Here is a 67,619-nt window from a genome sequence, read left to right on the forward strand (position 1 = left end):
TCAGACACAAAATGATTAAAATGATATCCAAGGTGATGGCTCTCTTATCCATCACCAGAAGTCCTGAAACCATGCCACCCCTATTCAGCTCTCCTGTGGAAAAGGTGGGTGCCAAGACTTCAAGGTCTATTCCCATAGGGTTACTCCGAAAGGTCCTGGGTGATGGTTGTCCCTCTAGTAGCCCCAAATGCAGAGGAAAGAATAGAGGATGTGAGCAATCCGAAGAGGATAAAGAGGTTCTTCTTCCCAAAACAGACGCAAATATTGTTAAGGCTCAGTTTCGAAGGTCCTCCTGCTTGCCCTATTTGCCTACTCTTTCTCTGCCTGTTGTCTACCTTTATCAACATTGGTGTGGATAATATATCAGGCCCTTGCATTTACTAGCAACATTTCTTACACAGCAATTGATACTTCTTAAAGCTGACACCTAAGACATGACCATATATCTGCAGGCAGCTGGTGAGGAAATCCACAGGATGCAGCCCCTACAGCAGCGGTTCTCAACCTGTGGGTCGCAACCCCTTTGGGGGTCGAACTTCACAGGAGTCGCCTAAGACGATCAGAAAACACATATATAATTACATATTGTTTTTGTGATTAATCACTATGCTTTAATTATGTTCAATTTGTAACAATGAAATTGGGGGTCACCACAACATGAGGAACTGTATTAAAGGGTCGCGGCATTAGGAAGGTTGAGAACTACTGACCTACAGCAAGCATGTCAAACTTGCGGCCCAAGAGCCGCATATGGCCCATAACAAATATTTTTGTGGCCCAGCCAATACAACGGTATGTAAGAAACATTTTAATATAAATTTCATAACTTAATTTTTACAATATCCTGTTATACATAATTATTAATAATGAACTACAACGTTCGCTAATGACTGATTACTATAATCATGTTGCATTTATTTTCCTTACGCACCTTATGTGCAGGCGCACTATTTCTCTCCACTAATAGTAGCAGCAAATATTTTAGCAGCCAATTGCCAAGTCTTTAGTCTTGTACTGACTTGTTTGGTGTGCGCAACAGGAAATATTTCACTTTTGAAGAACAAGAAAAATAGGTTTACTTGCATTACACTTATTAATTTGAGCTGTTATTCAATGTCTGGTAGGAGGGCCATCTCATGTAGGCAGAACTGTAGGCAACCAGGCAGGCCACAATCATGTCACCTGCGCGCAGTGTCTGGCATCGCACTCACTCCCTACCAAGCATAGTGACCATGAAGCCATTCTGCAACACTGCAGCCAACGACTCAGGAAGAAGATAACCATGGAGATCAAGGAGAGTGAGGAGGGCATCTTCTCCAGGAAGATTCTGCTCAGACTCAGCTTCTACCTGAGAGTTCTGGGACACATCCACATTGAAAACCAGCCTCCCTGGCCAAGCCACTCTCTTGAGAGCAGAGACCTAGAAAGCCATCTCCTTGGATTCATGCAAAAGCTTAGGTACCAGCAAATACCCCCAGTTCTCTAGGATTTGAAAAGAGAATCCATGTGATTTCCCTTGGCAAGCAAATCACTCCCAGCTCAATGACACCATAACTCTATTTGCATAACTTGTATTTGCCTGGTCTTTTTTGAGCCAGACACAAGAAAATGTGAACAAAATAGAGGTTCCAGGGGTGATTGAAAATACCCATATTTTGTTCTTCATTTCTTACCTTACTATTTCTTTCCTAACTTTTCCTTGAAAGATGCTTTTATTCTTGTTTCCTAACCACAAACTTTCCCTGACCCTTCATGTCCTGGGTTAATATTTTATTCAGTAGCCTTAATACATTATATTAAAGCCCACCTTCTGAATGGGTGGAGTCATCCATATGCATAAGTCTTGAAAGCACTACGAAAAACTCACTTTTTTCCTCCAATGACCTCTCACACTGCCTAAAATGTCACTGGCAGGTGCCATATTGGAGTTCAGGAGTCTCCAGTTAAAATGTGTATTTCCCCGACTGACATGTTACCATCAAGTCTGTTAGTTATTAACAACTTAACTTCAATGTGCTGCTATTAGCAAACCAAAATTAATCCTTTCCTAAAAGGCTCTGAGGAAATGAGAAAAGTAAACAAGTCATAATGAAAAGAAGGAACAAGGAAACAGGGCCATCAGATCTCCAATGGACATCATAGTAGGAGTCGGGGAAGCAAGAGTGAATGGTATGACAAGAGGAACTCAGAACAGAGCTCAGAACAAGCCCACAGGGAGAGGCTGCCTTATGTAGGATGAGCCACATCCTATAACAATGCTTAAGATAATAACAACCAACCTGTTAGAACACCTTGCCATTTATGAAGTGATTTCACACGTTACATTTTGTCTCCACCCCAACCACACAAAGTGATCCTGGTTCACATCAGCCAACCCAGCTCAGGGAGCCATGAGGAAAGACCCAGCTAAGGTGCATTGTAAAAGGCAGGAATGTCTGTAAACATTAAAAATGGAAGAGCAAAAGGGGAGACAGGGAAGAGAGAGAGGAGAGAACACAGGGTGTGGGTGGAGAGGGGAGTCCCCTCTTCAGATGTCAAAAATCCTGGAGTCACAATCTTCCCCGAAGACCACTATACAAATGGTCTCACTCAAGATTCCACAAGTGAGAGGTCTATGTGTGAAAGATTCCAAGTGGATGATTCTGAAAAGACCTACTTACACTTGGTTCTTATACTAGTAAAGGATCTTTTTGGTTTCCGTTTATGAGTTTTTGTTTTATTTTTTCTTATTACATTTAAAAATAAATTTTGTCATCTTACAAACATGTTAAAATATATATGTCATTTGACAGCTTTTATAAATCTTGGTGCCCATTCTTTACTGGACTGTAGAGCGGCATGCAGTGTGTGAATACTTAGTACCCCCTTATCCTCAGTTTCGCTTTTGTGCAGTTCATTACCCATAGTCAATGGTGATCTTAAAATATTAAATGGAAAATTCCAAAAATAAATCCATAAGTTTTAAACTGCAGGCCATTTGAGCAGCACGATGAAATCTTATGCTGTTCTCTCCATCCTGCCTTGGACATGAACTATCCCTTTGTCCAGCATCTCTAGTACCTGCCCATAGTCACTTAGTAGCTCTCTGGGTTATCAGATCAATTGTCACAATAGCATAGTGCTTGTGTTCAAATGACCGCAAAGTGTAAGAGTAGTGATGCTAGAAATAGGGATATGCTATGTATACAAATAATCATAGTATACACAGGGTTTGGTACTACCCATGGTTTTAGGCATCTACTCGAGGTCTTGGAATGTATGACCTGTAGATAAGAGGCGACTACTATTTCTACCTGTTTTCATGGTTTCATCAGGTAACTGATGGTCTGCCAGAAAAAAGTAGAGGAAGAAGGTAATAACGTTTTTAATGTCTAGACTGTGCCTAAATATAAAATCATGCACAAATTTATTTTCATGTAAAATATTTTTTTCTGGTCTTACAGACCTCCTTTCAGTCAAATACTCAGGTAAGTAATTTTGGATAAAATATTGGATCAACTAGCAATCCAGTATAAAACAGAATTTTAGCTTTTGGAAAGTGAATCTGAGAGTTTCCAACATTCTCAATTATCAAAATGTGAAAGCACAGTTAAATATTGTTCAATACTCAGGTAGGTTTATGTAAATAAAAAATAAAAAATAGCATTTTCAAATAAAAAATAGCATTTTAAAGCTGGACTGCAAGGAAGTTTAGAGTCCAACTTTATTTCCATTCAAAAAGTTTTAGAACAGTTTTTCCTTTCTGTCTTGCACCATTTGAGCAATTAGAAGCAATGAACTAAATCTCAAATGGAATAAATCAATGTTCCTTCCATAATGCCATAATCTTCACTCAAATATCTAATATCCACTGGAGGGATAAATCATGTCCAACTTCTAAATCAGCAGTTTACAAATCATCCCCTCTTCAGACAGAGCACGTTTGATTACATATAAGGTACTTTATATACTGAGCTTCTGCATAACATTTCACTTACAGACAGGACTCCACTGCAAAAACAAAAATAAACCAAAAAAAAAAAAATTTGTAACTGCTGTCCTAGATCAAAAATCATCCAAAGAAGGAAAAAAGACAGATTGAATCAATGCATCTTTTTTCACTCTGTTCTCAAAATTCTTCAAGGCATCAATCCACAATAACAAAGAAAACGAGAGAAAAAAATATTTGGAAAATAAAAGTAATGGTCAAAAATATAGCAGGGCTGAGAACACTGAATCCTATGCAAGCAGCAGGAAAAGTCAAGAACTAACCTAACTTTTATTCTGGATTTATAGTACCAGGTACCTGTGGAGAAAAACTGGTTAAAATTCAGTTTAAGATACAAATTCCAGGATCATTTGTCCTCTTTTGTATAACTGGGCAACCACCCCTGGCCCCTCCCTAGGAAAAGACCAGGAGTGTCTTTTTCTAGGAGAGGTGTCTTTATTTCTAGAGCGGATAGAACAGGATCTCTGAGCTGGGTGTATATCAAACACATTTGAGGCCAAGGTTTACTGAAAACAAGGAAATTTGGTGAACAAATCATTTCCCTCACTTGGCTTCCAGAATACTGGCACCTAGGCCTTCACTTGCCAGGTAAGAGATGAGTATAGTCTTTTCCAAGAATCTGAGCATTACAAGAGAAAGATCTATAAAAACTGGTATCAGTGATTCCTCAAATAATTGGCCCAGCCAATCACTCTACAGTGAAATCTATGGTTAACAAGTCCCATCTGGTGAGTTCAGATAAGCCAATCAGCCTTTCCATCTCTTTCTCAACCTGGGCAGAAAACAAGGAGTTAAGTATATCTGAGAAAAGATAGACAATAAGACCAAAACAAAAACAAAAAAAACAAAATAGCTACTTGGAGGGAAAAAACAATGCAAGAGGCAGAAACCTCCCCCTGCAAAAAAAAAAAAAAAAAAAAAAAAAAAAAAAGGTCTCAGAAAATGATAACAAAACTACATTAAATAATAGGAGGTTGTTTAAAAGGAACCCTCAAAAAATTTTAAAGAGGAGCTCTTAGGAATTAAAAACATATCTGCAACTTAAAACTCAATAGAAGAGTTGAAGTATAAAATTTGTGAAATATCTGAGAAAATAGAGGGGGGAAAGTAGGTGAACTCTTATTCAACATAGTACTACAAGTTCTAGCCACAATAATCAGACAAGAAAAAGAAATAAAAGGCATCCAAAATGGAAAGGAAGAAGTAAAACTGATTATTTGCAGATGACATAACACTGTATACAGAAAACACTAAAGATTTCATCAAAAAAAAAATACTAGAACAGATAAATGAATTCAGTCAAGTAGCAGGATCCAAAATAAATATCCAGAAATTGGTTACATTTTTATAATGAACTATCAAAAACTAAAAAAAAATCCCATTTACAATTGCATCGAAGAAAGAAATAGTAATAAGTTACCTAAGTGTAAATTTAATTAAGGAGGTAAAAGGCCTGTACTTGGAAAATTATAGTACACTGAAAAAAGAAACTGAGGAAGATACAAATAAGTGGAAGCATATACCATGATCATGGATAGGAAGAATTAACATCATTAAAACGTCCATACTATCCAAAGCAATCTACAGATTCAATGCAATTCCTATTAAAATACCAATGGTATAGCTCACAGAACTAGAAAAAATATTCCAAAAATGTATATGGAACCACAGAAAACCCTGAATAACCTCATCAATCTTGAGGAAGAAGAACAAAGTTGGAATTATCACCCTACCTGACATCAAACTATACTACAAGGCTATAGTAATCCAAACAACATGGTACGGGCATAAAAACGGATATATAGATGAATGAAACAAAATATAGAACCCAGAAATAAACCCACAACTTTATAGTCAATTAATAGTTGACAAAGGAGGCAAGAACATACAATGGGGTGAAGTCAGCCTATTCAATAAACGGTGTTGGGAAAATTGGATAGATGCATGCAAAAAAATGAAACTAGACCGCCTCCTTACACCATACACAGGAATAAACTCAAAATAAATTAAATTTAAATGTAAGTCATGAAACCATAAAAACCCTAGAAGGAAACAGGCAGTAAAAGAGCAGACATTTCTCAAGCAATATTTTTTCTGATATATTTCCTCAGACAAGGGAAACAAAGGAAAAATTAAACAAATGGGACTACATCAAACTAAAAAGCTTTTGCAGAGCAAAGAAAATCATCAACAAAATGAAAAGACAACTCAATGAATGGGAGGACATATTTGCCAATGATACATGTAATAGGGGTTAATATCCAAAATTTATAAAGAAGTCAAACAACTCACCAAAAAACAAACAATCCAATTAAAAAATGGGCAAGCCCTGGCCGGTGTGGCTCTGTTGGGTGAGCATCATCCCATGCACCAAGAGGTCACCAGTTCGATTCCCAATCATGGCACATGCCAGGGTTTCAGGCTAGATCCCCAGTAGAGGGCATGCAGGAGATGGCTGATCAATGTTTCTCTCTCGCCCTCCCTCTTCTCTCTAAAATCAATAAAAACATTTTTTAAATGGTCAAAGGAAGTGAATAAACATTTCTCCAAAGAGGAAATACAGATGGCCAATAGACATTTGAAAAGTTGCTAATGTCACTAATCATCAGAGAAATGCAAATTAAAACCATAATGAGCCTGGCCGGCATGTTCAGTGGTTAAGCATCAACCTAAGAACCAGGAGGTCACAGTTCGATTCCAGATCAGGACACATGCCCGAGTTGTGGGCTCCATCCCCACAGAGGTGTGCAGGAGGCAGCTGATCAATGATTCTCTCTTATCATTGATGTTTCTATCTCTCTATCCCTCTCCCTTCCTCTCTGAAATCAATAAAAATATTTTTTAAAAAAACATAATAAGATACCATCTCATACCTGTCAGAATGGCTATCATCAATAAATCCACAAATGACAAGTGTTGGTGAGGATGTGGAGAAAAGGGAACCCTCATGTACTGTTTGGTGGGAATGCAGATTGGTGCAGCCACTGTGGAAAACAGTATGGAGTTTCCTAAAAAAATTAAAAATGGAACTACCTATGATCCAGTGATTCCACTTCTGGGAATATATCTGGCCAACCCCTATGAAACACTCATTCGAAAAAATATATGCACCCCTATGTTCATTGCAGTGTTATTTACAATAGCCAAGATTTGGAAGCAGCCCAAGTGCCCATCAGTAGATGAATGAATAAAAAAGCTATAGTACATTTACACAATGGAATATTATCGGCCATTTAAAAAAAGAAGAAAATCTTACCTTTTGCGACAGCTTGGATGGACTTGGAGAGTGTTATGCTAAGTGATAAAAGCCAGTCAGAGAAAACACATACCATATCATCTCACTTATATGTGGAATCTAATGAACAAGATAAACTAACAAACCAAACAGATATCGATTCATAGATACTAAAAACAGACTGACAGCTGTCACAGGGGATGAGGTTTGGAGGCTGAGTGAAAAGGGCAAAAGGATTAAGAAATAAAAACAGACACAGGCAACAGTATGGTGACTGCCAAAGGGGAAGGGAGGCTGCGGGGAGGTGGAAGAGAGCAAAGGGGGGATAAATGGTGGCAGAGAGTTGACTTTGGGTGGTGAACACTCAACGCATTATGCTAATGATATATTATAGAATTGTACACTTGAAGCCTGTATGGTATTATTAACCAATGTCACCCCAGTAAATTCAATTAATAAAAATTAAAAAGTAGGTGAAAAATAAGAGGAGGCTAATCCAGAATATCCAATATTCAAATGATAGGGATTCTAAAAGGAGAATAAATGGAGAGCAGAAAAACTTCAACAAATGACTTAAGAAAAACTCCCAGAACTAAAGTACATAGGTTTTCATATTAAAGGGCCCTCCAAATATCAGCTCTTCATCATAAAAATTCAGAATACTGAGCATAAAGAAGAAGCTTCTAGGAGAGGGGGGAAACCAAATTCAAAATGTTAAGAAATACAGTGATTTTACAGATATCTCTCGTAGCAACATGTTTACAGTTACATCTCCTAAGGCAAAGGAAACTATGGAGAAAATAAACACATGGGACATCAAAATAAAAAGCTTCTGCACAGCAAAAGAAACCATCAATAAAACAAAAAGGGAGCCCACTATATGGGAGAACATATTTGGCAACGATATATCTGATAAAGGGTTAATATCTGAAATATATAAGGAATTCATACAACTTAACAGAAGGAGGACAAACAATCCAATTTAAAAATGGGCCAAGGACTAAATAGACACTTCTTGAAAGTGGACATACAGATGGCCAAGAGACATATGAAAAAATGTTCAAAGTCACTGATCATCAGAGAGATGCGAATTAAAATGACGTTATCACCTCACACCTGTCAGAATGGCTACCATCAACAAATCAACAAATGACAAGTGCTGGCGAGAATGTGGAGAAAAGGGAACCCTAGCACACTGCTGGTGGGAATGCAGACTACTGCAACCATTAAGGAAAACAGTATGGTGTTTCCTCAAAAAATTAAATATGGAACTGCCTTTTACCCAGTGATCCCACTTCTAGGAATATATCCTAAGAAACCTAAAATATACATCAGAAAGAATGTATGCACCCCTATGTTCATAGCAGCACATGAGTGGATAAAAAAAACTGTGGTACATTTATACCATGGACTCCTATGCAGCAGTAAAAAAGAAGAATCTCTTACCCTTTGAGACAGCATGAAGGGACCTGTAGAGTATCATTCTAAGTCAGTGGTTCTCAACCTTCCTAATGCCACAACCCTTCAATACAGTTCCTCATGTTGTGGTGACCCCCAATTTCATTGTTACAAATTGAACATAATTAAAGCACAGTGATTAATCACAAAAACAATATGTAATTATATATGTCTTCCAATCATCTTAGGCAACCCCTGTGAAAGGGGTCGTTCGACCCCCAAAGGGGTCGCGACCCACAGGTTGAGAACCGCTGTTCTAAGTGAAATAAGTCAGCCGGAGAAAAACAAGTGTCACATGATCTCACTCATATGTGGAATCTAAGTAACAAAATAAACTGATGGGAGTGGATCCAGAGACATGGAATCACGGAACAGAGTGCGGAATCTTGGGGAGAGGGGGGGTCGTGGAGGGCGGGGAGAGGTAATCAACCAACAACCTTGTATACATCAATGCCTGGCCTTGGACACAGACAATGGAGCGGTGGGCAGGGGTGGGCTGGAGGGGGTCAATGGGGGAAAAACGGGGGACATATGTAATACTTTCAACAATAAATAATTATACTGTTTAAAAGAAATAGAGGGATTTTACACCTTTCAAAGGTCATTTTGGAAGCTAGAAGGCAATGGAATAATTATCTCTAACCTAGAATTCTCTATCTGGACACTCAGGGGCAAGGGCAAAATAAAAACTTTTTAGACAAGCCAAGTCTCGAAAAAAAACTTCACTTTTTATGTACTATTTCTTTGGAGCTACTGGAGAACACATTCCTCCAAAGCTAGAGAGTATCCCGTGGTAAAGGACGACATGGGCTACAGCCGATGCAGGACCCGAAATGAGAGAGAGGCAAAGACCAAGGGTGACAGTGAAGACAGATCTCGGGATGAAGGGAGGCGCACCGAGCAAGGGGACAAGTCCAGAGTCCAGGGGGACGAGAGGCTCCAGGGGAAACCTTCTCGGATGCCGATGACTCCCAAAATGTTGTTGAGAAAGATTTTTAGACCATTGATGGAGCGTTTGAGAGCAAAAGCAAACCAAAGCAAGGCAATTATTAAACCCGGGGGGGGGGGGGGGTACAGGAAAGAAAAAAAATAATTGTTTAATTACATAGTTCCATCAAGAATAGTATTTACACTGTCAGCAAAAGAAAAGTTGTTTCTCTGCTCACCTCCGCATTTCTGCCACCGCACGCGCGGGCCGCGGGTTTTCTCACACCAACAATCCTCCGCGCTCAGACGCCGCTGGACGCCCTGCCGCTCAGTCCGAACGCGGACCAGGCCACCTCGGCGCGGACCGCACATCGGGGCTCAGACCCACAGGCGGCCCCGGCCCAGCCTGTCACTGTCCTTCCTCCTCGCCCCATTCCCATGGGTTCCCACACGCCCTCCTCGGGTTCCATCGTTCGGGACAAGCTCACAGAACTTAGAGCCGCACTTCTTACGTCCATTCAGAACGGAGAGGTGCCAGGGCGAGGTCAGGAAGGTTCCGCCCGGGGGAGTCTGTCTCGACCTCGGGGTCCCCCCCTCTCTGGAATACGGACATGTTCAGCGACCCGGGAGCTCTCGGAACCCCTTGGTTCGGGGATCTTGTGGAGGCTCCATGACGTGGGTATAAATGGTTCAGTCATTGGCCACGGGTAACCTCCATCTCCAGGCCCCTCTCCGAGCTTCCCGCCTCGGCCCTTCGGGCAACTCGAGGCCCCAGCAGCCTGTCATCTTCGTAGCAAACAAAAGGACACTCCTGCACTCTGGGGACTCCGAGGACTTTAAGTTCTTGTGTCGGGAACTGGACCCCTGAACAACACGGGTTTGGACTGCTCAGGTCCCCGTGTACACAGTTTGGTTTTGTTGTTGTTTTTCCCAATAAATACTGTCAGCAATTCGCATCCGTGGAGTTTCACATCCGGGGACTCAACCAACCGCCGGTAGAACACAGTATGTTCGCATCCGCAACCGCAGATTCCCAACCGCGGTCTCCTGGCTGCGGACTCCCAACCGCAGATGGAAAACATATGTTCGCGTTCGCAACCGCAGATTCCCGACCGCAAGTTACCCACCACCCTCACCCTCGCCCCCCCCACCACCACCACCGAATTTTCAATCCCTTGCCTGGTTGAATCCTCGAAAGCTAAGGGCTGGCTATAGTTACGTTTTGAGGGAGTCAAAAGTTACATGGGAATTTTCAACTATTGTGGGATCACCCCCGCCAACCCCTGTGATGTTCAACCATGAACTGTAATAGAATAAAAAATGCTCCTTTCACACAGGAATTTCAAGGGTTTTTAGGAGTTCTGAGTCAGGAACCAGAGGCAGAGACCAACTGCATATATCTTATATTACAATCATAATATTTTAAACTGTGAATATTGATTTAGCCATCACAATAAAACTATACTGAAAAGTGTTACGGAGCCCTAACTGGTTTGGCTCAGTGGATGGAGCGTCCGCCTGCGGACTGAAGGGTCCCGGTTTGGTTCAGGCCGGGGCGTGTGCCTTGGTTGCGGGCACATCCCCAGTGGGGGGTGTGCAGGAGGCAGCTGGTCGATGTTTCTCTCTCATCAATGTTTCTGGTTCTCTGTCCCTCTCTCGTCCTCTCTGTGAAAAATCAATAAAATATATATTTTTTAAAAAAGTGACACAGAAAGGGGCTGCCATGGGAATGGGGTGAGGAAGACTGAAAAGTGTGCCCCAAACTGAAAAATAAAAAATACACAGTCCAGCCGGTGTGGCTCCGTGGTTGAGAGTCGACCCACGCACCAAGGGGTCCTGATCAGGGCACATGCTGGGGTTCCAGACTCAGTCCCCAGTGAGGGGCGTGCAGGAGGCAGCCAATCGATGTTGATGTTTCTGTCTTATTGATGTTTCTCTCTCTCCCTCTCCCTCTCTTTCTCTCCCTCCCTCACCTCTCTCTCTCTCCCTCTCTCTATAATCAATAAAAACATTTTTTTAAATGTAAAAACACAAGCATACAATTTAGATACAAAGGCATGTACACACATACATAAACACATTAGCTAATGGAAATAAAACTAGTATGGGGAAAGAGGGGTAGGAAAAAGGATGAAAGCAAGAACCAGTGTTTTTCCGAAACAAACTGGTACAAATACCTGGCTCTCTAAACTAGATGCAGACTTCCTGCCAAAGGCCCCACCCCGCTGGTTTATTTCGGTACTTTTTCTGGGTGGAAAGCAGACAAAGGGCTTTTCCCACATAGTCCCTCCCAGCCTCTTTCCCTCCATCTCCACCTTAGCAGTGACGGACCTAGGCAGGCGTGTAAAGGGTGTCTTTGTCACTCCAAGCAACTTGGCTGGTGACTTAGCTTTGCCTTTTCGGGTCCAGTTGGGCTGGCCAGTGGAGATGGATATCTTTAGCCTCCTAAAACTAGCCCCGGGCCTCTAAATCCAATTACCAATTTACAGAGAATAGAGAGGATGGAGAGCTGAAGGATGCCATGGGATAAAGGCAACAGGATCTGTAAGAAACCACAGGACAAACCGGAAAAAGTGAACCCATAAATTAAAAAAGACTTAAGAGCCCTGACCAGTTTGGCTCAGTGGCTAGAGTGTCGGCCTATGGACTGAAGAGTCCCAGGTTCGATTCCGGTCAAGGGCATGTACCTTGGTTGCGGGCACATCCCCAGTAGGGGGTGTGCAGGAGGCAGCTGATGGATGTTTCTCTCTAATGGATGTTTCTAACTCTCTATCCCTCTCCCTTCTTCTCTGTAAAAAATCAATAAAATATATATTTTTTAAAAAACGATTTAAGAGACATTAAAATAAAAACACTAAATGCATATATAACTTTGATGAAACCTTAAGAAAGAAATGAGAAAAGCCAACAAGGAAAGGGCTACAAGCAAAAACAGCCAAATTATTCTTCCTTAGCTTTTTGATATGGCAGTGCCTCCTAAAGCATGCATTCATTTTCCTCTTGCAATTAACTCTTGGACTGCTGTCCTCCGTAAACAGAAATATAATGATCTAATATTACTCGTAATTTTATTAAAGCCTTCCAAGTATGTGTTTTTCATAAACATTTGAAGGAAGAAAGGGTAGAAAAGTCAATATGAGTCATGTTTCTACAATGGGCTTAATCATCCCCCCCGCAAAAAAAAGTATAATCTAAGATTTCAATTTTTTTTTTTTTTTAAGATTTCAATTTTTTAAATGACTTTTTTTTCTTGAATTTTTTTTCCTCCCTATCCCCCTTCATCTTGTCCCTCCTCAGATCCTTGATCAGTCTCCACCTACCATTCACCACCATACACCTTTCTGGAGGCATAAGGTATGATGGGAGCACTGATGGCATCAGATAATGAGAGACTTTTTAGCACAAGGCCAAAATGTGCTGACCCATATATAGTAGGAATTGTATGATGGTGCTTGAAATTTGGGATAAAATAAAGAGGCAAAGAGCATAGCATAGCATCCACTCTGTTCTCAAAAGGATGTGGATACTCACACACTGACACATTCCCTCATAAACTCAGTGGAGGAGTTTAAAAGGCATTCCCATCCTAGCCGGGTTGGCTCAGTGGATAGAGCCCACGGCCTCATGGACTGAAGGATCACGGGTTTGATTCCGGTCAAGGGCACATACCTCTGTTGCAGGCTCAATCCCCGGTGTGGGAGGCAATCAATCAATGCTACTCTCTGTGTGTCTCTCCCTTTCCCTTCCATTGTCTCTAAAAATCAATGGGGAAAAAAATATCCTCCAGTGAGGATTAACAAAAAAAAAAAGAAAAGAAAAGAAAGAAAGACATTCCCAATCATTCATCTCCTCCTGACAATCCCCACAGAAAAGTCCCATAATTTTGTCTGCATGTGCAGAAAAGAGGGAAACAGAGGTATTTCAGTGAGGCTGCACAGCAGTTTCCAACTGGGCAAACCTAAGGGTTGTAGAATGCCTTTAGGAACACTACCCAGGTGGGTAGGTTAGTTGGATTAGTTAGTATCTCCCCATCAGGCCATGTTAATAAAAGAGAAGGGAAAAAAAATTTTTTTAATCACGAGGTATTAAGTAGGGAGTTCTCAAATTGAAGTAGCATTCATTGAAAACCTAATCTGTGGCTGGCATCCTGCTCAGCATGCTTGCATACATCGTTTTCACATTTAATCTGATTTAAGGATGTCGTATGTGCTTCAGAGTTTGCTCTTTATTATTAGATACACTGTCTATGCCTCTGATGTTTGTTTGTTTTTCTTTTTTCCCCATCAGGCAAATATAGTGAATTTGCTACAGCTCTGCTTTGGCCTGAATGGGAGATCAGGACAGCACATAGCTTCAGTGCTTTCCATCGCCTGGTGGGGCCAAAAGAAACCAGCTTGATCCACTTGCCACTTTTCAATGACTACATTTCAAATTTCTGAACCAGGAATGCTGTTCTGAGTAACAGGTGTTTTCGCATCCCTTGTTTCTCCTCTTTCCCATAATATTTACCACCAGTTGGCAATGAGTAAATACACCTAAGCATGCAAACATTAGAGAGAATCAGAAAATATCATGATATTCCAAAGGGAGTTACAAAAGCAAAATGCTCAGCTTAACGTTCTACACATTTAAATTAACTTCAAGCTACTTTGCCTTCATGGGCATATAATTAAGTTCAGAAGACTTGGGCTTGAATTTTATTTCTGTCACTTTCTCAACATGTAACCTGAGATTAAGTCTCTCTTTCTCACCCACCGTGTGTATAATTGTCATCATAAATACTTGGCTAGTTTGTGAATGTTAGACAAGGAAATATATATGTAAATATTTTTGCCCATTGCTACACCCTATATGTTAATTATTTAGTAAAAACAGGCACAACCCAGAAAAGAATGTAGACAAAGCAAAAGAAACAAAATGCAGCCGAAACCGGTTTGGCTTAGTGGATAGAGCATCGGCCTGCGGACTGAAAGGTCCTAGGTTCGATTCCGGTCAAGGGCATGTACCTGGGTTGCGGGCACATCCCCAGTAGGAGATGTGCAGGAGGCATGTGCAGGAGGCGGCTGATCGATGTTTCTAACTCTCTATCTCTCTCCCTTCCTCTCTGTAAAAAATCAATAAAGTATATTTAAAAAAAAAAAAAAGAAACAAAATGCAAACTCCTTAAATTACTTATTGTTTTCCTTTTCTGAAGGGAAACTTATTCCCATAATATTCCTGCTCTTAAGTTGTTCCTCGTTTGTTTGTTTTTTTAAAAAAAATGCCTTTTCTATTTCTTGCTAATGAACAAATCTCAAATCTTGTAACAGCTTCTTTTTTAAAAAATATATTTTATTGCCAAAACCGGTTTGGCTCAGTGGATAGAGCGTCGGCCTGCGGACTGAAAGGTCCCAGGTTCGATTCCGGTCGGGGGCATGTACCTGGGTTGCGGGCACATCCCCAGTTAGGGGTGTGCAGGAGGCAGCTGATCAATGTTTCTCTCTCATCGATGTTTCTAACTCTCTACCCCTCTCCCTTCCTCTCTGTAAAAAATCAATAAAATATATATATATTTTTTTAAATAAAATATATAATTTTAAATAACTCTCTACCCCTCTCCCTTCCTCTCTGTAAAAAATCAATAAAATATACATTTTTTTAAAATAAAATATATAATTTTAAATATATTTTATTGATTTTTTACAGAGAGGAAGGGAGAGAGAGTCAGAAACATCGATGAGAGAGAAACATCGATCAGCCGCCTCCTGCACATCCCCCACTGGGGATGTGCCCGCAACCAAGGTACATGCCCTTGACCGGAATCCAACCTGGGACCCTTCAGTCCACAGGCCGATGCTCTATCCACTGAGCCAAACCAGTTAAGGCTGTAACAGCTTCTTTGTAATGTTTTGAAACCTTGCCCTTTCTCTCGGAACATTCCTGCTTCGCCTACGGCTTCCTAAAGGTTGGTTTCTCTTGTGGAATGGGCCTCAAAGACCTTGAACTAAATGTCCTCCAAGTTCCCTGCCAGCCCAGATTACCTGTTTCTGACTCTTCCCTCTCTTTCCCAGTCAGTCACTGCCTGAGAATTTTTACCTCTTTCTTTTTTCATCAGTGTCTCTGGGAAAAAGTCCAACTTCACCACCTCGCCAAGCTACTCATAATGTTTAATATGCACAATTAAGATACCTCATTAATCAAAACTTTCAATCTAATAATAGCTCCTAATCTGACATTTGGGCCAGTAATGGCATCCCCACGGAGGGGGTGTCCCCACCAGAGATGACACCCCACCGTAGAAATTATGGTGCTACCCCTCTTCGAAGGGCAGGTAAGAGTGGTCTGCCCACAGGAGGCTGCATTCCTGGAGGGGGAAGGGAGGACAAGGCTCTGGGTTTTCCAAGTGAACCTGAGCCGGCTCTGACCAGAGCCACCTGGACAAGAGAAAAACAGTGACATAGAAAGAGCCCTCCTCGGGAGAAGTCACACTGGTGCCCCAGCTTCCCAGTGAGGGCACCTTAGTTTAAATGACTTGGGGATTTACCTTTCCCTGAAGAGTTGTTCTGACATGTGCATAAAAAGGCAGATATAAGGATACATCGTGCTACTTTATTTATAATAGCAAAAATCTAGGGGGGGAGCACAAATGCCATCATTAATTACTGCCACCCTTCCCCTCCCCCGCCCCCCAAATAGATATTTAGGAAATTTATGTGGTTGTTTTTTATGTCACCATCTCTGGGGTTATTACTGGCATTTATTGGTTGGGGGCCACAATGCATCCCACACAATGAAGAATTTTCCCCCTTCAGCAAGGACTTCAGGTGTCCTGCCTGACATTACTTATGTAGTAAAAACATCTGAGCCAGGAACTGAACTCCACTATATATAAACACGAAGTAATTTTTGCACAATTTCAATATAGTACAATGACTTCTCTAAGAATGGGACCAATGAATAAATTGAGACATTGTGGAATTCTGTTTGATTTGAATCTTTACCAGTTGTTCATCATCTCAGAAAAATCATGAAATTAATGTCAACATCACCCAAGGTATTTAAATCAACAACAAAACACAGCTAAATCTGTCTGCATTTGGGGCTGTAGCACTCCAGTCTACATGTAGGGACAAGCATCTGTCTACCTTTTGATGTCATCTGCCTCAGTGTGCCCAAGCTATTTCTATATCAAAATACATATTAGTTTATTATAATTGCTTTTTCTTATGTCTTCATATTATAGTTACAATATTACATTGATTTTTAATCATATTTTAAGTAAGTTGTTTTATTTATGAATTTTATGTCAGAATAGTACGGGGGGATAGTCCCTAATATTTTTATAAAGAGGGGCATTGGTCCAGAGTATGTGTAATTAAATAAAATATGATACATTACACTATGAAGTACTCTGCAACAGTTTGGGGGATTAGCTAAACCTAATATACTGTTATAAAATAATCTTTAAGATACATAGTTAAGTGAACAAAGCTGTCTCAGAGAAATTTATACAGCATATGTAGCTGATATCAATTATCTAAACATATATGCACAAAACCACTTGAGATGCCAATTGCAAGTCCAAATGGTCACCTGTGCTTCTGGCCAACTAGCTACAAATCAGAGGTTCCCAAAATCCCCCTCCCCGGGGTTCAATCAATTAGCTAGAGCAGCTCACAGAACTCAGGAAGAGTTTACTTACTAGAGTATCAGTTTATGCTAAAGGATAGAACTCAGAAACAGCCAGATGAAGAGATGCAAAGGGGCAAGGTATAGGGAAAGGGCGCCTAGCTTCCAGGCTCTCCAGAGGAGCCACTCTCCCGTATCTCTCCATGTGTTCACCAACCTGAAAGTCCTCCGAGCCTTGTCCTTCTGGGTTTAGCCAGAGCTTCATCAGGTGGTCATATTTGTTTAAACCAACGAATGATTAATTCATCCTCCAACCCCTCTCCTCTCCCTTCCCCAAAGGTCAGGGGGTGGGACTGAAAGTGCCAACCCTTCAATCAGGTGGCTGAGTTCCCTGGCAACCAGCCCCCATCCCTAGGGATCTCCAAAAGTCGCTCATTAACACAACAAAAGACACTAACTAGTCACTCTCAATCACAGGAAATTCCAATGGTTTTAGGAGCTCCGAGCCAGAAAAGGGTACTAAGACCAAATATATATTTCTTCTTGTAAATCACAATATCACGCTGATTTGTCACCTTTATCTCTAAAGCATTTCCCAGGGGGCAGTCAGTCATTCCAGCACACTTACTTCCACACTGAGAAATGTGTGTTTGTTTTTAATCACAAATACGACTCTACTCATCTATTTCTCTCATCCACTGCCAGTCTGAGCCCTTATTATTTCTTACCTGGACCGCTGCCTCTCAGGTTCTCCCCTCCCTCTGCAGTCTTTCCTCTGCTGGCTATCTGAGCTCAAAACCACCATCTGGCCCCTGGCCTAGTAGTTTAGTTGGTTAGAACAGCATATACTGATATGCCAAGGTTGTGGTTTCATTGCATGAACAAGAATCAACCAATGAATGCATAAATCAGTGGAACAACAAATAAATGTTTCTCTATCTCAACTCAGTAAACAAACAAACAAACCACCACTTGTTCACATGGTTCCCATGTTCAAACCTTTGGCTGTCTCCTAGTTACATAGAGAAGGAAATTCAAAGTCTGCAAGCTGGTTACCAACCCCCACTTACCTTCCTGAGCCTGTCTCATTCCTCCCTCCTACCCCCCTGGTTTGTTGATCCCTCCAATCTGCTGGTACAGTCTCTGCCCAAACTCCCTACCCATATATAAGAGGGGCCTCTTCATAGAATCCCTTCCCTGACCCTGTTTTAATTTTTCTCCCAGTATTTCTCACCATCTGAAAAACATATTTTGTTGTTTATTTGTGTACTGTCTGGCTCCTCTCCCTAGAATGTTGTAAACCAGTGAGGTGAGGTTTTATCCTTTTCTATTTTTTTTTTATTTACTCTTGTATTCCCAGCACCTAAAACAGTGTTTAGCGGATAATAGGGCCTCAATCCATTTTTGCTGAATGAATGAATAAACTGCTCTATTGAAATTATTCTATATACCAGACCCCAAGCAAAGGCCATTTTTTCCTACACTGTTCCTGTCCAAATCAGCTGCCTGTGCTTTCATGGCTGTTTGTTTCTGCCTCTACTTTAGGGCTTCCCAGAGCTGCCTTCCACTTGGGGACACCTCTACACACACACACACACACACACACACACACACACACACACGCTTCTAGAAGGTGAAGGAACCATTGCATACAGGAAACTGAGTCTCAGAGAGGTTAAGAAAAATGCCCACGGTCTTACACCTAGGAGGCAGAAACCCCAAATTCTACTGCAAGTCAGTCTTATTCCTGAGACTACTGGATGTCCTGTCTGTTGGAAATAGGCCTCTGTGATCCCTCTTCAGCATAGTCAACTTTTCATGGAAATGGTTGCTGAATTTCCCCAGGGCAAACAGAATGTAGGGAGGAGGGAAGAGGATATAAGAACAAAGAACTGTGTACGTGAGCCAGCATCACGGTGGAAACACCCCAAGGTACCCAGGAAGAAATACCTCCTGCCTCCTCAACTCATCTCATCACAGGTGCCAGAAATGGGTACTAAGACCAAATATATATTTCTTCTTGTAATTCATAATATCACACTGATTTGTCACCTTTATCTCTAAAGCATTTCCCGAGGGTCAGTCATTCATTCCAGCACACTTACTTTCACATTGAGAAATGTGTGTTTGTTTTTAATCACAAATATGACTCTACTCATCTATTCCTTTCACCCACTGCCGGAGCCTGAGCCCTTATTATTTCTTACCTGGCTCTGGGGGAGGTGGCAACAATGAGAAAAGGCCTCAGCCCATTTTTTTTTAAATAACCCAAAGAGAGACAGTAAGACCTAGGAGACATATGAGGAAACTATTAACCCCATAATACTCAGCCAATGAGGAACCCGGAAGAGGAACTCTCACACCTAAATAGCATGTGCTCGTCACTCCACGTGGGCCTGTACACGCGCTCTTGCAAGGACGTATTAAAAGTCTTGTTTTCTCCATACTTCTGTCTCCAAGTCTGTTACTTGAATTCGAACAGTGAGCATTTCTCACACTTTCCACTAACCTTGGTGCCTCAAGTGTCTTAATTTTGGTCTAAGAAAGAGCACTTTCCAATAATCATTTTAAAAGAAAGAAGGGAGGGAGGCTTGGGAGCAAGGAATAAAGAAAAAGAAACAATGCCGCCACTTTCTTAGTCGGTGCTCTGCCCAGATGACAAGGCAACTTCAGCAGAAGGGTTAATTGGAGTGGAAACATCTCTCTCTAGCTCGTACCTAAGAGATACATTACAAATAATGCTCCCCCTTTCCTCTCAGACAGCCCCTCCTACATGACTTGGTGTCTGCTTTTGTGTGTGTGTGTCTGGTCCTGAAGACTGAAAGTAGGAGAAGCCCTTCATCACGCCATTGCAAGCCCCCCCCCCCCCGCCCCCCCATTTCCCACCTGGACCTTCCCTTCTCTCCAGTCAGAGGCCACCATTACTGGGATGCATAGCTAACCAAGAAAGTTTCTTTCTAGCCTAAAGCCTCCCCATTTTCATAACAATGAGAACATATGATAATGGCTTCCACTTTCATATCATGTGGATAAATAGTCTCATGCTATTCTAAGATTTTATAAACAGTAATTATACCTGTTGGAAAGCACACCTGGAATTTGAAGTTACAAGATGCAGTTACCTACTTTCCTCACCAGGTGGCGCCAAGATTTATGACCCAGGGCCTGGATCCCTTCCAAACTCAAGAATATACTGGTATTTGGAGAAATATACATTAATTTCTTATTTTTTTAAAATATATTTTATTGATTTTTTACAGAGAGGAAGGGAGAGGGACAGAGAGTTAGAAACATCGATGAGAGAGAAACATCGACCAGCTGCCCCCTGCACACCCCACACTGGGGATGTGCCCACAGCCAAGGCACATGCCCTCGACCGGAATCGAACCTGGGACCTCTCAGTCCTCAGGCCAACGCTCTATCCACTGAGCCAAACCAGTCAGGGCTACATTAATTTCTTAAAAGAGGTGGTTAGTATCTTCAAATGTGGCTATGTCTGTGTGTCTGCATTTATAACAATAACTTTCTAACTAGAACTTGTTAGGGGAAATTACAGATGGCCCTAATAGAATCCTTTCATAAGAACACTTCTTCTAAGAAAATATAAAGGGAATCAAATATATGCTCAATTAAGAAGGCTCATACTTATCAAATACTCCTTTCATAAGACAACAATGTAATATTACCTCCAGGCCATGGGACCAGTAACTTAAAACTGTAAGTGTGGGTTATGCCAGTCTACATCCCAGTCCTCTCTAAAGATTAGTTTCCCAGAACTCCCAGCCTAGACTAGCAATAAAATTGTACATTTTTCAAATAAACCAAGTTAGCCTAGTCCGGAAGGCAAAGCCCTCTCCTCTCTCATACTAGCCCACCTGAAATGAATGTTAGGACATGGCTGGTTTTCCAGTTTTTCTCTCCCTTCTGTCTAACCAGTAAACATTTTGACAAGGGCCAAGCTAATGCTCTTCTCCCAGAGGATCTGGTGTTTAACACTTGTCTCAACTTGTTCTTATTAAATTTCTGACGTGCCCAGTTTACTGAGCCACATTTGTTCTCGTCCTTTCTCTGCCTCCCTCCTACCTGCCCAAGCTTTAAGGCAGTGTTTTAATTTCTTGGGTTAGCCACATTCACTTCTCAGGCAGTTAAGAAAACAAGTTAAGGTAGAAACACAATGGCTTCTGCTGAGACACACACAAATATTAATATGAGGAATTTTGAGTCCCGGCCCCTTCATGTAACTGACACCCTCCATGTTTTCATGTCCCCACTCCAGAAATCAAATGAAATCATAGGATCGTGAGTTGGTTTTATTTTTTATTTTTTTAAAAATATATTTTATTGATTTTTTACAGAGAGGAAGAGAGAGAGATAGAGAGTCAGAAACATCAATGAGAGAGAAACATCAACCAGCCGCCAGGTACATGCCCTTGACCAGAATCGAACCTGGGACCTTTCAGTCCGTAGGCCGACGCTCTATCCACTGAACCAAACCAGTTTCGGCTCTTTTTACTTTAGAGTAAGATCAGTTAAGAACGGGGGTGCAGAAGGTGTTGAGGTACCTAAATACACACTTGGACGTAATGCGTAATTCCAAGCGAATTCCCATGTTGCCCTCTTAGCCCTCCCATCAGCACCAGGAACCATCCCATCTCCTCCTTTGTGGCTACTACTAGCCATTCTTCAACTTGGGTCTCCCCTACTCTGTGGTCCATGCTAGAATGCAACGCAGGCTCACAGCTTCTCCACTGCCTCTTTCCCCTAAAACAAACAGAATGCTGTGGAGGATTTTAATATGGCAAATATAGACACAAAATTTTTTTTTTTTAAATATATTTTATTGATTTTTTACAGAGAGGAAGGGAGAGAGATAGAGAGTCAGAAACATCGATGAGAGAGAATCATCGATCAGCTGCCTCCTGCACATCCCCTACTGGGGATATGCCCGCAACCCAGGTACATGCCCTTGACCGGAATCGAACCTGGGACCTCCCAGTCCGCAGGCCGATGCTCTATCCACTGAGCCAAACCGGTTTCGGCGACACAAAAGTTTTAAAGAGCAAATGCAGGAAGAGTTACAATATGCTCCAAAGTGTTGGAGTGGCATTTATCCCCACAATGCCTCATCATCTATGAGTGATTTCTCTTAGCTCTTTCTTCATTCTTCTTTTGCCTCTTCTTGAGATCCAAGCTTCAACCAAACATCTCTTTTAATTCAGGGGCTGATGCTACTCAGTCTCCTTCTTCAGCAAACACTTCCTTTTATTCTTCAGACCTAGTTTACAAATATCCCCGTACAAGAGCACACAGATTGTATGGCAGTACTCGGAGCTTTTGCTTGAAACCTTTTCATTTTCATAATTGCCTTATATACTGTGAGGTAGGTATTTATCACCATTTCCCCTGTTTAGTAGATGAGGAGGCTGAAGTTCAAAAGAGTTAGATGATTTGCCCAAGGATTGCACGCTATGAAGTGACAACATTAGAACCTTTGCTCTTGACATCCCAGAGAAAATTTCAAACTGCCTCTATCTCAAAATATTCCTATATCTGCTATGAAGAGTGGCAGCTGCCTAACAATATCAGCTGTTTTCCTCTTGGCAAAGGGACTACGTGGAGGAAAGGACGGAGGTGGAGGGGGATCACTGTGGCCCGTTGGCATTGCTCACAGCCAGCTCTGCATATATTTAGCAATTAAGGAGCCATGGGGCTAACAAAAAGTCTCCTTTAAAAATGGAAGTGCCTTCTGGGAAGATTAAGCCTCCTTTGGAGACACCCAGACTAGCTGGATAAACCGAGGGAGCTGCCCAGTGCAGCAATTCAAGTGTAGAATGCTTAACCACAAGTCAAGAGGTCTTTAAAAAATGAGGTGTTCGTTATACAATGGAAGAGCATACAGCAATGAGAATGAATCAGCACCAACCACATGAATAAATCTCCCAAACTTAAGTAAATTAAAGAACTCAGACACCAGGGACACCTATCAGATGATTGCATTTTATAACGTTCAAAAATGGGGAAACCCAATCCATGGTGTTTTACTTTTTTTATTATTATTATTATTCTGTTCATGGTGTTTTAAAGCAAAATACTGGCTACCTTGGGTGGGGCGGGTGGAGGGGCAGAAACAGGGAGTAAGACAAAAGCGAGGCATTCACTACCTTCTTGGACTCTGGAGACCCTGAGTAGGGGCCACAGGCCTCAGCGTCAGACAGAACTGGGTTCAAACCTTGGTTTTGCAACTGAGTGATTTTGAACAAGTAGCTTCAACTCCTTATGCCTCGGGTTTTTCCACTTATAAAATGAGGCTAATGATACCTTCCTTAAAGTGTTGGTGTGAGAAGTCAATGAAACATGCATGTGAAGCGCCCAGCAGCCTGTGTAGGCGCTGTAATAAATGGTAGTTGTGAGCATCCCTCCCTTGCTGCCCATGGCAGAGCAGGGTCAGAGAACAGAAAGGAAAGAGTGAGGCAGAAGCAAACGGGAGGACCAAACTAGCTTGATGATCAGAGATATGCAGAGTCCACCGAATGCTATATGGAGAGGGCTGTTTCTCCACTCCCCACCGCCCACAAGGTCTCCTGAATCCTGTTGCCTACAAGTGCAGGCCAGCCCCCGTGAAATCCCAACAAAGTCGTTTGGGTCCCATTCATGCAGGCCCTTTAGTTTATCATGACACTAGTCTGATAAACTAATTTGTACTGATGCTCTCCTCCTGGTTGCCGGCAGCTTACTGGATTTACCCTCCTGACTAAGCAGGGTTTTAACCAGAACTTATGGACATACAAGGCCTTGACCCAGGCGGAATGGAATCTACCTTAGCCCAGGTCAGCAAGGAGCCAGGGATGTCTAGGGCACCCACAGAGGGAATACTGGTCAACAAGCAGAGGGAGCGAACTGCTGATGCCCACAATGTGGATGGGCCTTAGGGCTCATGCTGAAGGGACAAAGCCAGTCAAATTCTGGACCAAGGAAAAAGGTATCTAGATTGACAGGAAGCCTGGGGCCAGAGGTGGGAATGACTGCAAAGAGTAGGAGGGAACTTTCTGGGTGATGAAAGTGTTCTGTAACTTGATGGAGGTGGTGGTTATCAGGGCATGTGCACTTGTCAGAACCCATTCAACTGTACACTTGGAATGGGTACAGTTTATTTTATGCAAATTATCCTGTAATATAATTGCTTTTAAAAGAAAAAAAAATGGATGCCTTAGTCACAGAGGTTGTGTCACTTTGGGAGTGACCTGGGAGGCCTCAGTAAAGAGCAACTCAGTAAGTCGTCTGAAGCCTTGTGGGGGCACAGAAAATAACTCTTCTCCCACCTTCTAAGTTCTAGCTGGGCTAAAAATCAAATCACCACGAGACAGATTAACAGGAGAAAATGTCCAAAACTTATTACAAATGCACACTGGGGGGGGGGGGGGGACGCTGGCAGGGGGGAGTGGCATAAGATATGAGACCCAAGACCCACTGGGCAGTTGAGGTTTACTAGTATATGCAATCTTGGACAAAGGTGGGGGGTGGCAGAGATTTTAAAGGGTAGCAAGCAATTCACAGGTAGATGAGAAAGAGCAAACGTGGCAATAAAAAATTCTTACAGGACACCCCAAAATCAGAGGGGCACAGGGGGCTCAACAAGCAGTCTCGGCCAGACTTCCCCGTCGGCCACAGTCAGTTTACACGGACTGTGAGGCTAACATGATGCTCTCTTCCTTTACACAAGTTTTCTATCCGAAGTCCTTGAGGTAGGTAAGAAGGGAAGATCAAAGATACTTTCTTTTTTAAAAAAATAAAATATATATATATATATTTTAATTAATTTCAGAGAGGAAGGGAGAGGGAGAGAGATAGTAGCATCAATGATGAGAATCATTGATCAGCTGCTTCCTGCACACCCCTTACTGGGGATTAATGCCCTTGACTGGAATTGAACCCGGGACTCTTCAGTCCGCAGGCCGACACTCTAACCCAGCCGTGGGCAAACTACGGCCCCGCAGGCTGGATCCGGCCTGTTTGAAATGAATAAAACTAAAAAAAAAAAAAAGACCGTACCCTTTTATGTAATGATGTTTACTTTGAATTTATATTAGTTCACACAAACACTCCATCCATGCTTTTGTTCTGGCCCTCCGGTCCAGTTTAAGAACCCATTGTGGCCCTCGGGTCAAAAAGTTTGCCCACCCCTGCCTAACCACTGAGAAAAACCGGCCAGGGCTCAAAGATACTTTCTGAGTCTTTTGCTTCTTAATAACCAGCTTAAAATCAAATTCCCAAGAGGCATATTTTAGGGCGGTGAAACGCTGGTCCCCCTCAGCCCCATCCTTGTCCCAGCACATTAACATCTGTCCAGTACTTGCAGTTAGCAAAGCACTTTCTCCTCTTTGAATCATCACACCCACCCAAGGAGGTGGGCACAATGAATCACATTTTACAGCTAAGACAACAGAGGCACCTCCTGGCTGAAAGAGCCGGCCCAAGTCTTCTGACTCCGAATCCGACCATCTTTCCTGGAAGTGGCTTCAGAGATCACCCAGGCCTAAGGGAACTCAGGTCCAGAGCATGTTAATAACTTGACAAAAGCTGTACTGCTAGTTAAGGACAGAGGCCAAATCAAAGGCGTGCCTCCTCCCACAACAACCGGAATGAGGAATTGTCGACTGGGATCTGGCTGAAAGCAGCTAGATGCTAGAAGGTGGGCTTTCACCGTTCACTCCCCTCCAGCAATACTCCCTGACCAGGACAGAGAAGCAATCTTAAACAAAAGCTAGGCTCCTCTGACTCCACCTCTGCCTGCCAGGAGCAGCCCCCACCCCACCCCCTTGAGTCCCCAGAGTCTTGTAACTAACAACTACAGCAATGCACACATGCATTACCTCACCACAGTCTGGCTGCTTTCCTAGCAGCAATTGTCCAAAGCTTGCTCCATTTCCCCCCTTGTGTTGGCTGTGCACCCTTCACCCATTCCTCTCCGCTGAAATCACAGAGCTCTGACCCCAGTGAGCCTGCAGGGGCCTCTGCCTTCTCCCCCAAAGCTCTCTGTTAGGAGGCCTCTGGTGCAGAGCGTTGGATCCCATGGCCTCTCTGTGTGTATGTGTGGGAGAAACATGATGGTGGGTATATAAGGGGGAAAGTCCTGGGAGAATCACAGGAACAGCTGCTGGGGGTAAACTTTGGGGACAGGAATTGGAGGATGGGAAGAGGGAGAATTTGACTTTCCCTTCTATTTCTTTTCTGTTCCACGTAAATTTTCCAACCAATATACATGCATTACATTTAATTTTTTATGCCAGTGAGGATAGTCTGGGTTGGGCCATTATGAGCCCTTTTCTTCTTATATTTATCTGTATTTAAAATAAAATTGTAAAAGAATCTCTGAAAAGTATTAATTTTCAAAAATGAAGTAAGCACCTAGAGTGCTCCTCCCTTCCTCCACAGTGACTGAAACATGCAACAACTTAAATAACAGAAGAACTATGAATGATTCACCCAAATGAGATGGAGCCAGGGAGGGGTGTAGAAAGCTAGGGCCCCGAGAGGGGAGGCCGCTGCCCATTCTCAGTGAATGCATCACTCAGCTTTGAGCGACTGTCACCCCTGTTTTGCACCTCCACTGGGGTCCACTCCTGCATGACATTTTAATCACTGAGTGTGCTTGCTTTTGCCCTAGCCCCCAACACTCCTCAGACTAATTACTTGTTTAGGGCAAGGCAAGGACTATCGCACTCTTCTTTGATGTTTTCAGGCTTAATGCATGGAAAGTAGAAACTGAATAAGCAGCTATTAAATATAATATAAGGCTCTCTCCGTGCAGTTGGGAGGTCTGTGGGTTGACACCACTAGGCAGGGCTAAAGCAGGCGCTCCTCTGGTCTGCTCCGGAAAGCACAAGGTAAGTTCAAACTCCTCAACGTGTTTACCAAGCCCTTCCCGGCTCTGGCCCACACCTGCCTTTCTGCCTGGCTCCCGAGACAAATCCTGTGCCCCAGCAGTCAAACTGGTCCCTTCACCACTCCCAGAAGGCACCTTGAGGCTCCCTGCCTTCGGGGCCTTGCTCATGCCTTTCCCAATCTCTGCCACGTAAAACCCAAGTCACAACCCCCACTTCCTGAAGACTCAGGTAAGGTGCCCTCTTCCAAACTCCCAGGTGCTTCTCTGAGGGCGGACCCCGCCCTGCACTGTGGTTGTCTAACCTTCCCTGCCTTCCTCGGAGTCGATGGCAGTGCTGGGCCCTGAAGAAAGGGAGAGGGAGGGTTACCAGGGTGAATGCAGTTCAGGTCCGAGGTGGAATCTGGGTAAAGGCTGGATCAAGGCTGGGGTGGTAGGGTTAGATTTAATCAGGCCTGGGTTAGTCCATGCCTAATCCCACCCACTAGGCGGCGCCGGCGGTCTCATTCCAGTCAAGACGCCTCCGGTTTTCGAAGTTTATTACCTGTCTAACAAGTTTCCTTCCTGCCCTACTGTCCCTTTAAGAAGGTGATCCAGGTGAGGCCGGGGCCCCGCCCCCAGCGCCGCCCCCGCCCCCCGCCCCCGCCCCCCCGGGCCTGTTTGGCTCTCTCAGTCCTCGCGACCTGGGCCAGCCGTGCGGGCCACTGTCCCGGGTCCCGGCCCCGCGCCATGGAGTGGCGCTGGCCCCTGGGGCTCGGGCTGCTGCTGCTGCTGCTGCTCTGCACCCCGCTGCCCCCGGGGGCGCGCGCCAAGGAAGGTACAGACCCCCGCCCCGGTCCCCCCTCCCCTGGCCCGGCTGGCACCCTCCTCCCGGAGTCGGCATTCCTCAGGAGGCCTCTCCGCGCGCCCCTCTCCAGCGCTCCCGTTTTATCGGCCGCCAGGGCATCGACTGGCCAGGCCGATCTTTGGTCTTTGACCCCAAACAGCTGCTTTCACGGGCCAGTCATCCCCGCCCCCGGCTGGGCAGCAGTTTGCGCCTGGGGGTGGGGTGCGAGGAGCAGCGTCCAGACCCCCACCCCCAGCATTGCGGGAGGGAAGGGGGGGCGCTTGTGCCCAGACAGTCACAGCCTCAGTTGCCCAACCCAGAGATCGGCACCCTCTGAAGTCCGAGGTGGGAAGTCGCCTTATTGTCAACCTCAACCGGGCGACAGAGAGACCTGCGGCTGGGGGAAGGGTTGGAATTCGGGGTGTAGGGGGGTCAAGTCTTCCAGCCCTGCTACCCCAACTTCCTAGACTCAGAGCTGCGCCTTGTACCCCACTCCACAACCCCAGTCACAAGCAGAGCAGACCCTTTGCCAGTGGTGGGAGCCTCCTACCCAGGAACCACTACTGAGGTTCCCTTTCCCCACTCATGACCCCCCAGGGGCTGAGCAACTGTCTCACCCATGCACCGTTCCATCTGCAGCCATGGCTCCCCCGCTGAGTGAGAGGGTGCAAGTCGCCTGTAGCAGTTCTTCCCAATGCTGCCTGCCTTGACTTGGGTCAAAGATCCAGCCCTCCAACCCTTGTCCCACTTTGCCTTCCTCCTGTCACACTCTCAAGGACAACGGGAAGTTCTCCTTGGGGCTCTTCACTCCCCTAAGCCTCAGGAAGTCCAAACTGTCAGAAACAGGGTGTGGGAGCCTGGGGGGCTGGGGGCCCAGAATGAGGAATGTGTGCTGCACTTGTGGGGCCTCCTCCCCGTGGTGACAGGCCTCTTTCCTCCCCACCTTCAGTCACTCTGATGGACACGAGCACCGCACAAGGAGAGTTGGGCTGGCTGCTGGATCCCGAGGATGGGGTAAGTGTCAGGGGAGGGGAGGCCTTAGGATGTCTCAAGGCTGAGGGCCAGTGGGAAATGGGGTGGAGAGGTGGGTGGAGGAACAGAGAAAAGAGCAGGAAAAACTGGAAGTGTCTCCTCTGGGAGGGGGAGGGAAGATGACTCAGAGAGCCTTTTGAATGGGAAAAGGGGGGTGAGGGGGCCATCAGGCTTCACCCCATGGAGAATGCTTCAATGCCTGGCTTCTCCCCTCCCTGCCCCAGTGGGGGGTGTGTGTGGGGGGGGGGGCGCTGAATACCTCTGAGGACCATCTGGGGAGAAACAGGACCATCCTGGGGATGGCTGAAATTTAAGACAAAACAGAGAAGTATCTTCAACTGAGGTCCATTCATCCCTATGGAGTTGCACAGATAGGTTCCAAGGGGTAGAAGTGTGAGTGTGTGTGTGTGTGTGTGTGTGTGTGTGTGTGGATTTTTTTTCTGGAGAGGAGAACCAGAGTTTTCATCACATTCTTCAATGGGTCTGTGGCTCCCCAAAATTAGAAGCTGCCTCAGTAAAAGTCCCAGAGTCTGTGGTACTTCCTCCATCCTCCCCAGTGCAGGCACACCATGCATTCTAGCTGTTTAAGTCTGCTCCAAGTCCCTTGGATAGTCCTAAAACCCAGTGAGCAGAGGTAGGATCTTGTGAGTCCCACAGGACACCTTTTGGCCTCTCTGCAAACCTGTCCCTCTGGAACCGTGGGAAGCCAGCCCAGGTGCCTCAGCTTCCCAGACTCTCGCCTTAGGTCTCTCTTCCCTCTGGTCCTAAACCCTGTTCTCTGGGTACCCCCTTTTCCCTTTCCTAGTCCAGTAGGAATCGGCCTCTGTTTCTGGGGTTGGTGTGACTTGCATTCTTTCCCTCTGGGTCCTAGGGTCCTGGCTCAATCTCAGCTCTCCCACAGAGTAGCCTGTAATTAGAATTAATAGTCTAAACCATAATGTATCCTACAGGAGGGGCTGCTTGGAAAATCCTGGATTAGGCCAACCCTAATAGGCGCCTCATCTCATAAACCAGCTAATCACTCCACAATGAGGGCTATAGGTCCACCTGCTGGCTCCCACTAGGGCCTTCGCTGTGCCCCTGCCACCTTCACCCAAATAACTCTTCCCTAATTGGGCCAGAGGGAAGCCAGGTGCCTTTCGAAGCTCAGGCTAAACAGCACCAGGAGGGCAAGAAGACAGCAGCGGTTACACACTCCCACTGTCTTGCTTGTCCTCTCTCCTTCTCATCTTTTCAAAACACACACTGAGGTCCAGGCTCCCCAGAATGTACCCACGTAGCAGCCAGCAGTGCCTGAGTGATAAGTGAAAGGATCCTTGTGGCTGATCCTGGGCAGCTGTTTCTTCCTCTTGCTCAGCTCACCGCTGGAACTGGGAGAGGCAAGTTACAGCTGGGAACATCTGCTTCTCCTGGCTCCAGCTGCAGGCGAGCTAATGAGCTGCGCATTAACCACCCACCACCCTCCCACCTGCCCTCCACCACATGCATGCCTTACACTTGGCTTCCTCATCACAGCTGCCTCTTACAAACAGGCTCTGGTGCCTTCTATCGGCCCAGCTTCAGTGCTTCGACACCCATTGCCTGTGAATTACCTAGCATAATGCAAAACTCTGCTCCTGCCCCACGCATCCCAAATTCCTAGTTTCTTGCCTTTTCCCAGAGCTGAGAGTAGCCATGAATGCCCCGGCTTTATAATGGAGTGAAAGCCCTTGGGAAAGTGAACTCTCTCAGGTAAGGGTCTCGTAGTCTCTTCCCTATAAAATAAGGGGTTTCAACCAAAATACAGATGTTTGGAGTTTATTTCTTACATTCATACAGCAGGGGGGATACTTACAAATAGCTAATATTTATTTTAAAGAAAGAATAATGAAATGGGAGACTTGCCTAACCACCAGAACATACTATACAGCAACTATAATGAAAGCATGTGTCATTGCACAAGAATACTCAGGTCAATGGAACAGAATAGAAAGTTCAAAAAACAAGTCCACATATATGAGATTTTAGTATGATAACATTGGAATTGCAAATCAATGTGGAAAGTATAAAATCATCAATAAAATGACAATTGTTTGTCTGTAGTTAAAATAAAGAAGGCAAAATTACATCTCCACTTCACACTATACACAAAAAATAATAGATTCTAGAGAGATTAAAATCTAGACCTAAAAACCAAACCTACAAAATTATCAGGAGAAAATATAGACTATCTTTATAAGTTTGGAATAGGAGAGCTTCCCAAACAAACACATCTCCAAAATCATAAAGGGAAAGATTATAGATGTTATTATAGTAAAATGTTAAATAATGTCAACATCAAAGATACTATTAGCAAAGTAAAGTGGTGTGACAGACAGGGAGAAACTATTTGAAACATGCATTTCAAGAAAATGATTAATGCCTATAATATTTTTAAAAAATTCATCCAAATGAACAATCAAAAGATAATAATAGATCACCCCAATTAATTTCATTATAAATACATAAATAAAGCAGTAGAATATCAGACAACAGATAATTGCTTAAAAATACAAATAGCCAGTGAATAAAAGAGAAATGTATAACCTCTCAAAGAAATGTAAATTAAAATGGCAAGAAGCTGTGTCCTGTCCATAAGATTGGCCAAAAGTAAGAAAATTATTAATATCTAGTGTTGATGAGCTTTGGAGAAATGAGCCCTCAGGCATTGTTGGTGGAAGTATAAACTGATAAAGTCTTTTTGGAGGACAGTTTGGCACTATCTTATGAAATGTGTTTACCCTTTGATACAGCAGTTCTATAGAGTTTTGATAGAAATCTGTACATGGTTACTAAAAAACAAAACAAAACCCTAGAAGCTACTTAAATGTGCAACCATAGGCGAATGGTTAAATAAATTCTGGTACATCTATACAATGGACAATTATTTTATGGATTGCTAAAAAGAGTTAGGTAGATCTATATATACTCATGTGAACATTTTTCAAAAAGCAAAAAGCAGCTTAGAGAATAACACATGTATGTTTAAAAAAACACATTTATGTTGTACACACATAGTAAAACATTCAGACACAAGCATTCAAACCCGCTGCCGAGAGTTCACATGCTTGTGGGGTACTGAAAACTGTGAAGTTTTACTCCAAGTTGTTAAGAATGGCTTCCTCTGGCAGTGGGGTGAATAGATGGTAGAACTTTCACTTTTTAGTATATGCTAATTTTCGTCCTTTGACTTTTTATAATAATCACATAAAGACATAATAATTAATAGCATAAACTCAGAAGCCTAGAGGGCCTGGGTCCACATCCCAGCTCTGCCTCATAATAGCTGAGTGCCTTGGGCAAGTCATTTAACTTGGCTGTGACTCAGTTTCCTCATTGGAAGTGCTTACAACTGTGACTAACCCATGGGAAGCATGATATTAGAACTAGCCATTATTAACAAAGTTTAAAAATTCTTTTAATGTAAAAGAAATTAAGGGGGGAGGATGTCTTAGTTGCTGATTTCAATGGTGGCCATTCCTGGAACACATGTTGGAAGGGGTGAGATTCCCTTATTATTATTGTTTTTTAAAATATGTTTTTGATTTTTTTTCTTTAGAGAGAGAGAAAGGGAGAGAGAGACATCGATGTGAGAGAGAAACAAATCACCTGCCTCCTGCACATTCCCCAGCGGGGATCAAGCTGCCACCTGGGCATGTGCCCTGACTGGGAATTGAACTGGTGACTCTTCAGTACATCAACCAACTGAGCCACACCATTGAGGGCAGAGATTCCCTTATACAGAAGAGTTCTTTTTTAAAAAATATATTTTATTGATTTTTACAGAGAGAAAGGGAGATATAGAGAGTTAGAAACATCAATGAAAGAGAAACATCGATCAGCTGCCTCCTGCACACCCCCTACTGGGATGTGCCCGCAACCAAGGTACATGCCCTTGATCGGAATCGAACCTGGAACCTTCCAGTCCACAGGCCGACGCTCCATCCACTGAGCCAAACCAGCTAGGGCGACAGAAGAGTTCTTTGCTGCCTCCTGCTCTCTAAGTAGGCAGAAAGGCTTTGTGAATAAGCTTTTGCTATAAAAGTCTGTCCTTGCGGTACTTTACAGCTCTACTGATGAAATAGGTCAAAATTAGTGTTCAGACACTTGCACCTGGGGTGGGCTAACAGAAGGGACAATGGCTGGCTAGGGAGGTAAAAGGGGTATTGTATTGCCTGTCTTATATCCAAATAAATCCACGGCCCTAATACTTAACCTACTATCCTGGGGATGAGGGGTGGGGAGCAGGCAGGACAAATAGCATGAACCTGGGGGACTTTGACACTGACCTCCCCACCGTCAGCTCTAGAAAATGGGGGTTTGGGGAGCAGATGATGACTGGGAATGTGACTTTGACTTGCCTCTGGCAGTGGAGCAAGATGCAGCAGATGCTGAATGGGACACCCCTCTACATGTTCCAAGACTGTGCAGTACAAGAAGGAGGAGACACTGACCACTGGCTTCGTTCCAATTGGATCTACCGGGGGGAGGAGGATTTTCAAGTCTTCGTGGAGCTTCAGTTCACCATGCGGGACTGTAAGAGTTTTGGGGAAGCCGGGCCTCTAGGCTGCAAGGAGACCTTCAACCTTCTGTACATGCAGAGTGACCAGGACGTGGGCATTCAGCTCCGACGGTCCATGTTCCAGAAGGTACTTTCACTCCTCAGTGCCATTTAGGTCCTGACCCTGCTCCCTGCCTCACTCTTTTCCATGTGCCCACTCAGCTAAGAAAAAGAGAAGGTGCCAGAAACAGGAAGAGGGTCTAGGTGTCAGATAATTGAAAAGACGGTGGGACTAGAGTTTGGAGGAACTGGATTTGAGTGCCTTTTTTGCTGTGTCCTGATTTTGAGTGCATTACTTCTCTGAGCTTTGGTTTCCTTGTCTTAACATAATGATCATAGTGCCAGCCTCGTTGATTGCAGAAGCTTTGCAGGCATCCACTGAGATAACAGCATGGTGGAGGCAGGGGAGAGGTGTTTCAGCTTCTTCTGTTAGTATCCACGACGTCCTTGCACACCCCATCCCCATGAGTATTGTTAGAGTGGTGTAGGAAGACAGTCCTCTGCAGGCTCTCTCTCGTGTCACCCCTTCCTTTCCTACTCAAAAAAATATGCTGAAGTGCGGAAGGGTTAGGAGCATATGATTATAGGATGTGCTCATATTTGTTTCCCAAAGAGATGATGCTGTAAAGTTTGTTTTTAGTACTAAATTAGTCCTGACACACTTTATACCTGATCACCCCTTTGCCACTGAGGTGGGGCCACAACTTCAAATAGCGGAAGTGATATGAGCTGTAGCCCCACTGCCTAGGTTACAAACCCAGCTGTGTGGTCTCAGCAAGGTCTCGAACCTCTCCTAGCCTTGGTCTCCTCAGCGGTTAGACGGGGATGGCTATTCATCCCACCTCAGAGGATCATTGTTGTGAGATTGTTCCCCTCTGCCCCCACCTTTTTCCCAGGTCACCACGGTGGCTGCAGACGAGAGCTTCACCATTCGAGACCTTGCATCACGCTTGGTGAAAATGAACACCGAGCGCTGCTCCCTGGGCCTCCTGACCGGCCGCGGCCTCTACCTCGCTTTCCAAAACCCGGGGGCCTGCATGACCCTGGTGTCCGTACGGGTGTTCTACCTGCGCTGCCCTGAGGCTGTGCATGGCTTAGCCCAGTTCCCTGACACTCTGCCTAGACCTGCCAAGTTGGTAGAAGTGGCGGGGACCTGCTTGCCCCACGCCCAGGCTAGCCCCTCAGGAGCACCCCGCATGCACTGCAGCTCTGAAGGCGAGTGGTTGGTGCCAGTGGGGAGGTGCCACTGTGAGCCTGGCTATGAGGAAGGCGGAGAGGGATGCCATGGTAAGGAGACTCAAGGAGGTGGTGACAACCTGCAGGGACTTGGAGGAGGGAGACACTGTCCAAGTTGCCAAGGGAGGGAGGGAAAGAGATTATTTAACTGAGTGAGTGTCTGAGGGCCCCAGAGAGACACATGCAGGGGTGTTTCCACTGCAGGGATGGGGGGAGGGTGCGATTCTACCTGTAAAAACATGGGACAACCGCAGCTCTGTGCATTCTCTTTCCAGCCTGCCCAAGTGGCTCCTACCGGGCAAATGTGGACTCACCCCATTGTCTCAAGTGCCCCCAACACAGCATGGCTGAGTCTGAGGGGGCCACCTTCTGTACCTGTGAGAGCGGCCATTATCGAGCCCCCGGGGAGGGCCCGCAAGCGGCGTGCACACGTGAGTCCTGGCGCAGGGCCTGGCCATCTGTGAGGAGGTGTGAGACCCTTGCTCAGCCCGGGTTAGGCTGGAATTGCCCAGAGCTGATCAGGTACTGGGCACTGAACCAGTCACTGCAAGACTCTCCCCTGCCCCTGCTCCTTCTGGAAGAAAGCAGAGCCAGAGTAAAATTTCCTCAGCAGTAGTAAAATTTTGTGGTGGCCTTTGGAGGACTTCAGAATTGGGGTGGTGGGGAGCCAGCAGCCTGGGCTCCTACTGATGGCCCCTCTTCTCCCACAGGTCCCCCCTCAGTCCCTCAAAACCTGAGCTTCTCTGTTTCGGAGACTCAGCTCTCCCTGCATTGGGCACCCCCAGCAGATATGGGGGGGCGCCAGGATGTGAGATACAGCGTGGGGTGTTCTCAGTGTCGGGGAGCAGTGCAAGGTGAAGCCCCCTGCCAGCCCTGTGCGGGAAATGTGCGCTTCTCCCCCGGGGCCAGCGAGCTCACCATGCCTGCTGTGCGCGTCGAGGGCCTTGAACCCTACGCGAACTACACCTTTCACGTTGAAGCCCACAATGGAGTGTCAGGGTTGGGCAGCTCCAAGCCCGCCAGCGCCTGGCTCAGCGTCCACATGGGGCACACAGGTGAGGGGCCAGGGGAGGGGTTGGCCCCAGAGGAAACCGCAAGAGCACATGGAGGGGCAGGAAGCCATTGAACAGCTCCTCGAGTTATTTCCTCTTTCTTTCCAAATGCGCTGGCACCCTCTGGACTTACAGAATCACCACCAGGCCTGTCCCTGAGGCTGGTGAGGAAGGAGCCCAGGCAGCTGGAGCTGACCTGGGCGGGGTCCCGACCCCGAAGCCCTGGCGGGAACCTGACCTATGAACTACATGTGCTGAACCAGGTGAGGACACAGCTGAGAGTCTCCATGTCCATGCCCTGCACACCCCAACACTCTACCCTGGGGTGCAGGATGGCTCTCTTGGGACAAAAGCCCACACAGAGCCCTGCCATGACTATTTGCCAACCCCCCCCCCCCCAATTTGCTCCCAAGACCGCCCCTCACCTCCACCATGTCTGGCTCCGCCCAGCCCAGTCAACATGAGTCCCTTACCCACAGGGTGAAGAATGGTACCAGATGGTACTAGAACCCAGGGTCCTGCTGACTGAACTGCAGCCAGACACCACGTACATCGTCAGGGTCCGAATGTTGACCCCGCTGGGCCCTGGCCCTTTCTCTCCTGACCATGAGTTTAGGACCAGCCCACCAGGTGGGTGGCTCATCCTTTGTTCTGCTCCAAGCACCTGTCGTCCCAGGGAGGCTTCTGGGACCCTGTTCCAGTCAGTGACCCTTCCTCTCTCTCTATGCACACGCGCGTACACACAAGCTCCACACTCACGCAGAAGCTGCTTCAGGGGAGACTCACACCAGCCCCTTCCCATGGTGATCACACACACACCTTCCGACTCTGGATACTTCTGACACAGCACCCTCAGATCTCCTAGAGCAGTGGTTCTCAACCTTCCTAATGCTGCGACCCTTTAATACAGTTCCTCATGTTGTGGTGGCCCCCAATTTCATTGTTACAAATTGAACATAATTAAAGCATAGTGATGAATCACAAAAACAATATGTAATTATATATGTGTTTTCCAATGGTCTTAGGCGACCCCTGTGAAAGGGTCGTTTGACCCCCTAAAGGGGTCGCTACCCACAGGTTGAGAACCTCTGTCCTAAAGGCTCAGTGAGTGCCCAGCCGCAGGCAGCACAAGCCAGACCCCTGAGGGCAGCCCTTTCCATGCTCGTGCTCTCTCTCACACACCTGTCTCCCCGGGCTTGCCCCTCTGGCCTTCATCCCCCTGGACTCTGACCCCTAGACTTCCTCACCTGTGTGCCACAGTTCCCAGAGGCCTGACTGGAGGCGAGATCGTGGCCATCATCTTCGGGATGCTGCTGGGCGTGGGACTGCTGCTCGGGATCTTTGTCTTCCGTTCCAGGTGCTACTCCTGCCCCTCCCCAGCCACCATCCTGGGTCCCTTGTCTGGCAGAAGGCCTTGAATGCAGCCCCAACGACCCTCCCACCCCCTAATACCAAAGCTCCACTGTGCCCCCACCTTCACCCTGCACCCTGGGGAAAACTCAGCCAAGGCCATTGGGCCCCTGATGCAGGACCACGACCCTGAATAAACTGTCCACACCCCCACCCCACCCACAGGAAACGTCGACAACGACAGCAGCAGAGGCAGCTTGATTGTGTCACCAGTGTGAACAGAGGTGAGCTAGGAGCAGCTGCGCGCACGTGTGTGTGTGTGTGTGTGTGTGTGTGTGTGTGTGAGCGTGTGCGCACTTGCATATACGTTGGGAGGTGCCCCTGGGATAGAACCGAGGAACCCAATTCTGGGGGCACAAGTGAGCTCTATTGTCTTTAGGCTTCTTGTGTTTTGCTACCTAATTAACTTTGGTTAATTAACTTTGTACTGACGGTGCCCCAGAGGCTCTGTGCAATTACCTGTTAGCTATTGGTGCCACTGTACCAATACCCGGGCTCTAGGCAGCCTCCCCCACCCTGGTCTGGGCTGAGGCTGGGCAGAAATGGGATTGCTTGACAGGCTCCCTGAAGTCCTCCAAGGCATATGGGCTTCCTGCTGGTCACCTCATTAGGTGTCCCCAAATAGGGGGGTCAGCAGTCCATCCAAGTAGTGGGCGGGAGTGAGGTCTGCCTCGGAATGTGAACGAGGCGTGAGTGATTGCAGGAGCATGGCAAGCAGGGGCCAAGCTGGGGCGAGGAGGAAGGCATGTGAAGACTGGGTCAACGAGCCAGGGGAAGGCTGGGGCACTTGAGGTCGTGAACACTCTTGGGTCTGGGTTCTGGCCCGCTGCTCTGGGCCTCAGAGGGCGAGGACACAGGAGCTTTGCGCATAGACAGGAGGAAGAAAAGCTGGCTGTGGAGGCTTCCTTGCTGAGGATAGAGACTTTCTCCCACTTCAGCCAAAACAGGGCTCCTCAGGGAACAAGAAGAATGAGAAATCCGAGGTCTGCTGCCAGCCCCTCCCCCCATTACTCCTGAGCCCTGCAGTTGGTGCTCCTGTGGCCGAGCCTTCCCTATTCTCCCCGCAGGGGACAAGCAGAGGCTGAAGCCTTACGTGGACCTCCTGGCGGAACCCATGTCGTATGAGGACCCTGCCCGGGGGGCCCTGGACTTCACCCAGGAGCTGGATCCAGCCTGGCTGATCGTGGACACTGTCATAGGGGGAGGTGAGCTCTGCTGTTTCCTCTGGGTGGCAGCACAGAGCCACTTCCTTCTGGCCTTCCCTGCAGAGCCCTGCTGGCCTCTCCTCTGGCCCCAGAGCTCCCAGATGAGTTCCTCTCTGCCCGACCCTGTCTTCTTGAACTGCTGTGGTCACGTACAGCCCCCTTATTGAGTGTCCTGGAATAGCCCCACCTCATACACAGCCTGCCTCTGTGGTTATGGAGCTTTTGATAAAGATCATTAGACACATCATCCTTGTCGATAGGGGAGTCACTGTGTCCAGGATCAGACTCTTCTCAGATGGCTCCCAAACGTGGGAGAGGTTCAGAGCCTCCCTCACCCCACATTCTACCCCAGCAAGGCCCAGTGTCCTTGGGCTGCCCTGATCCCTTGAGTCACCAGGGGAAATGGAACTGAGCAGAGAACAAAGCTTGGCAGTGTCCTTGCTGATTGTGTGGCCACGCCAGCCAAGCTGGTCCAGAGGAACTTGTGGAAGAGAGTGGCAATGGGCAGCCTCTCTAGTCACTTGTGCTCTGCCCTTGATGAACACACCCCAGTACCACAGAACAGCGCCCACTGACCCAGCATTTACAGAGCATCTACTGTTCTCCAAGAACCATGCTAACCCAGGAGACAGTGGGTTAGCTGAACAGGTTATAGAAATGTACTTCTCTCCTGGACTCCTGTCTCCTTCCCCAGGAAGTATAGCCTAGCCCAGGGGTGGGCAAACTTTTTGACTCGAGGGCCACAATGGGTTCTTAAACTGGACCGGAGGGCCGGAACAAAAGCACGGATGGAGTGTTTGTGTGAACTAATATAAATTCAAAGTAAACATCATTACATAAAAGGGTACGGTCTTTTTTTTCAATAGTTTTATTCATTTCAAATGGGCCGGATCTGGCCCGCGGGCCGTAGTTTGCCCACGGCTGGCCTAGCCCTTGTCCTAGAAAGGGCATACCAGGTTTCTGATCCAGAGAAGAAAAGAGAGCTGGGGGACTAGAGGATGTCATCCATCCCCCTGATAGTGCACTGGGCCATGATCCTGTTTCTTTTTCCACCCAGGAGAGTTTGGGGAAGTGTATCAAGGGACCCTGAGAATCCCCAGCCAGGACTGCAAGACTGTGGCCATTAAGACCTTGAAGAACACGTCTCCAGATGGCCAGTGGTGGAACTTCCTTCGAGAGGCAACAATCATGGGCCAGTTTAACCACCCACACATTCTGCACCTCGAAGGCGTTGTGACAAAGAGTATGAGGATTGGTCTCCAGGAGAGAGGGTTGAGGGGAGGGAAAGGGAGGAGGTGAGATCACAGGAAGTGGAGGGAAGCTGTTTTGCCAAGGGTAGAAAATCTGGTTCTGGTGGTTTTGGATGGAGATGGGGATGCAGGCTTCCATGGTGACCTGCTTTGTGTCTCAGGAAAACCCATCATGATCATCACGGAGTTTATGGAGAATGGAGCCCTGGATGCCTTCCTGAGGGTGAGGAGGGCAGAGGACCAGCTGGGAAGGGGGGTGCACCATGAAGCCCTGGGTATTGACTCCTGGTCTGGGAAGAGGCAACCCTGTCCATTCCCTAACCCTCCCCGTCACCCTGCTGCAGGAGCGGGAGGACCAGCTGGTCCCTGCACAGTTGGTGGCCATGCTGCTGGGCATTGCATCTGGTATGACCTACCTCAGTGACCACAATTATGTCCACCGGGACCTGGCAGCCAGGAACATCTTAGTGAGTCAGAACCTGTGCTGCAAGGTATCTGACTTTGGCCTTACCCGTCTCCTGGACAACAAGGATGGTACCTACGAAACTCAGGTGAGAGCCCTTTATTCACCATATACACATTTGCACACACTATTTTATGCCATGCATACAGGCACTCCTCTACAACAAATACAGGACGCATGCTCCTGTGGACACAATGACTTCATGGTGGCCGTCCTTCATGACCTGAAACATATCACTTTTCTGTCCTACATGCCCTATTAGGGAGGAAAGATCCCCATCCGTTGGACAGCACCTGAAGCCATTGCCGATCGGATCTTCTCCACGGCCAGTGACGTGTGGAGCTTTGGGATTGTGATGTGGGAGGTGCTGAGCTTTGGGGACAAGCCCTATGGGGAGATGAGCAATCAGGAGGTGAGCCCGGGTACTCCTCCCAGTGGTCTTCTCTCCAAATCCTCCTATGGATCTTCCTGCACATATCCTATTTCTTCTTCACCCCTAGTTTTTCTGCACTTCTGTCCCCTCTGGTCCCCTTTGCCTCACACCCTGTTTTTACTAGTGCTCAGGGGTGAGGATGAGGGAGGTTAGAGGCTCCTTTGCAATGATCTTGCATGAACAGAGATTTCTTAAGGGCTGTCAGGTTAGCTTCCTACCTCGGGCCTCCCTCTCCTCTCCCTTGCTGTAGGTAATGAAGAGCATTAAGGATGGGTACCGGCTGCCCCCTCCTGTGGATTGCCCTGCTGCTCTCTATGAACTAATGAAGAACTGCTGGGCCTACAACTGTGACCATCGGCCCCACTTCCACCAGCTAAAGACACAGTTGGAGCGATTGCTGAACACCCCCCACACCCTGCGGACCATGGCCAACTTTGATCCCAAGTAACCACGCTGGGGAGGACAAAGGGATTTAGAGGGCAGATCTAGAATGAAAATGGGCATTCAGCCACATCCACCAAGTGCTGGGCCTGCAAACCTCCGGACAGAGTCCAGCATAGGAGGCATAACCGCAGTGTGCAACCCGGGGGAGTGGCCACCTTGATGAAGATTTGGTCCCACCCTTGACAGCTGTAGTTTGATAGAAGACAGGAAGCAAACAGTGAAATGGGAAGCAAATATAAGCAGGGCTTACACCGGACACCTGCCCCAGGGAGCTTGGTCACTTAGATTGGGGTGGGGAAGACAGAAGTGATGTTAAGTGATGGACAGTAGACTGAGTTTCCTGACTGTGAAGGGCAGCCTTGTGGGGTCTGGAAAGAGTCCCAGATCGTGTGCCAAGCATGGGTTTGGGGAGCTGTGGGTGGGCTGATTGCAAATAATGTAGGGTGACAACAGCACCCAGTTCAGGAATAGTGGTCAGAGATGAAGCTGGAGAGGTAGGAGGGTCAATACAAGGAAGGTCAGTACAAGCTCCGCTAAGAAGTTTGGACTTTATCCTGAGCACAAAGAACTACTGACCAGTTTTTAAAAAACTGCCCATGAGAGGAACATGGTCAGAATTGCATTTTACTAAAAACATTGGCAGGATGTAGAGAAGGAACTGGTGGGGCCAGGGAAGGTGGGGGAGACGGGCAAGGCCGGACTTCACATGCTTTATCGGGTAAACCAGCCCTGGCGTACTGGCCTCTGTATCAAACCACCATATATAACCTTGTTTCTGGGAGAAAATGTGCTCCAAGTTCCAACTTTTGCAACTATCTTTTGGAGCACAACTCCCTCGTACACTGGAGACCGCATGTGCTAATCTTTCTGGAATGTTGGATATGTTTCCCCCAGTAGATTTACTTTGCTAATGGTTTTTGGCTCTGGCTGGCTTTCGTACAGGAACACTCATTGTATTGTGGGTGTCAGAGTGCAAGAGTAACAGCCAAGGTTGGAGGTGGCAATCAGGGCTGCTCCCAGAACTCAGGGGACCACCCTGGAGGCAGGACCACACCCGGGCCCAGGCCTCTGCTCCTTCTCAGCTGGGATAGTTGATACATTCCCAGAACTGGCCACTCCAGTGGAGATGGGCTGATGGTAACTTTGTGTTGGAACTTTTCGGGGCTGCCACCTCCCCCATTACTGTCAGCCTGCCCTCTGCTGTGAGTGCACCAGGAAACAGGCCAGGAAATGGGTTCACAGACAATGGCCTGGCTAATCCGCAAAGTCTAGATAATCTCTGTGCCCAGACACCAATTTGAATGCTGGCCCCAGATGCTCACAGGCTAGGCCCAGGTTTCAGGAAAGCAGAAGACAGCCCTCCCCTCCCCTCCCCTCCCCTCCCCTCCCCTCACATGACTAAGGTAGTCCCCATCCCATCCCACAGGGTAACCCTTCGCCTGCCCAGCTTGAGCGGCTCAGACGGGATCCCCTATCGAAGCGTCCCCGAGTGGCTGGAGTCCATTCGCATGAAACGCTACATTCTGAACTTCCGCTCAGCTGGGCTGGACACCATGGAGTGTGTACTGGACCTGACGGCCGAGTGAGGACCCCGGGGACCCGGCAGGGGAGGGTTGCTGGGGTTTGAGCCCGCATACTCACAAACCCCTTTCCTTGACCACAGGGACCTGGTGCAGATGGGGATCACGCTGCCAGGACACCAGAAGCGCATTCTTTGCAGTATTCAGGGATTCAAGGACTGAGCCCTCCCCTCCCCGCATCCTGTCCTCAGGAAGCAAGGATGGGGCCAGGGTCACTCAAGTCCTTTCCCTCAGCCTACCAGGCCTTGGTGCTGCTCCGGCCCACGCTTCCTTGAGGAACTTGCCTTTGGAGCCTGGGAGCCTCTTTGTTTTCAAAAGGGAGGTTGGGGTATAAGTAAAGTCATCGTGCTGGGAGGAGGGGTTTAATATATATATAGGTACACACATATATATTTTTATAAGTAAACAGGAGCTGAATTTTCACCTGGACCCCTGGTTTTTTTTATCCCTCAGTCTCCTCCATCTATAGCACAAGAGTCAACTGCTAAGAATTCTGGAAAACAAGGTTTTTTATTTGTAGCTGTAGCCACAACCTGGCAGCACAGTAGCAGGTAGGAACGTCCAGGTCCAGGCTAGTCAGCCCAGCCCAGCCCAGCCCAGCCCAGCCTCCCCGGGGCTCAGGGGACTCGGCCCTCAGCAAGCAGAGTAGAGGCTGCTGTGGGTGGGGGTGAGGGTGGGGGTTGGGGTGGCAGCTGAGGCATTTGTGCAGCAGTGAAAGCAGCAGCGCTCAACCCGACCCACAGGTGGGGTATCTGAAGGGTGGTGAGAGGTCCCTGCAGGATGGGAGAGGGGACTAGAAACCCAGAACCGGGACTCTGCATCCTGGGTTCTGTTGGGGCCCTGGGTCAGGGACCTTGGGATACTGGGTGGGGTTTGGAATGGAGGGAGGGGCTAGACAAAAAATAACCCAGGGGCGGGGCCAGTGGAGGAGCAGGGTGGTCTCAGTGTGGGTCGTCCGCTGATGGGGAATTAACTCCCAGTGAAGAAGGGGCCAGTCCTCACTCAGGTCTGGGTTCTGGCAGTGTGGCACTTCCGGCAGAGCACATGGCCATCCAGGGGGAAGCAGCCATTGTCATCCGCCTCAATGGATAGAGCCTTCCCACAGTCCTAGGAGAAAGTGGAAGAACTCCCTGATGGGAAGGGCCCCTGTGCACCCCACACACCCCCACTTTTACATTAGCAAGGCCAAGTGCTTCATAGCTCTGAACTGATATCCTCATTGTGCCTCCCCACCCCCATTCATCCCCCACTTTCACTTTTGTCCCCTAGGCATCCAGTACAAGGATGGTCAGTGGATAGAGCTGCACCCATCCCAATAAAGGATATGGGGCCATTCCCACATGTCTCAACTCCATCTGACTCTCCTTTTTTCTGAGTCTCAGTGAGCCCCCAGCTTGGTCACCACAAAGCATAGCACCCTTCCCTACCACTGCACAGTCTCCTATCTTGGTTTATCTGAAACCCCACAACCCCCTTCCTGCAGTGACCAAAGCATCTGGGCTGGGTGGGCCTGGGCACTGCCACTGGCCACCCTCAAAACTGCAGGCTGGCACTGCTCACCACCTGGCCAATGAATAATGTCTCCACACCTCCCAGCCCTCAGGCCCCAGGGACACTGACCTCACACTTGTAGCACTTCATGTGGAAGTTCTTGTCCAGAGCGACCACTCGCACAGTCTCCTCCCTGCCAGGCTCAGGCATGATGGGCTCTGCACAGACAGAGCACCTGGGTGCGTATTGCCTGGAGGGCAGCAAGGTGGTACAAGTCAGGATGTGGGAAGAGGCACCCGCGCTCTCACCAGAGCACAGGGAGAGCAGACGGCGGTGGCATGGCAACAGGAAGATTTCTCTGCCCATCTTTCCCACATCTCAAGGTAGAGGAAGCCCAACAGAAAGGCCTAAGACCAGCCACCCGCCTCTCCCAAAACCCCACCCGCCCCAAACCCACTGCCACCAGGTCCTCACCCTATCACATTCATCCTGCAGAAAGCACACCCAGCGGAGCCCTGCTGGTCCCATCCCTGGACCCCTGACCCTAGTCCACCCCTCACCACACAGGTGTCTCTGCCCGACTGCTGGGAGGTACAGAGGGACACGAAGCCCTGGCCACCCAAGGTGCAATCCTAAAAAATGCACACCTCAAACAGAGGTGGGAGCCAGATTCTGTGGGGTCCCTGTACTGCCCTCTAGCTATCTTACAGGATTTTGCTGCTGGCCTGAGAAAGTAGCCACCTTGTAAATTATTTCTAGGGAACCAGAGTTCCTAACAACTGACCTCCAAAGGAACATCTACAACCTGGCCTGTGTGAAATGAAGTCACTCCAGCAGATGTCTCCGAACCCAGAAGAAGCTTCAGTGAGCCAAGGGCCAGGGGACTGGCCAGGAGCAAGACTTGCTACCTAGGTCTAAGGCTCCTGGATAGCTTAGTGACTCCAGTAGTTCTCAACCTTCTGGCCCTTTAAATACAGCTCCTCATGTAGTGACCCAACCATAAAATTATTTTCGTTGCTACTTCATAACTGTAATGTTGCTACCATTATGAATCGTAATGTAAATATCTGATATGCAGGATGGTCTTAGGCGACCCCTGTGAAAGGGTCGTTTGACCGCCAAAGGGGTCGCGACCCACAGGTTGAGAACCGCTGGCTTAGTCCACATGAATTCGTCCCTGCCATCTACAGATAGAACATGATTGCCAGAAAACCAGGGGTTTGGAGCTGTCTTGGGATCAGAGGGGCAGCCTGGTGGCTCCCAGGCAAACCATGGTTGGCCCCAGAGAAGCGCCCAGAGGTAGTGGTGGGTCCTCACTTGTGGTAGTCAGGGACGCAGTGGGGCCGGTTGGCCTGGTCCACAATGAAGGAGGTGCCCTCCAGGGGGCAGGCGCAGACCACACAGGTGAAACACTGAGGGTGGTAGGCTTTGCCTGTGGCCCTCAGCATGCGGTCAGTGATGGGCTGCCCACAGGTGTTGCACTTCTCCAGGGTGTCCTGAGGAGGGAGCAGCAGGAGATTGGCAGGGAACTGTACCCAACAGCCAGCTGCCAAGGCAGGTCTCCACATGTCCACACCCCAACCCCTCGCTGAGCCCCAGAGTGGCCCTCAGCCCCAAACCTGACTCACAGTGTAGCAGCCCTCACAATATGGTGCTCCCTCCACGCTGTAGAACTGCTGTCCTTGCAGCTGCTGCTCACACTGGTGGCAGGTAAAGCAGGTGATATGGAACAGCTGTCCCAGAGCTCGAACTGCGGGCTGCGCACGTGCCAGGGGCTGGTGACACCGGCCACAGGATTCTGGGTAGGCCAAAGAAGATAAATAAATAGGAGTCAGCTGATCCCTCGAACAGGGAGTGGAGCCACAGGAGTGGCCAGCACAGTAATGAAGGGGGGGGACAGATATCCCAGCAAGAGGGCGGTGGGCTCACCACTGACGGCCACGTTCTGCCTCTGAGGATGCTCCATGTCCTGCATGAGCTGCTGGGTCAGCTGCTCCAGCTCCTCCACCTCCTTCAGAGTCAAAGGTCCTGGGGCCCCAGAGGAGCGCACCTGAAACCCCAACACTCTCTTTAAACCCTCTAAAGGGTCACCCCCTCCAAGCACATTCCCCAACCAGCTTACCCACTTCCTTCCAGGAAGGACTAACTCCCCTCCCATTTCCCAGATGCTCAGATTTGACCCTGAAAGCTCCTCACGACCCCTCCCAGACCCCAGCACCACTCGAATAAGGGGGAGGGGATGACCTTCCACCCCCTTTGCCCAAACACCCCTGGGCAGCCACAGACAGGCCAGAATGACTGAGCGGACGAAGGCCACGCACACAGCAGCTCAGGTCACTGAAGCACCGAACATACCAGGCCACGCATCAACTCCACAGAGCATGCTCGGACATGGCCCCCCACAGGAGAGGTTGGCGCGATGGGCTGCGCACCCAGGTACGCACACACCTACCCGTCCCGCCTACTGCTGAGCAGCCCTGTCAGCGTGAGGATACAACACAGGCAGGAATCACAGGTTAAACCCCCCTGTGGCCGCCCAGCCCCCAGCCCTCCACACAGAGGTCCAGGGTCCCTCCTGACCTCACTTCCTCCCCTGGAGGCCTCAGAGAAGGGCCAGCCCACAACTGGAGATCCCACTATTTAGGGGATCCTGAGAGAGCTTAGGGAGGGGGGTGGGATGAGGTTAGGGGGCACTGCAGGGACCCCGACAAGTACCAGGAGGAAGTGCCACAGGCACTGTCTGACTCCACCAGCATTACCATGAGACACTTCGATAGGAACGCTGGTTGGTCTTCTGTTACTGGAGAAGTCCACGTAGGACTGTGGTCACTGAAGGTTCTGCCTGCCCATGCCTTCATTCCCATAACACCTGGAGCCTCAGTCTCCCAGCTACCTCCTCCCACAGCCACCTTCCCCCCTCAGCCTGGGCCCCACCACCCTCACCCCTCTGCATCCAGAGCTGTGCCTGCCTGGAGATGCAGACACACAGAAGGCCCCATGACCATCTTATTTCTACAAGGCTTTCCCAGCCCCTCTAGCCACCCTGGGCCACCTCACTTATCTGGCCCAATCTCAGCCCAGGCCACACCACCCACCCGCTTCCTGTTTCTGCCTTCAGGCTACAGAAGTAGGCATAGAGGCTGCAGAGTGAGTTCACAAAACACAAAACACAGCAGGACCCTTGGTGACCTCAGCCCCAGTCACCCGCAGCTCGGCTGTCTGGCTTTTGGCTCCTGCGGGTTCCCAGTGGCCTTCCTTCCCCACAGCAGCTGTTTCAAACCTTTCCATCCCCTCGAGCCCCTCGCTCTCACCAATTACCTCACCTCCTACACGACTGAGAAGATGGAAGCCGGCCAGCTCGAGCTCCCTCAGTGTTCCTCTTCTCCACAGAAACACTGTGGTGACTCTGTCCTTGCTCTCCGGGAATGCCACGGCAGGGGGGCTGTCACCCCCTCTCCTCCAGACTCCATGGAGCAGCAGCCCCTGCTCTCAGGCACCTCTAACCCCCCTGCACCAGCTTCTTCCTCTGGTTCACACACATACCTGAGCCCATCCCCTAACATGAAAAAGCACACACACACACACACACACACACACACACACACACACACGCCCTGCCCTAGTCCATCTCTGCCAACCCTCCAGAGCAGGCCACTCTGGAAACTCTGTTTCCTCAGTGCCCATGCAGTCCACAACTCCTTTCATTGTCCCCACCAAAGGGCACAAATGGACCACCCCACAGCCTTCGGTGACTTCCAAACAGTCAAATCTGTGACCTTCCTGTGGTCCTCATCCTCCTCAAACCTACCGAAGGGCTCCTCAGCCATCACATCTGTCCCCCAAGATCCCACCCCGACATGATGCTCCTCCTTTTCTGCCATTGCTCCCCTCCCACCTGACCAGCGGGCGCATCACCCAGGTTCCTCCCAGGCCCGCAGCTCCTGCTGTGCAAGCACCCTGGGCTGCTTCAGTACCACTGCCCCGTGACAACCTTGAGTCCCGGGCCTCTCCTAAAACCCGGCCCTCCATTTCTAACTGAGTGACAGTTCCAGCTGAAGGAAAGTCCTCCTGGAGCCTGTTGCTCAATATGTTGACAGCTGGACCCCTCCTCTTCCCGTCCAAAGCATTTCCCCTTCTGGACTTCTCTATTTTGTCAGCATTACTGTCATTCATTCCCCCCACACACACCCAGGCATTTTTTACCCCTCCCAACTGCTTATCAGTTACCAGGTCCTTGAGGCATTTGCTTTGACAGCTCTTACCCCACTAATCTCCTACCTCTAGTACACACCTCTGCTGTAAACACTATCCCAAAAGCTTCCAAAAGCATGGCTGTCACAGGTCCTCCAACCCACTCACACACTTGCCAGATCTGACTGGCTCCCTCGAGCTCCCACCTACCTCTCTGTGGCTCTATAACTTCCCAGAGGAACCTTCTACTTTCTAGTCTCCAAACACTCTGGTGTATTTGTGCCCTTGAGTTTTGCTCATATGCTATTCCCACCCCAGTGTCCTTCACTCTCCTCTCTGGATTCTTAAGTCCGACCATCCCTCAGAGCACACCAGCACCAGGACGCCTTTCCTAACTGGCCACCCCATGTTGACTCCCTGTTTGGAGCTTCTGTAACACAGAATTCTGCACAACTTATGGGTCCTTGGCGTCTCCTCCTGCACTACCCGTGCCTGCACACACAGAGACAGACACTCCTGCTGTCCATTTACTCTGTCGCTGGTTGGACTAGATGACCATCAGGGTCCCTTCAACTCAGATGCTCTTGTCTCCTGAACTAAAAGGTGGGAATGTGAATTTTTCAATTTGGGGCACTCATATGCTAGACAAAGACCCTCAGCACTTTCTATGCGTTAGCCCCCTTGATCTTCACAACCATTGTATGGGGTGGATAATGTTATTTCAAGGACAGAAACAGGCTCAAAGTTCACCTCACTTGCCTAGGATTTTGTGAGATGGGAGCTGGGAATTCTATCCCAGGTCCAGCTGACTCCCTCAGGCTTAACCTCTTTGAGAGATCTCTTCCATCCTGAGCACAGAGCACAGTGCCTGGCACACAGCAGATGCTGGCTCAGCCAGTGCAGCCACTCTTATCACCCCCCAGGCAGTGAGAGTGCTCAGAGAAAGAGAGATTAACTCAAGAATCCAAGAAGGGGGGAGAACCAGGGTTGGACTGGTGATGAGGTCATCCTCCCCTCTAACATACTGGGGAAGGGGGAAGGGATGGTCCATCAAACCCTCCGCCTAATTCAGAGCCTGTGCTGCTCCCACTCCCAATCAGGCCACACCCAGCCCCCCCACCAGTCCAACCCTAGAGGCTGGAAATTCCTATCCCACCATCCCCACCCACTCATCTTTGCCCTCATTCTCTGGCTCCTGACTTATCCCCTGTCCCCAGCACCCATGTCTCAGCCTGGTCCTCCCACCCTGCCTCACCTGGTTTTGATTTTGAGCCGGTGTGGGCACTGGGTGCTGCTTCTCCTGCACACGGGGCTTCTCCCGTTGCTGAGCATAGGTGAAGCTGGGGGGCTGAGGGGAGCCTGTGCCAGTGGAAGAGGGAGCTTGAGGGGGCCCTAACTTTTGATTGGGCTGTGGCCCAGGTCCACCTGGGGCTCCAGGGCTGAACTTGGAAGCCACAGGAGTAAACTTGGGAGCCACTGGAGAAAACTTAGGGGCTGGAGGTGGGGCTGGGGGACCTCGAGGCTGACTGTTAGCCAAAGGCACAGGCTGGGGCTGGGGCTGGGGCTGCACATGGAGCTGGACCTGAGGCTTGGCCTGGGGCTGGGGTTGGGGCTGCACATGGAACTGTGCCTGGCTCGGAGGCTGAGGCTGAGCCTGGGACACAGGCTGGGAAATAGAAGGGGCCTTCCAAGGAGGCAGGGGTGCTGTGCCTGCAGCTGCAGGCTTAGTACTGGTCTTGGAAATGAATGGAGTGGAGACGGGTGGGGGTACATATCCAGATGATACCTGCAAGGGGAGGGGGAGAGGGAGAGAAGTGTGGTTGGAGGAGGGTGCAGCCCTCCCCAGTTCTGTCCCCACTCCTTTCCTCCTCTCCAGTTCCTTACCCGGGCTTTGAAGGGATCATTCCTGGTCATGTCATCCAGCAGTGAGGACAAAGAGTCTATCTCCAGATCAATACTGCTCACCTTCTCCCTGGGCTAGAAGGTCAAGGGTCAGAACACCCATCCCAGTCCCCCATTCCCCCATCAGGGGGGAGGTGCGGAGGAGGTCAGAAAGGACCCTCCTCTCCTTCCTGGGGGGCTGGGGGGGAGGTCCCGGTTTAGCTGCCCCTCCCAGACCCCGTACCTGTGGTGGGAGCGGGATGGGAGCTTCGGGGCCCCCCCCCTCCTCCAGTGGAGGCGGTGGGGAGGGAAAGATCTCCTCCTCCAGAGGTGCAGGGGGAAAAGGCTCCTCGATCGGGGGAGGGGGAGGCGGGAAGGCACCTCCCAGGGCGCCCTCCGTGTCCTCGCCATCCCCAAGGAGGGGAGGAGGTGGTAAGGGAAGGTCTGGGGTAGGAAGGAGAAAGAGGGCAGTCAGCAGGCGCCCCTCTACCCCATTCCCTAAGTTCCCCTCCTTCCACAGCCCTAACCCCTCAGCCAAGAACTCTCAAGGGTCCCGGGGCGCGCGGGAAGGAAACGGGGGAGCATGGGGGCTCCGCGCAGGAGTGGTGCAGCTCCCGTTACACTTCGGAAAACGGACCCGGAGGCAAGATTCGTGCCCCACATTCCCACCTCCCACCCCCAGGCGGGGACTTGGACCGGTCCCAGGAGCCCTGGCTCCCAGCCACGAGCTCCGCGATGAGGTAAGAACATCTGCTCGGGACAGGGTGGCTGCGCCCAGCCCCCTCCGCGGCAACCTTTCCAAACACCCCCAACCCCGAAGCCACTGCCCCCAGCGCGGCGCCCGCCCCAGACCAGCCCCCAGCCCGGCCGCATACCTTCCGGGGGCGGCGGCGGAATCTCGCCCACCCGGCCCATCTGTGCGCGCTGGGCCCCGGCGGCCGGCAGAGGCTCGCTGTCCCCGGGCCGGAAAGGATTCACTTTGGGCTTCGGGGCCACCACCGGGGCGAACTTCTTCTGCGGGGCGTAAAAAGCCGGGGCCGAGACCGAGACCGAGATCGCGGGAGACGGGCGGGGGGCCGCCATGGCCAGGCCGGGCTGCTGGGCGTGGGGGGCCGGGTTCTGCGGCGCCAAGCCGGGCGGAGGGCGTCCCCGCGTGCCCTCCCCGCGAGCGGCTCCCCGCTCCTCACCGCGGGCCGGAGCGTGCGCGCCGCGTCTCCGTGGCCGCCTGGGAAGCCGGGTCCGCGGACTCTGCGTCCTGGTCCCGAGCCGCCTCTATCCTGGCGGGGGAGGGACGCGGAGCAGGGGGAGGAGAGAGGGGCGGGGAGAGCGCGGCGCCCAGACCATACAAGGAGCGGCCCGGAGAGGGGGGCGGGGAGAGCGGGAGGGCCGACGCGGCAGGAAACTCCCCCAGGAAGGGGCCCAGGTCTTGCCCCCGGGCCACAGCCTCCGTCAAGGTCCTCCCGCCCCGGCCCCCGCCCCCGCCGCTCGGCCCGCCGAGGACCACCCCTCCCCGAGCACAAGCCTCTGATGTCATTTCCTGACTTGCCCCCCTCCAGGCCCGACCGGCGGTGCCCGAGGTCTGACTCACCGTCCCCACTCCGGGATATGCCGGCGAGGTCAGTCGGGTGTCTCCGAGGTGCCGAAGCAGCCCCTTTGCGCTCCACCCCGACTCAGCCGCCTCCTCTCCCGGCCCCGGCTACCTGCGCCCGCCACCTCCCCACACCGCTGCCAGCCCCGCGCCCCAAATCCTCTCCGGGGATTGGCAAGACTAGGATAAAACTGGGCTCCAGGGTGGACGGAGATGGTGAGTGGGCGTTCTCCCTTCCCACACCCTCCACCCAGGCCCTTCTGTGACCTGGGTGTGTGGGTGTATGTGTGTGCACGCACCTCCTGGGCAGCCCCTTGAGGCTTCTAGGAATTCGCATCCCCGCGTCCCCGCCTGCAGATCTCTCTGTTAAGATTTGCAGGAGGGAGAGGCGGGACCTAGGACCCCGGGAATGGGGGTGGGGGGAAGCGGAGGCGGGGGCGGCCAGCCAGGAAGGAAGAGCGTGGACGCGGGTGAAACGTCTTCGACAGTTTTTCAGCGCCCGCAGTGACCCCTCGAGGAGCCTTTGGGCTGCCGGGTGGCCCTGGGGAGATTCGGAGACTGCGCTCGGTGGAGCCCCCCACTGGTCCGACCGGATTCCTCTGCCTTGGACTGAGCTCCAGGCTACGAAAAAAAGACAGACCTGGGTTCATTGAACACTGAAACTAACCAAACTGCCGCTTGAATTCTTGCACACTCACTACTTACAAACTATGGAGTCATTTGGCCTCTCAGCTTGTAAATCCAATATATCACCCTCGGGCGCTGCCTTTTCTCTGCCTTCTAAGGCAGTTCCCTTGCGCATGCCCTACTCTGTTTCCAGTTCCTTGGCCCTTCAAATCGGCTACAGCCTATTGTCAAGGAGCATCTGGGCTCTGCTGGAGAGATCGTCCAGACCCACCCCTGACATTTACCAGAAGGAATCAGGCTGGGAGCTCTAGAGAGGGGCCCGCGGTCACACCCGGCCAGCCCCAAGGAAAGTCTAGGCCAGAACTGCTGCCTCAAAGGCTCTAATGTCAGCAGGGCTCACTTCCCTACACCCTGGTGTCAGGTGAAGCATCACTGGAGACAGGAACGCAGAGTGAGGTCGGGTGCAGAGACTAGCTTGAGTGTCCATCCTCTCCACTTCATTTTCTCCGTGTGTAAAAGAGTGGTGATATTTAATCTACTTACTTTATTGCATTAAGTGGAGAAATAAATGAAATTCAATATCTGAAGTGTTATATAATACTTGGTATTATTATTCAAGTCCCAGTTCTGCCCAGAATGGAAATTCTGACCGGTTAACCTAAGAGCGTTATTCTGTATGTTCCCTTCTGAGTTGCCAAGCCAATCTCCTAGGCCTTAGGGTGTCCAGTGCCTGCTTCTTCCTTCAACCTTATCAAATACTTAATTACGCCTAACACTACATCTTCGTCTCCTTCTCAGAACCCACTGATCGGTCTTTTCTCTGGTGTCTCATTGTCTTGGTCACAGGTGTTTCACACTGCCATAAGCATGTGTGGCCACGTATGATATAAAGCACGTCGTGCAGGTATCAGCTGGTCCTGGGCTTGTCCCTATGAAGATAGGCTAGAAATTTGATGCCGGATTTCTGTGCAGATTGGAAATGGTGACTTGGGCTTTACAGACCAAAAGTCTCCTTGCCAATCCTTCAAAATATACCCACTTGTTGGGGAAAAGTTAGGAAGATGGTTTCCAGATAGTGTCACAAGAGGAAAAGCCATTTACAGTCTAAATGTCTCCTTAAGGAATGTGCATGTGCAAAAATATAGTATGTTTAATTGCTAGGCAGCTGAACCTATTTATAAATCAAGAATAGAAGAGTGCGTAGGCAGTCTTATTTGTACTGACAATTTTTAAAAAAAGCATTTGGGATGCAGAATATTAAAGCTGAGTTTCCAGCCAGCCATTCTAAATACAAGTAGAAACACACAGAGTATCCCTGCACAGTTTTGCTAGGCCAGGATGTCTCTAGCAGAGCTGCAGGGTCAATGCTGTTAAAAGGCACCTGGCGGAGAGCAACTAAGATGGCGGCATAGGTAAACACCGGGAAATTGTCGCCTCACACAACAATTGAAAATTACCGCAAAGGACTGAGCAAACATCATCCAGAACAACAGGAAGGCTGGCTGAGTGTAAATTCCACAACTAGAAGGAAAGAAAAGCACGCTGAGAGCCAGAGGCGCTGCGGAGGTGAAGTGCAGAGGTACGGCGGCTCGCGCGCAAGGAAAGGGGGTAGCACCTGAGGACGCGGCTGTCTTTTTGAGTCACAAGCTCCTGACTGCTCTGAACTCCGGTTCCGGGAAGTCTCTGGGGACCCAGGACTCATATGGGGAGAGGCTGGTCTGTCCGGCAGCGAGCGAACTTGAGGGCGGCTTTCCCTCAGAGGTGCTTGCAGCCGTTACCGGGACACTGAGAGGCGCGACTCCGGGCGGAGAATCGGCCATAGCTGCTTTCTCCGCCCTTTGACTCCCTGAGACCCCGCCCCACCCAGGCTGCGGCAGAGGCTTTTGCATGTGAATGTACCTAACTGCAGCCGAACCAGGCAGACCCTGAACTTCCAAGAGAAGGCCCAAGGCCCCGCAGCGGCTTGCATTGCTTCACAGCTGAGCCTCTTCGTGGCTCCTGCTGTGTGGCCTCAGGCAGAGGCTGAATTAGCACCTCCTTAGATCCAGGAGCCACTGTACCCAGTGGTCAGAGGGGGTCCATCCAGACTGCAACTCCTCAGATCCATAAGGGACACACTCAGGGAGCAGACTCAGTGAGCACCAAAGCCCCACTGAAGCAAGTCTTGCCCCAGAAGGGTGTCTTCAGCACAGAAGTTCTCCCACTTTAGACACAGCTGATTCTCACAGCCAATTGGCCTGGAGGTCAATTCCTCCCAGTGATTCTACAACAACCAAGGCACCAAGAGTGCACCAAGAGTGTCCACCCCAGGTAACTGGGGAGGCTGAGCTACTGGGCCCTACAGGACACCTGGCGCACAGGGCCACTCTATCAACACAGGGAAGCTGCCAAAATGCGGAGACAAAGAAACAGGTCACAAATGGCAGAAATGGAGGAAAGCAAACGATTGGATATAGAGTTCAAGGCCACGTTTATAAGGTTTTTCAAGAATTTTATGGAAACCGCCGATAAATTTAATGAATCCCTCAATAAGTATAGTGAGACCATGGAGGACATGAAAAAGGACCAACTAGAAATTAAGCATACACTGACTGAAATAAAGAATAATTTACAGAGATCCAGCAGCAGAAAAGAGGATCCCAAGAATCAAGTCAAAGATTTGAAATACAAAGAAACAAAAAATACCCAACCGAAAAAGAAAAAAGAAAAGAGATTCCAAAAATATGAAGATAGTGTAAGGAACCTCTGGGACAACTTCAAGAGTACCAACATCAGAATTATAGGGGTACCAGAAGGAGAGAGAGGGCAAGATATTGAAAACCTTTTTGAAGAAATAATGACAGAAAACTTCCCCTACCTGGTGAAAGAAATGGACTTACAAGTCCAGGAAGCGCAGAGAACCCCAAACAAAAGGAATCCAAGGAGGACCACACCAAGACACATCATAATTAAAATGCCAAGAGCAAAAGATAAAGAGAGAATCTTAAAAGCAGCAAGAGAAAGACAGTCAGTTACCTACAAGGGAGTACCCATACGACTGTCAGCTGATTTCTCAACAGAAACCATGCAGGCCAGAAGAGACTGGCAAGAAATATTCAAAGTGATGAATAGCAAGAACCTGCAACCAAGATTACTTTATCCAGCAAAGCTATCATTCAGAATAGAAGGTCAGATAAAGAGCTTCACGGATAAGAAAAAGCTAAAGGAGTTCATCACCACCAAACCAGCATTATATGAAATGCTGAAAGGTATTCTTTAAGAAGAGGAAGAAGAAAAAGGAACTCTTACCATTTGCCACAGCATGGATGGAACTGGAGAGCGGATAAATACCACATGATCTCACTCATTTGTGGAATATAATGAACAACATAAGCTGATGAACAAGGACTGATCCAGAGATGGAGAGGCATTGATTGGACTGTCGGGACTTGGAGGGAAGGTAGGGGAGGGTGGGGGTAAGGGGGAAAGATCAACCAAAGGACTTATATGCAAGCATATAGGCCTAATCAATGGACATGGACAACGGGGGGGGTGAGGGCATGAGCGGGGGTGGGGGAGGTGGGGGGTAGAGGGTAACGTGGGGACAAGGACACATATGTAATATCTTAATCAATAAAAAATATATATTAAAAAAAAAAAAGGCACCTGGCAATCAGGGAGTGGCCCTAATGATTCTTGGGAATTTTTCTTAAGTAAATAATTCTAATTGACCTCAGGTAGAATGTATAAAGGATAGCAAGTACACAGATGTTCCCACCTAATCATTTCTAACAGCTTGGGCCAAGCAAGAAGAGGAAGTAAAAAAATGTGCAGGAACCTTTGCTACCTAAAACATCTCTACAGGCCTCTGAGAATTTATGTCCACCAGGTACCAGAAAGTTTTCTTCAAGGGTCATACAACATAAAGTAAGCAGTTAGAAGCAGCCAAGAAAAAAAAAGAAAAGGAACAAAGGCAGTGGAAAAAAAAGAAGAATTTTCTGAAATGAAGAGAGATGCTATCAGGTTCTTTCTGTATACTGGCTGCAGATGGCCAGAGGGTCAATTTTGTGCCAGGCACTGTGCTAGGCACTCTAGCAACAGCAACCACCCTAACATCAGCAATAATAACACTCACTGTAATAAAGCTTAGCACATGGCCCTAGGCACAATACTAAACACTGTAAGCAAAAAGGCCCCATTTAATCCTCACAACAAACCTATAAGGAATGTATATTATGATCCCATTTTTCAGTTAAGGAATTTGAGGCCAATTAGCTATTGCATTTTTCACCTCTGAAACTGCAGAAGAAAATTTTTGTAATGCAAATATTTTATTTGAAGACACCCCTGCTCCCCACTTACATCCTTGCAGTCTTCACTTCTTCCCTTCAGGAGCCCCAGTCTGGTATATCATCACAACCTCTTCAGTTCAGCTTCAAGTCCATTCCCCACTCTAAGTCCTTCAACCACCATTTTCTTTTTCTATTACATGACAACATCAAATTCTGTCTGTCTCTTTACCTGTGTGTGTGTGTGTGTGTGTGTGTGTGTTTATATAGAGAAAAGATAGAGGGGAGAGAAAGAGAGAGAGTTTTGTATAGTATAAGTTTTCCAGAAGGCTTCTCCAAGTATTGTTAAAAGTGGTTGGTGCTATGGCTGGTGTGTTCAATGGTTAGAGCATCAGCCCGCACACCTAAGGGTCAAGGGTTCAATTCCTGGTCAAGGGCATGTACAGTATGTGGGTTGCAGGTTGGATACACCACCCTGGTAGGGGCATGTGCAGGAGGCAACCAGTCAATGTGTCTCTCTCACGTAGATGTTTCTCTCTCCTGCCCCCACCCTCCCACTTTCTCTGAAATGGAAAAAATTATCCTTGGGTGAGGATTAACAAACATAAATAAAAATAAATGAAAGTGATTGGTGTGGGGTATAGAATTGGAGAAGGCAGGAAGCTTTTATTTATAACTGTTGACTTTTCCCCATGAACATGTAAACTTTTATAATTTATAAAAAGGAAAAGAAAGAAAAATGACAGCCATCTTCTCTTTTTTCCTAATATCAGAGCTTTTTCTTTTCCACTTTCTCCTAAATTTACTCCCTACCTAGCACCACTTGCATTGCTTGTCAGGACAAAAGGCTCTCTCACGGGTGGGGCTACACACACACAGTGGAGGGGGAGGGGGAGGGGGAGAGCCACCCAGCGAGAGACCCAGGAATCTTTGTGGCAAAGCCAAGGAAGAGCAGCTTCCTGCTCTGCCCCTGGGCCACCCCAGCCCCAGCCCCGAGGGAGGGGATGGGCTGACAACCACAAATGGCCCTTTTTCCTCCTTTCTTCCAGGTAGGCTGACGTCAGCACATCATCTTCTGTGCCCTTTTCCACTCCACTCCCCAGCCTCAGTTCAACCAGGACTTACCAATAACTTCGTATTTTAGGCACTCTGGGTATAATTAATATGCCTTCGAGAAACCTCCATTTAGAGTCAAAAAACACTTACATAGATATTTTAATATAATAAGATGTTAAGATTAGAAAAAAACTTCCACCCACCCAATAGTGCTGGCTCGGTGTGGCTACACCAATTACAATAGCTGGTGGCCTTCTCGCCATTTAGAAATCATTATTATTGTCCCACCAAGTCCAGGCAGCAGTGGGCAGAGCCTGCACGGGGCATCAGAGGAGCGGTAGAAGGGAGGGGTCCATACCTCCCAAGGTCTGAGCCAGATGGGCACCCAAAGGCACTGCAAGTGTCAGCAAGGTAGCAATGTGTGGTGACTGCAGGGAGCAGAGCAAGGCAGATGGTCAGATGGCCGAGAGTCAGCAGCGGAGGGAGTGGGGAAGGGCAGACAGGAACAGAGACCCAGGGCACCAGCCGTAGCACAGGCAGGTTGCTGGCACTGAGGCAGCCACTAGCAAAGCATCTGCTACCTTTTGCCTTCTTTCTCCTGAACCCAGGGGAAGCCAAAATTAGAGAGTGCCTGGCTTAGGAGCTCCTGTGTTTGTCACTGAAAATAGCCAAGTCACTAGGGGAAGTAAACATTTCAAGGAGGGAGGGTGGTGGTGGTAAAGATCTTCAGATAATCTAGTTGCTTGAAATTAGAAGTATGTTTCTCTAGTGGCTCCTGCCACTTCCACTCCCTTTAATAAGAATCACCTAACACAGGAAGTGGGTGCTCCTGAGCAAACCGCAGAACTCAGGCACCCCTTCCTGCCACCCAGAGGTGTGATGGATGTGGCAAATGGGTACCGGGTCTCAGAAAGAGGGATGAGGATCTACCCAGAAGACCACATGTCTTTCTACTTAACTTCTCAACATGCTTGAGCAGCTGGGAGACAGGCCTTATACCCAAGTGTGATGCTACCAGAGGACATTAATGCCACAGAGCAACCTACCCAGTTCCAGCAGAGTTACTATTATGTGCTCAGTAGTGGCATAGCACAGGAGGCCGAGCACAGCGCCTGCCACACAGCCAGGGCCTGTACATATTCGCTGAGTGCAGCTGAGTCCCAGAATCATTGAACTCTCATACTAGATCAAAGGAGGCCCTGTGTTCTGTAAAGTTAAATGGCTTTTGAGTCAGCTTGCATCATTAGTTTATTCACTAAGCATTTATTGAGCACCTACTATGTGCAGGATACTTTTTCTGGTGCGAGGGATAATAATATTGAGCAAAAACAGAAATGATCCCAGCCCTCAGGGAGGGTCTATGACCTTAGGGAGCCTACAGAGGGACATAAATATGAATCAGTCATAAACAAATGTAAAACTGCCTGTTACAAGCACTTCAGGTGAAGATACACAATGCATGTGATGAAGTGCATATTGGGATGGGACCTAGTGGAGCTCAAGGGAAAGGATCTGAAAGATGCGTAGGCATTAACTGGGCAAAGTGGGAGGGGAAAGCATTCCATGTAGAGAGAACAGCATGTGCAAAGCCGTGTGATGGCTGTGAGCACAGCCATAATCACATGTAAGCAAAAAGGAAGGCAAGCATGACCTGGGTGACTGAGAGGGAGGTGCAAGCCCGGGCTGCCAGAGAGCTGGGGAGGGGGCTGTGCAGAGATGCCGACCATGTGTAAAAGTCTTGACTTTGTCCTGAGAGCAGTGGGGAGCCATGGCAGAGTTTTAGGTTGAAAAGAGTGGCATGAAAATACTTGGGAGTTTTGAAAAGTCTCACCATAGGGGCAATATGGAGAATAACGGTAGGGTTCAGTTCAGATGCAGGCAGACCTATTAAGAGGCTATTGTAGAGCTTTAGATGCGAAGCGGGAGGTGATGGAGAGGGACAAAAGTGGATAGATTTTAGGGTGTTTAGGACATGGAATCATCAACAGAATCTAGTGACGAGTTGAATTCGGAGTGGGAGTGGGAGCTGTAGGGGAGACATCATGCACTCAGCTCAGCCCCCAGCTGCTACCTACCTGGAGTACGGCGCGCTAGACTGAGAGGTTGCAGGTTTGGGAGTAAGGCAGTGCTTTGTTTTGAACGTGCCAAGAATGAGAGAGTGTATGGTAGACAGTGAGCTATCTGGGTTTGGAGCAGAGAAGAACTGTGCTGAAGATCTGCATGTGTGAGTTATCTGCCTTGGAGTATGAATTTGAGTTGGCTGAAAAAAATCACCTATCCATTATTGCATGGGAAGTTAAAAGAGACAAGATGGGCTTTAATGGTTTACAGCATTTGATGGACAGGTGGAAGAGGGAGGCGGGACTCTCGGAATAAGGAGACCCCAGGCCTCCATGTCTCCTCCCAACAGGAGTGAAGCAAGGACACCTCCTCCCCCCGAAACCTCCTACACTCACCATCTTGCCTCCATTTGCTCTGCCTGCAGACCACCAGCACTAATTGCATGAAGCCCTCTAACCCCAGATGTCAGTCACCTTATGAAGCCTCAGATTCCCAGCTCCCGCCACATCTTGTCCAACTCCTGAAACCAGTGCAGGTGTTCTCTGGAGCTCATAGACCACTGTCATCAAACATTCCTCTTCCTCCAGCATCTCTCTCCTGCTGCTCTCACATGGATCACCTCTGAGGATACGCCTCCCTTATAGTCTTCTCAAGTGGCAGTACATTTTCCTCCCACAGCCCTGGAGGCGGAACAGATATCCTTTCTAATCTGTGTTACTACTTCCACGCTAGTCTCCTCTCCTCCCTAAAATCTCCAGCTTTGAGCAGCCCGTCATCAAACTATACCAGCTGCTGCCTGTCCATGGATCACCATCTATTGCCCTGAGTCACCCACCCTCATTTTCAGAACATTGTATGTCCTAGCTCACTGGCCCTCTCTCCCAAGTGACTTTGCTTAATTCTTTTTTTTTTTTAATACATTTTATTGATTTTTTTACAGAGAGGAAGGGAGAGAGATAGAGAGTTAGAAACATCGATGAGAGAGAAACATCGATCAGCTGCCTCCTGCACATCTCCTACTGGGGATGTGCCCGCAACCCAGGTACATGCCCCTGACCGGAATTGAATCTGGGACCTTTCAGTCCGCAGGCTGACACTCTATCCACTGAGCCAAATCGGTTTCGGCAACTTTGCTTAATTCTTAGTGATTTCAATAAGATGATCCTTCCTCCCCCACCTACCTCTCTGTTCCTTGAACTTCTCACTTCCCAGGATTTTGCTCGACTTCAGCCACTATCCCCATGATGATACCCTAAACCAGTGGTCGGCAAACTGCAGCTTGTGAGCCACATGCGGCTCTTTGGCCCCTTGAGTGTGGCCACGAAGTTTTAATTGCACTGTATGTGCGCACCCGCATGTGGTATTTGTGTAAGAGCCACACTCAAGGGGCCGCAGTTTAGGGCCTAAACCAACACTGACAAAGGAGATATGATGTAAGCCACTTATCTAATTTCAAAAGAAACTAAAAAAGAAACAGGTGCCATTAATTTTAATAATATATGTTAACCCACCATATCCAAAATATTATCATGTCAACATGTAATCAATATTTTGAAAGATCAAATGTCAAATTCTAACCCCCATCAGAGAACACAGAAATTGCTTGCGCCCCCTCGCTCAACACAGCTTTCCCTCATCAGTAATAAAATTCAACTCTGCTACCTGTAGCCATCACATTATCTATATCTGAATTTTTGATTGTCTGCAGTTTTAAATTTGTCAGGCTTCTTAAGGTGACTGATAAACCATCAATGATGAGAGATAGAATCATCAATGATGAGAGAGAATCATGGATCAGCTCCCTCCTACACACCCACTACTGGGGATCAACCTGCAACCCAGGCATGTGCCCTGACAGGGCATCGAACCTGTGACCTCTTGTTTCCCAGATCAACGCTCAACCACTGAACCACACCAGCTGAACTAAAATGGGTTTTTTTACTTGAGAGCAACATGTACACACCACCTGAAGGTCAAAATTTCCAGTTTCTTTTGGACTTTGCCATCTGGGTGGGTCTGCTGCCCACTGGCAGAACAATCATGATTGACTCAGTGAGCCAACAGCCCTCAAGAGGTTGGCTGACCAGCACCCAGCAGCATAAAAGTTTCGTCCCTGTCAGCTTATCACTGTGAAAATACCTTCACCAAAGAATGACTTCAACATATACACGATGATTAGCATTACACACCCACCCATCCTTAAACACAAAGAGCAAATGAACAGTTATCTCTAGAATGGCTAAATTGAATAATGTTCCTTTTTCATTTTATTGCTGTAACAACACCTAGCATGCAGTGTACCCATGTAGAACAAAGTTCTTTTTGCCTCATTTTATCCAAAAGGAACTGATTCATCTCAAGCTTGTTAAACACTGCATGCCTCATTTATTTTACATATATATATATATACACACACACACACACACACACATACACACACACATACACATACATACACATACACACTAGTGGTCCAATGCACAAAATTCATGCACATTAAAAGGGGATTAATTAGAGGAAATATTTTAATGTTGCTATTTGCCCTTTCTCTATAATGGAAGTGTCAGAGATGAAAGAAAATTAGTAAAATGTATATTAAAATCTTCCTCCTGTCAGAGTCTGGGGAACACCACGGGACCCAGAATCAAGTCCTCACCCACCCACGTGTGCCTTGAAATTGCACGAGACCCAGATCCAGCTGGCTCCACCCCCATTGGGCTAGATCCAGACCCGACCGATCCCACACTTGTCAAGCCCTGCCGGATGGGGGATGCAGCCTGAGGCCCTCGGCCTGGTGCTGGGGCAGGGGGCTCACCTTGAGGTCCCCCATCAAGCCCCACTGGGTGGGGAGGCGCAGCCTCAGGTCCCCCGTCAAGCCCTGTCAGGTGGGGGGGGGGGGTGCGGCCTGAGGTCCCCCAGCCTGGCACCAGGGCAGGGGGCATGACCTGAGGTTTCTGGCCTGGCACCAGGGTGGGGGACACAGCCTGAGGTCCCCTGTCAAGCCCCACAAGGAGGGGGGGGTGCAGCCTCAGGTCCCTGCTGATTGCTCATTAAGGCTCATTACGGGAACTTGGCCTCCGCTGTGGGTGCAGCCATCTTGTATTATGGACCCGCCCCCCCCCCGTGGGTGCCACCAGCTTTGTGATGGAGTGACGGTCAATTTGCATATTCCCTCTTTATTATATAGGATTTAAAAATATATTTTATTGATTTTTTTACAGAGAGGAAGGGAGAGGGATAGAGAGAAACATCAGTGAGAGAGAAACATTAATCAGCTGCCTCCTGCCCACTCCCTATTGGGTATGTGCCTGCAACCAAGGTACATGCCCTTGACCGGAATCGAACCAGGGACCCTTGAGTCTGCAGGCTGAAGCTCTATCCACCGAGCCAAACCAGTTAGGGCATGCATGTGGCCTACAAGTTTGACATGCTTTGTGATGAGCATATTTCAACAGTATTTAGTATTATAATAAAACTCAGAAAAATAATCCAACATAGATTTAGGGAAGCCTGCTAGGGTAGGGGAAAGAATGCTAGAAAGAGAAGACCTGAATTTGGGTGGCAGTAAAGCCATTTACTAGCCATGTGACTATAAAAACATGAGAGACGAATAATGTTCCTTGTCTGTGAAAGTACAGCAATGAACTCAACTTCTAAGTTTTCCTCCAGTCCTAATACTCAGTGATCTATACTTAGTGCCCTGTATAACCTTTGCCCTTACATTGTCAGGAAAATGCCTCTGCTGCCCTCTCTGGACTTGGTTGGCTTGTTGAATGATGGCAGAATGGCAAGGGCTGAAACCTGGAGCTCCACCAACCCAGTATGCATTGAACACTATTTCGGATGAGGACCAGTTGCAGGAAAGCAGAAAAGACTTTGCAGGAAAAACAGATCCTCATCCAAGAAGGCATCTGTAAGAGAAATCCAAGCGAGGAAAGACACAGGGATGGGGACCCCAACATTGAGGTATATTCAGGAATTTGAGAGATAGGCTGTCAGCTAGCACCCAGTGACAGGAAAGTCTGGCAGGTAGTAACAGAGCATCAGCCACCAGGCTGTGATTCAGAAGCAGGACCAGGGGAGGATGCCTTATATGCACGCACGAGGCAGGGTCTCTCTCTTGGAGGAACTGGGCATAAAGGTGAAGTATAGGGGTCTCAACACAGGAGGTAAGAAGACTCCAGAGCCCCAGTTGGTTTGGCTCAATGGATAGAGTGTCAGTCTGCCGACTGAAGGGTCCCGGGTTCGATTCCAGTCAGGAGCACGTGCCCGGGTTGTGGGTTTAATCCCCAGTGGGGGGCATGCAGAGGGCAGATGATCAATGATTCTTTCTCACCATTGTTGTTTCTATCTCTTTCTTCCTCTCTGAAATCAATAAAAAAAAATATTTTTTTAAAAAAGAAGACTCTAGAACAGCCGTGGGCAAACTACGGCCCTCGGGCCAGATCCGGCCCATTTGAAATGAATAAAACTAAAAAAAAAAAAAGACCGCACCCTTTTATGTAATGATGTTTACTTTGAATTTATATTAGTTCACACAAACACTCCATCCGTGCTTTTGTTCCGGCCCTCCGGTCCAGTTTAAGAACCCATTGTGGCCCTCGAGTCAAAAAGTTTGCCCACCCCTGCTCTAGAACCATGATGTGACATCAACTGCCCCTCAACTCTGAGTTCCTAAACACTAGCCAGGCAGCTATCTGGATGCTCAAAAACAAGCCTTCCAAGTCCATGTTGTCACTGGTCCTGGCGAGTATAAAATTGACAGGGTCATTGAGTCTGGAAGAAGCAATTGCCTGATATTACCTATTTGATTTTTCCCTTTCTCCATCAGTGGCTCTGGGATTTGTGAGCGCTGAGTACTCGCTTGACCTCTGATGATCCCATCTGCTCCTGCTCTCTGGGATTGATGAACTCCGTTTTTATTGCTTACCTGGCCTCCGACTCATGGTTGCCAGGGCCTGCTTCCTTGGTCCTGGCATCCTGCCTGGTCTGCTGCTGCCTGTGACCTGATGATGGCACCTCGAGGCCCTGACTATGCTTTGGGGCCTGGCAAGGACGTTGTTCCAGGCCCTCTGGACCCAACTCTCCCCTTCTCTGAGAAGGATGTGGGATCCCATTAGCCCAGAAACCCTGGCCTGGACTTCCGCATCAGATGTTTGGGTGGAACCCCCAAATCTGAAGTGACTCTCTTCCAGGCTTGCCTATAGACCTGCTTTTCAAAGAAAAGACAAATGCATTCCCTTGATAATCTAAACAATAGACTCTATTAGAGTCACCCGCAAACATTTATTTGGGCTCTCTCCTCTGTTGAATGGAGCCACAGGATCCTGGGAAGTATGCATTCAGTGATGCTGACCTGCCTGTGTGTCTCTGGGGAGTGCACCACAGGGGGTGGGTGGAGAAGAGGGGTCACCACTACTGCCCATGCTGCCAAGTTTCTTTATCTCACTACGCATTGCAATAAGCTCATCTTAGATCCATAATATTTTGCAAAGGTTTCAAACTTCATCTAAAAGTCAAATGAGCGTTGACCTATGTTGGTCTAAAAACTGTTATCTTCCACAGAGCCCAACAGATCAGAGATTGGTCAAATAAGGCCTTTTGACCTCACCACCAACCCTGGAACCAGAGACCTTCTGCTATGGAACGTGTCTTCCTTTACAACTAGCTGTCCTGAGATGTTCTTTCTTCCTCAGCAAACTTGCTGTGCCCAGGAAAGGCCCTGCCTCAGCATGATGGCTAGGACCTGCATCTATTGATTACTGGGGGAATCCAGGGAAGGTGGGGGTGAGGGACAGAATGAGGAAGCGAACTCCATAGACCTGCACAGATTCTGTGGTACTTCCTCTGTGGAAATACAATTTACACACTACCAACTTCCCACCCATCCATGACTTAGCTCTCAGTCTGCCCCCACGTGTTAATAACCCAGCCCCCCAAGCTCCATTCTTTCTTTTTTTTAAAATATATTTTATTGATTTTTTACAGAGAGGAAGGGAGAGAGACAGAGAGTCAGAAACATCGATGAGAGAGAAACATCGACCAGCTGCCTCATGCACATCTACTGGGGATGTGCCTGCAACCCAGGCACATGCCCCTGACTGGAATCGAACCTAGGACCCCTCAGTCCGCAGGCTGACGCTCTATCCACTGAGCCAAACCAGTTTCGGCAAAGCTCCATTCTTTATCTTCTTGTTTACTGGCAGTTAAGGAAAGTATCCCACGGAAGAAATACAGACTTCCATCACTACTTGTTCTCAGACTCTTCTGATTTCTGCCCAGACCCCATGCTATATTCCATGTATGCCTCCAACCCTTTCCCAAGGTTCTCCAGTATCAGCATACCAATTTCTGGCTGCTTAAGCAAATAGTGCCTTTTTGAACTCTGAAGAGCTGCCCCCAAGCTGACTGAACTTGGGAGCAGCCTGAGCCACCTCCCTGTCACCCCCCAGACACAGAGATTCTGATGCAATGCCTAGACTTTGACAAGTAGGAACTGAGACATTTCTGTCATCAGTACTTTATGACTGCACCCAAGACCTATAGCGGGACTAGAAGCCACCCTGAGGAAAAATCATCACTTTTCCATTTCAAAATTTAGGAATGTAGATAGAGTCATCTCTCTCTTCAGCTTATGGTCCCACCCTAATAGAAAGGCCAGAGTGAAAGAATGTGTATTAAATAAAATTTCCTAAACCAAATGACCCTAATATTTAAAAACAAATGAACAAACACATAAATAATGCTTCTTCCAACAGCAGGATGAACTTTCCATGTGAGGGGCTGAGTTGAAGTTCTAGCTCAGGGGTCCTCAAACTTTTTAAACAGGTTACCAGTTCACTGTCCCTCAGACCGTTGGAGGGCCGGACTATAGTTTAAAAAAAAACTAGTCAGCTGCTAAGCAACAGACAGCGGCGGCAAAAACACCCGGCGGGCCGGAGGGCCGTAGTTTGAGGACCCCTGTTCTAGCTTCTTCTGTCTCCAGCTGGGTAATTTGGGGGGAGGAAAGTTAACCGGCCTCAAACCCAGGTTTTCTCGACTGTAATGCAAAGATAATGACTTCCTTATTGGGTTGTTGTAAGAAGAGACTGAGAACTCTCTGCCAACTGTAAAGTGATATTGGCATATTATTTACTATTATTTTATTCTCTATCTTCCCTAGTCCCAGACTCTTAGATGATCTCACCTCCTACTTCTCAAAGAAAATAGATACCATCAGACAGGAATCCCATCTTCCTGACACCAAATGTGCAACCTACTGGCATCTGCTTCATCCTTCTTTCTGCTAGAACATGTGTGTGTGTGTGTGTGTGTGCGTGTGTGTGTGTGATTTTTAAACAAAAAAATCAATATACTATAATTCTTATATTATAACATGCTTTTAAAATATGTCACAGTACACCATGAATAATTTTCCGTCAACAAATACAGTTATAAAATACTATTAATGGCCCCATAGAATTCTAATACAGACATGTACTATAATGTATTTAATTAATCCCCAGGTTTAATGTGGCTTGTATACAATCTTTCCTTATTATGCAATTAGTGCTCTGATGGATGCTGTAGATGAAATCTTTGCCCACATTATTTTTATCCCCTTAGAATATTTCTATAAATGGAACAGCTGTGTCACAACTTAGTCACAATAACAACAATGATGCATATTTTAAAGATTTTTTCATCACTACTGTCAAATTGTCCTCCAGAAAGGTTATTCCTGTTCATGTCAGAACTGGAATCTTTGACCTTGACTCAGAAAATGGCAAAGAGACTGGGAGAATTCCTCCAAATAGTGAGAAGTAAGGGGGTCCTACACAAGAAGCAGGAAGGAAGCTGGCCAAGGTTGT

At 48.0% G+C, this 67,619-nt stretch overlaps 2 protein-coding genes across 5 annotated transcripts; one reads left to right on the forward strand and one right to left on the reverse strand.

Moving 5' to 3' along the window:
* The first annotated feature begins 27,674 nt into the window (after positions 1-27,674).
* Positions 27,675-43,955, forward strand: EPHA1 (EPH receptor A1). Of its 4 annotated transcripts, XM_036328464.1 has the most exons (19): positions 27,761-27,913; positions 28,872-28,936; positions 33,343-33,621; positions 34,430-34,820; positions 35,045-35,200; positions 35,480-35,824; positions 35,957-36,084; positions 36,301-36,451; positions 37,082-37,178; positions 37,397-37,455; positions 38,299-38,436; positions 39,494-39,679; positions 39,848-39,909; positions 40,031-40,237; positions 40,412-40,561; positions 40,833-41,026; positions 42,453-42,608; positions 42,690-43,157; positions 43,876-43,955. In XM_036328464.1, the coding sequence occupies exons 1-18, from the start codon at positions 27,826-27,828 to the stop codon at positions 42,766-42,768; spliced, it is 2,931 nt and encodes a 976-aa protein (XP_036184357.1). In that variant the 5' UTR covers positions 27,761-27,825; the 3' UTR covers positions 42,769-43,157; positions 43,876-43,955. The 4 variants fall into 4 exon arrangements, with proteins under 4 accessions (XP_036184358.1, XP_036184357.1, XP_036184360.1 ...); XM_036328465.1 differs by lacking the exons at positions 27,761-27,913; positions 43,876-43,955 and adding an exon at positions 27,675-27,693 and having other exon boundaries at positions 42,690-43,029; XM_036328467.1 differs by lacking the exons at positions 35,480-35,824; positions 43,876-43,955 and having other exon boundaries at positions 42,690-43,029.
* On the reverse strand, positions 43,098-51,598 carry ZYX (zyxin). Its single transcript, XM_036328468.1, has 9 exons — positions 51,045-51,598; positions 50,414-50,613; positions 50,173-50,265; positions 49,544-50,074; positions 46,027-46,147; positions 45,726-45,895; positions 45,415-45,593; positions 44,227-44,347; positions 43,098-43,713 (listed from the first exon to the last, which is right to left on the reverse strand). Exons 1-9 carry the CDS (start codon positions 51,250-51,252, stop codon positions 43,609-43,611), a joined length of 1,728 nt encoding a protein of 575 aa, XP_036184361.1. The 5' UTR covers positions 51,253-51,598; the 3' UTR covers positions 43,098-43,608.
* Between the last annotated feature and the right edge of the window lie 16,021 nt (positions 51,599-67,619).

This window comes from Myotis myotis, unplaced genomic scaffold (genome assembly GCF_014108235.1).
Source record: "Myotis myotis isolate mMyoMyo1 unplaced genomic scaffold, mMyoMyo1.p scaffold_m19_p_11, whole genome shotgun sequence".
Taxonomy (NCBI): Eukaryota; Metazoa; Chordata; class Mammalia; order Chiroptera; family Vespertilionidae; genus Myotis; species Myotis myotis.

Coding starts and splice junctions, on each gene's coding strand:
- EPHA1 (XM_036328464.1), top strand. CDS start 27,826: ATGGAGTGGCGCTGGCCCCTGGGGCTCGGGCTGCTGCTGCTGCTGCTG. Junction 38,437..39,493: donor GGACACTGTCATAGGGGGAG/GTGAGCTCTGCT, acceptor TTTTCCACCCAG/GAGAGTTTGGGGAAGTGTAT. Junction 41,027..42,452: donor ATGGCCAACTTTGATCCCAA/GTAACCACGCTG, acceptor CCCATCCCACAG/GGTAACCCTTCGCCTGCCCA.
- ZYX (XM_036328468.1), bottom strand. CDS start 51,252: ATGGCGGCCCCCCGCCCGTCTCCCGCGATCTCGGTCTCGGTCTCGGCC. Junction 50,614..51,044: donor TCCGCCGCCGCCCCCGGAAG/GTATGCGGCCGG, acceptor TTCCTACCCCAG/ACCTTCCCTTACCACCTCCT. Junction 44,348..45,414: donor TGCGTCCCTGACTACCACAA/GTGAGGACCCAC, acceptor GCTGCCCTCCAG/GCAATACGCACCCAGGTGCT.